The 60,939-nt window shown below is 41.4% G+C and overlaps 3 protein-coding genes and 2 non-coding genes across 5 annotated transcripts; all 5 read left to right on the top strand.

The window, feature by feature from the left end:
* The first annotated feature begins 1,836 nt into the window (after nt 1–1,836).
* Nucleotides 1,837–21,497, top strand: LOC129817633 (grainyhead-like protein 1 homolog). Its single transcript, XM_055873067.1, has 15 exons — nt 1,837–2,046; nt 2,962–3,148; nt 5,000–5,073; nt 5,219–5,585; nt 7,078–7,160; nt 8,423–8,579; nt 8,963–9,074; nt 9,176–9,270; nt 10,135–10,372; nt 11,397–11,521; nt 13,712–13,740; nt 13,948–14,033; nt 19,318–19,403; nt 19,781–19,845; nt 20,066–21,497. Exons 1-15 carry the CDS (start codon nt 2,027–2,029, stop codon nt 20,178–20,180), a joined length of 1,839 nt encoding a protein of 612 aa, XP_055729042.1. The 5' UTR covers nt 1,837–2,026; the 3' UTR covers nt 20,181–21,497.
* Nucleotides 21,498–34,396: 12,899 nt separating this feature from the next.
* Nucleotides 34,397–39,155, top strand: LOC129817632 (Krueppel-like factor 11). Its single transcript, XM_055873066.1, has 4 exons — nt 34,397–34,581; nt 36,157–36,429; nt 37,011–37,980; nt 38,110–39,155. The coding sequence occupies exons 1-4, from the start codon at nt 34,537–34,539 to the stop codon at nt 38,403–38,405; spliced, it is 1,584 nt and encodes a 527-aa protein (XP_055729041.1). The 5' UTR covers nt 34,397–34,536; the 3' UTR covers nt 38,406–39,155.
* Nucleotides 39,156–43,411: 4,256 nt separating this feature from the next.
* Nucleotides 43,412–50,942, top strand: LOC129817631 (ribonucleoside-diphosphate reductase subunit M2-like). Its single transcript, XM_055873065.1, has 10 exons — nt 43,412–43,658; nt 43,865–43,936; nt 47,779–47,925; nt 48,118–48,234; nt 48,378–48,511; nt 48,812–48,906; nt 48,982–49,115; nt 49,233–49,337; nt 49,599–49,712; nt 50,413–50,942. Exons 1-10 carry the CDS (start codon nt 43,566–43,568, stop codon nt 50,563–50,565), a joined length of 1,164 nt encoding a protein of 387 aa, XP_055729040.1. The 5' UTR covers nt 43,412–43,565; the 3' UTR covers nt 50,566–50,942.
* Nucleotides 48,554–48,692, top strand: LOC129817963 (small nucleolar RNA SNORD94). Its single transcript, XR_008753834.1, has one exon. It is a non-coding gene; the product is annotated as a small nucleolar RNA SNORD94 (small nucleolar RNA).
* Nucleotides 50,072–50,211, top strand: LOC129817964 (small nucleolar RNA SNORD94). The gene has a single exon (XR_008753835.1). It is a non-coding gene; the product is annotated as a small nucleolar RNA SNORD94 (small nucleolar RNA).
* Nucleotides 50,943–60,939: the final 9,997 nt, after the last annotated feature.

Raw genomic sequence — 60,939 nt, 5'->3', positions numbered from 1 at the left:
CTGATTATTAGTGATTGAGTTAGAGAAATGAGCCCGTCTGGCTTTTCTAATTGCCTTGTTAAATATGCCAAGTTGCTCTCTCAGATTATCATAATGGACCTGCAACTTTGACTTTCTCCACTTCTGCTCCGCCTTTCTGCTTTTTTTCTTGAATTTACTAGTTTCCTCACTCCGTTTGGATGTGGCCCTTTTCAACTTTACTGGAGCTATGGCATCAATGGTTGCCCTTAATTTGCTATTAAATTGATCAACTAAATCATCACGAGGAAGGCAGAATAGGTGATGGAGTATTGTTCATACACTCAATAAAACCTGTCTGATCAGGATGAACAATACCTGGTAAAACCTTTTTAATTCTGTGTACGATGCATTTTGGCCGTATTTTTGCATTCACAACATTGAGTTCAGTTATTTAGATGGACTGGATCTTTATATTTGTCATCTGGGTATTGTTTTAGTTATAGTGAAAACAGACCTTCCTGCTGCGTACCTGACAGACCATTTTTTATCTGAGTAGTTAAAACAAGCTACTAATGGAGCTTTGAATACATAAAAAAAGGCTTGATTGAAATGATTTAACAGCCTCAAAGTTATTCCTTTCATTGGCCTTCGCATTGATATTTTTGTGAATTTGTTAATTTTCAATTTTGTATTATTTGGAAAGAATTCCTTACAGTAATCATCATTCATAGAGTGAGGAGGAGACTGAAAATAGAACATCTGCTTAAAGTATTTAGCTTGCTTTTTAAAATATAATTTGGAGAGTCATAGGTGACTTCGTCTTTAGTAACGAGTTTCTGCAAATTATTTTTGGTATCGTTCCTGTGTTGAAGTTTCATGTAGAATTTGGTAGGGATGGTGTTAGACGGGTGATGAGCTGTGCCTGGTTTTCTCCAGACATAGAGCTTTGAATTCAGGCCAAGAGTTACAGTTTTGTCTCATCAGACACAGAATATTTTGCCTTATGCTCCGAGTCTTTCATGTGCCTTTTTGCAAACTCCATACGTGCTGTCATGTACATTTTTCAAAGGAGTGGGTTCCAAATGGCCATTCTCCCATAAAGCCCAGATTGTGGAAGTGCTGCAGAGACTGTTGTCCTTCTGGCATGTTCTTCTATCTCAGCCAAGGAACTCTGTAGTTTTGTCCAAGTGGTCATTGGGTTTTTGGTCACCTCCCTGACCAAGGTGCTTCTTATCTGGTTGCTCAGTTTAGTCGGACGACCAGCTCTAGGCAGAGTCTGGGTAGCTCCATATATTTGTTCAATTTCCCAATGATGGAGACCACTGCTCTTGGAAACTTTCCACACTCTAGAAATAGTTTTATACCCTTCCCCAAATATGTCTAATCACAATTCCATTACGGAAATCTACAGACAGTTCCTTGGACTTCATGGTATACAGTAGTTTCAGCTCTGACATACACTTTTTACTGTAGGACCTTATATTGACAGGTGTTTCTTTCTAAATCATGTCCAAAACTATTGAATTGGCCACAGGTGGACTCTAATCATTTTTGTAGTGACATCTCAAGGATGATCAAAGGAAATTGGGTGCACCTGAGCTCAATGTGGAGTGACATAGCAAAGGTTTGGAATAGTTATGTAAATAAGATATTTCGACATTTCATTTTCGATTAATTTGCAAATATTTTCTAAAACATGTTTTCACGTTGTCATTATGGAGTATTGTGTGAAGACAAGTGAGATTAAAAAATATATATTTCATCCATTTTGAATTTAGGCTGTAACAACTAAATGTAGAATAAATATGAATCCTTTCTGAAGGCACTATTTTCCCAAGGCCCATTATAATGTAACCCCGCCCATTATGTGTCACAGCAAGCCAATCTCGTGGCCTATAGCAGTCAAAACTCCGGCTCCAGCTCATAGATCGAGAAAAGCCGACTAAACTAGTTCTGAAGGACAAGGTTGACATAAGTTTACCTACCAGCATCTCGTGTTTTTTTTTTATATTGGACGGATCGGAATTTACCGTTACAACTTGAAAGTCCAGTCCGACAGCGGGAAATGACACAGGAGCTTGCAAAGTAAGTACACGGTCCAGTTGTCTTTGGTGTAGGCTATATGCACACTTGTAGACATAACCAGGTCCGCAATAACGCGCAGCAGCTTTTAGATGACAAATTGTATATTTCATTATCACAGTTATTAGGGGATTGCTGAGCTTCCTTGACTTCCCATGTCGCTTAGTTTTAAGAATGGTAGTTTTAGTTGACAAACTGTCTAAGGAAACCTATTCAATTAATTACTGTCACTATATGATTGTGCATTGAACTTCTCAGGCAGACTATGTGTGCTACACACACAGACACGCTGGCACACAATGAAAGTGTGCAATTTTTGTACAAAAGTAATGTCGTCTTGTATATAAACAAAACAATGGAAGTAATTTGTAATGACACAGTCAGCGCGATGAAGACCGGTCTTGCTGGTAGAGCGGGATCAGCGATCTGGCTACTTAGATGGCCTGACGTTAGATGGCTGCATTCCCACGGGATGCCCGTGGGACATGCGGGTCCGGACAGAGATCATTGCGGCGCGGTCGGCATTTTTCATGCTGCGGTTGGCATTAACGCTTACATTTCCTCCTGTTCACTCTATGGGACTTCCTCTATCTGTGTACATGGAAGAGGTTAGGACTATCATTGGGCATAATAACAGCGATGCAGAGTGGTCCTCCGTGTTATACCCTCTGGTATAGATAGAATGATCTTCAAGATCTGTCAAACATGTTTTACTCACAACAACTACTATAACCCACACCACTTACACATATATTTCGTTTGAATAGACTGGGAGTCAATATTTGTTCACTTATCTCCTTAGCTACCAGTTTACATTATTACAATTAGCAGGGTTCGAACTTAATGTTGGATGCCCCACTGTGCAGAAAGAGGGGAGTTCTGAATCTGAACTTAATGTCGGACTGTTTCACTGTGCAGAAAGAGAGGTGTTCTGGTGTTCCAGAATGAGGCGTCATACAGCGGTGGTCGGCGGCAGGCACTCACGGAGGATGACGAAGACTGGAGGGTCTTCCTAGGGAACCCCCTGACCGCCGCCTCCAAGGCCATGATGCACATCAACGGAGATGAGGACAGTGCCAATGCTCTCCTCTACAACTACTATAAGGTACCTCATATATACTTATTACTACATACAGTTGAAGTCGGAAGTTTACATACACTTAGGTTGGAGTCATTAAAACTCGTTTTTCAATTTCAATTTCTTGTTAACAAACTATAGTTTTGGCAAGTTGGTTAGGACATCTACTTTGTGCATGACACAAGTAATTTTTCTAACAATTGTTTACAGACAGATTATTTCCCTTATAATTCACTGTATCACAATTCCAGTGGGTCAGAAGTTTACATACACTAAGTTGACTGTGTCTTTAAACAGCCTAGAAAATTCCAGAAATGATGTCATGGCTTTAGAAGCTTCTGATAGACTAATTGACATCATTTGAGTCAATTGGAGGTGTACCTGTGGATGTATTTCAAGGCCTACCTTCAAACTCAGTGCCTCTTTGCTTGACATCATGGGAAAATCAAAAGCAATCAGCCAAGATCTCAGAAAAAAAATGTAGATCTCCACAAGTCTGATTCATCCATGGGAGCAATTTCCAAACGCCTGAAGGTACTACATTCATCTGTACAAACAATAGTACGCAAGTATAAACACCATGGGACCACGCAGCCGTCATACCCCTCAGGAAGGAGATGCGTTCTGTTTCATAGAGATGAACGTACTTTGGTGCGAAAAGTGCAAACCAATTCCAGAACAACAGCAAAGGACCTTGTGAAGATGCTGGAAGAAATGGGTACAAAAGTATCTATATCCACAGTAAAAGGAGTCCTATATCGACATAACCTACAAGGCCGCTCAGCAAGGAAGAAGCCACTGCTCCAAAACCGCCATAAAAAATCCAGACTACGGTTTGCAACTGCACATGGGGACAAAGATTGTACTTTTTGGAGAAATGTCCTCTGGTCTGATGAAACAAAAATAGGACTGTTTGGCCATAATGACCATCGTTATGTTTGGAGGAAAAAGGGGGAGGCTTGCAAGCCAAAGGTCACCATCTCAACCGTGTAGCACGGGGGTTGCAGCATCATGTTGTGGGGGTGCTTTGCTGCAGGAGGGACTGGTGCACTTCACAAAATACATGGCATTATGTGGAAGGAAAATTATGTGGATATATTGAAGCAACATCTCAAGACATCAGTCAGGAAGTTAAAGCTTGGTCGCAAATGGGTCTTCCAAATGGACAATGACCCCAAGCATACTTCCAAAGTTGTGGCAAAATGGCTTAAGGACAACAAAGTCAAGGTATTGGAGTGGCCATCACAAAACCCTGACCTCAATCATATAGACAATTTGTTGGCAGAACTGAAAGTGTGTGTGAGCAAGGACTCAGTTACACCAGCTCTGTCAGAAGGAATGGGACAAAATTCACCCAACTTATTGTGGGAAGCTTGTGGAAGGCTACCCGAAACGTTTGACCCAAGTTAAACCATGTAAAGGCAATGCTACCAAATACTAATGGAGTGTATGTAAACTTCTGACCCACTGGGAATGTGATGAAAGAAATAAAAGCTGAAATAAATAATTCTCTACTATTATTCTGACATTTCAAATTCTTAAAATAAAGTGGTGATCCTAACTGACCTAAAACAGGGAATTTTTACTCGGATTAAATGTCAGGAATTGTGAAAAACTGAGTTTAAATGTATTTGGGTAAGGTGTATGTAAACTTCCAACTTCAACTGTACATACTATACTACTACATAGCTACTACTATACTACTACTACTACATACCTACTACTACTACTACATATTTACTACTACTACATAGCTACTACTATACTACTACTACATAGCTACTATACTACTACTACATAGCTACTATACTATAAAGGTATTTTAAGTACCGCCATAGTTGTATATAGGTGTGATAATGTATTATACTACTTTTCTAGGTGCCACAAGACAAGAGAACGACTGGACATCCCAAAACAGAAGTTATTGTGGGCGATGCTGATCCAAACAAAATGTAATGAATCTCCTGAGTTATTGTTTTTATTCAGTTATGACTTGGCATAGTTTACTTTTTATTTACTGTAAATTGAGAAAAAGTGTGTTGAAGTAAAGAAAGCTGTGTTCTGAGATGACCTTTACTCTGATCATCTCCTTTTCAGGAACTTTGTGGTGCCACTCCAAGATTCCCCCCTGGCCATGACAACTCTGAGGACTGTCCATCGCAACAGCGCGGCCCCGGGCAGCAGCCAACCCAGCCGGGGGGACAAAACCCAGGCTCTCTACCCAGCCTCAAACTCCATAGTCTGCATCTCCACCACCTCCAGCCCTCCCCCCTACTCCCTCAGCCCAGAGGGGACCCAGGCCCTGCACTCCTTCCCCGGTTGCACCCCCTCTGGTCCCCACAGTTCCCAGTCAGATGGCATGGCCTTCAGTCGCCACCTCAACCTCAGCCAGTACAGCTCCAGAGCCCAAAGCCTCACCCCTGACTCCACCTACACAAAGTCTTACAAGGACAGCTCCAATGAGGTAGGTTCTCATACTTTTACTACAGAACCAGATAGAACGAGGGCACAATTTTACACTGAGCAGCACAAACCCCTCATGGAGCTGTGCTACTTACACCCAGGCTTCATTGAAAGTAAAAGTAACAGGCCTGTGAGACAGCCTATTCACTTAGCTATATGGAGCCAATTATTATTATTTTTTTATTTTTTTAACCGTTATTTTACCAGGTAAGTTGACTGAGAACACGTTCTCATTTGCAGCAACGACCTGGTGAATAGTTACAGGGGAGAGGAGGGGGATGAATGAGCCAATTGGAAGCTGGGGATTATTAGGTGACCATGATGGTTTGAGGGCCAGATTGGGAATTTAGCCAGGACACCGGGGTTAACACCCCTACTCTTACGGTAAGTGCCATGGGATCTTTAATGACCTCAGAGAGTCAGGACACCCGTTTAACGTCCCATCCGAAAGACGGCACCCTACACAGAGCAGTGTCCCCAATCACTGGCCTGGGGCATTGGGATATTTTTTAGACCAGAGGAAAGAGTGCCTCCTACTGGCCCTCCAACACCACTTCCAGCAGCATCTTGTCTCCCATCCAGGGACTGACCAGGACCAACCCTGCTTAGCTTCAGAAGCAAGCCTGCAGTGGTATGCAGGGTGGTATGCTGCTGGCAATGAGGCATCATCCATATTTTCATTGATCTACGGGTTGTAGTGTAATATGCAGTGGTGTAAAAAATACTTTGAAGTACTACTTAAGTTGTTTTTTTGGGGTATCTGTACTTTACTATTCATATATTTACTACTTTTAATTTTACTTCACTACATTCCTAAAGAAAGTAATGTACTTTTTACTCCATATATTTTCCCTCACACCCAAACGTACTCGTTACATTTTGAATGCTTAGCAGTACAGGGAAATAGTCTAATTCACATACTTATCAAGAGAACATCCCTGGTCATCCCTACTGCCTCTAATCTGGCGGACTCAATGAACACATGCTTTGTTTGTAAATGATGTCTGAGTGTTGTAGTGTGCCCCTGGTTATCTGTAAATTTAAAAAACTAGAAAATGTGGCAGGCTGTTTTGCTTAATATAAGGAATTTGAAGTGATTTATACTTTTACTTTTGATACTTAAGTATATTTCAACAATTATATATAATTTTGATACTGAAATATATTTAAAACCAAATACTTTTAGACCTTTACTCAAGTAGTATTTTACTGGGTGACTTTTACATGAGTAATTTTCTATTAAGGTATCTTAACTTTTACTCAAGTATGACAATTGTGTACTTTTTCCACAACTGGTAATATGTAATGGTGACTTACACAAATTAGTATGGGTGCGTCCCAAATGGCACCCTATTCCCTTTAATGTGCACTACTTTTGACCAGAGCCCTATAGGGGGGATTAGTGCACTATAAAAGGAATAGGGTGCCATTTGGGATGCTCAGTATTTTCATGGTACTGATGTTCCTCTGGATTGTGTTGTTGTGACCCACAGGTCTTCCCTCCCTCTGAGGAAGTCCAGCTACGTATGACCTCCATCCCTCCCGGTGGATACCCTTACTACAGCTCCACAGCAAGGTAACGTTCTCAGTCAAAATGGGGTAGGGACAGTCACTCAGTGTGTTTTTTTTAAACAGCCAGGGTATATTGAACCAGCAGAAAATACCTTAACCTCACTGAAATTATCTCTAATCAAACCTTATCTTAAGTCTTACCTTAATACAAAGCTGCAATATGTCACTTTTTGGGTGACCCGACCAAATTCACATAGACATGTGATTTATAGACCTGTCACTAATTGAAAGCAAGTCTAAGAAGCGGAAAATACAATATTTTGGGGTTTTGAAAAGACATTTCACAGCGGTTTAGATGGTACAATGATTCTCTACACCAGGGCTCTCCAACCCTGTTACTGGAGTCAGGGTATATTGAACCAGCAGAAAATACCTTAACCTCACTGAAATTATCTCTAATCAAACCTTATCTTAAGTCTTACCTTAATACAAAGCTGCAATATGTCACTTTTTGGGTGACGCGACCAAATTCACATAGACATGTGATTGATAGACCTGTCACTAATTGAAAGCAAGTCTAAGAAGCGGTAGATCTGTTCTATATGTGCTATTTCTATGCTTCCCCGTAAGTTTCGTTTTTGCATATTTTGTGTTCGGTTTTCTGCACCAGCTTCAAACAGCTGAAAATACAATATTTTGGGGTTTTGAAAATACATTTCACAGCGGTTTAGATGGTACAATGATTCTCTACACCAGGGCTCTCCAACCCTGTTACTGGAGAACTACCCTCCTGTTGGTTTTCTATCCAATCCCAGTTGTAACTAACCTGATTCAGTTTATCAACCAGCTAATTATTAGAATCAGTTGTGCTAGATTAGGGTTGGAGCGAAAACCTACAGGATGGTAGCACTCCATCTTTTAAAAAAAAACAAATATTGTATTTTCAGCTGTTTGAAGCTGGTGTACAAAACTGAAATTAGGCGAACTATTTAAATTATAGCAACCAGAAAATGGTAGTGCGATTTCTGCATAAGTTTTCATTCTGCCTATCACTTTCAAAAATGCTTCCATAGTCACCAGCTGAGATATTAGGATATAGGGTAAAGGGGATACTTAGTCAGTTGCGCAACTGAATGCATTAAACCAAAATGTGTCTTCTGCATCTAACCCAGCCCTTCTGAATCAGGGGGGGCTGCCTTAATCGACATCAAGGGCAGAATGGCAGATTTTTCCACCTTGCCGGCTTGGGGATTCGAACCAGCGACCTTTCGTTACTGTCCCAACGAATATTCTCTCTCTCTCTCTCTCTCTCTCTCTCTCTCTCAGTCAACACTTTGAGTACATGCTGGAGGCTCCCCAGTCCCTCTGGACCAAGAGCAGCAGTGGCCAGATGAGCTACCTGAACAAGGCCCAGTTCTACCCCATCACCTTGAGAGCACTAGGGGGCACCCCGCTCCAATCTCATCTCAGTGGAGAAGTCCGGGTATGAGCTGCTCTAATCTATCTCTTTTATTTGTTTTCTTATCTTCTAGTCTCTCTGTGTCCCCTATTCTATCTACTGTGTCTCTAGGTTTGCCACATGTGTTTTGGGAAGGCCTTACTTGACTTAAGGCCATTGACGAATGTCCTCACTCGGTTCGGGTCAAGTTTGTCCAGGTTTCACCAGTTGAGCTCTCAGTCGTCTCTGACTGGACTACCAAGTGTTTCTGGGTCGACCCCTCTTTCTTGTCCTCTGGGTACAGTTTTGGGAATAGAGTATAAGTATTTCGCTGTAAATGTTGTTTGTGTTTTAGGTGTTGGTGGTGTGTTTGTGTTTTAGGTGTTGGTGGTGTGTGTTTGTAATGTAGAACTGACTGTATATTTCAGAGTGTGGTGATGCTTGTGTTTGGAGAGGAGAAGCTCACAGAGGACCAGCTCAAATACTGGAAGTACTGGCACAGCAGACAGCACACAGCCAAGCAGCGTTGCATTGATATTGGTGAGGGGTCACACACACACGCATGTCCTCAAAATCAGTATGTAAACATGACTTGTTAGTGTGTAAACAGTACTGTTGTCTTCCCTGTTTGTTCATCCCAGCTGACTATAAAGAGCGATTCAATACGATCGCCAATATTGAGGAGATCGCCTACAATGCCATCTCTTTCACATGGGACACGAAGGACGAGCCACGGGTAAGAAATGCCAATATCATGTCTTTATAGTGGCAGCAGAAATCTTTGAGTGAAGATTTTGGGCTCTGGGAGGGAAGTTTCCCCTGGGTACAGATCTAGGATCAGCTTCCTCTCCCCTCCCCCATCTTAACCTTAACCAATAGTGGGGAAAATGCTGAACTAACCCAAGATCAGCGTCTAGGGGCAACTTTACCATACCAGATTTGAGACAAATTTCTGACAATGTTTTGTAAGACAAAACAAATGTAGTTACAAACAGTCACCAGCTGGGGGAAACATACACAACTAAATCAATCATACACAATACTTTGTCTGAAACTACCCAGGCCCACACTGTATGTAGAGACCAATTTTGTACCTTGATTTTTTTTCTACCTGCATGAAAGAAATGTCATATGGAAATATAGTGCATTCAAGACAACTGGGAACTAGAAAAAAAACGACCTCAGTCTGGTGAAAATCGGTGATGTCAGTGATCTTCAAGTCGGAGCTCTAGCATGATGTCCGAGTTTCCAACTTGTAATTCCAATTTGGATTCTGATTTGGATGACCCCCGAGTTCATTTGACTTGAACGCACTGAAGTCAGAGTTTGGAGATTTCCGGAGTTGTCTTGAACCCAGAAGTGTGCATCAGAACTGTTTATTCAAATGTTTATTTAATTAATTCATGACTCTATTTGTATTTGTTATTATGACTCTATTTGTTGTGTATTTTTATGCCATTATTGGTGCTTTTATGCAATGTTTTTCATGTGTTGCATATGAGCCTCATGCCATAGAACATTTTCTGTCTAACGTAAATTGGATGGACATTAAAGTTTTTTTAATTTAAATTCTCATGTGCCTTTATCGCTGCCCCCTCAGGTGTTTGTGTCTGTTAACTGTCTAAGTACAGACTTCTCCCCTCAGAAGGGAGTGAGGGGCCTTCCTCTCAACCTCCAGATTGACACCTACAGCTTTGGGAGCCATGGTCACAAGCTAGTACACAGAGCCTACTGCATGATTAAGGTGTTCTGTGACAAAGGTGCCGAGAGGAAGATCCGAGATGAGGAAAGGAAGCAGCCTTGCAGGAAGGGAAAGAGACAGGAGACAACCGCAGCCTGTGAGTACATCACCTTAAACAACCAATCGATTAATCAATCAGTTCATCAATCACCGCCCCCAAAAAATATCAGCGTGCCAGTGTGCTTCACAAAAGCCTCTCCACAACTAACCCCTAAAAATGAAGCCAGGGCAACAGTATCAAGGCAAAACTCCATAGGTAGAAAAAAATAAACTTGAGAGGAACTACATTTCGTCAGCTGGTGATTGTCAAGCAAATAACTGTCGGTCTCACAGTAATTGACCGTTAATTAACATAAACACATTTAGCATATCCTTGCTTCCACACAAAGCCAACAACTGATGCAGACCTTTGGAACATCAACATTTTAAAAAGTCTAATAAATCCATGTAATAGAGCCGACACCTTCGCAATATATATCCAGTATTTATTTTAGACAGGTCTAAAGAAGCATGATATGAATAAAATGTTGTCTATTTCAGAAGAACAGAATAACATACTCTGAGTTTTCCTTATTTTAGGTCCTGATCTGGCTATGCCAAATGGCTGTAGGCTACACTAGTTAATTTAGCAAACAAGATTTGCTTAGAATTCTGTGGTATTATTTTATAGTATGAAGAATACAATTGAACAAACCTAAATAAAATAGAAAGGATATTTTCTCCAAACGATTTGAGGGAGTGTGCACATGCGGCTATTCTGTGTTGAGCGTTAACAAATAAATAGGTACTCCTATATGCTTTTAGTACATTGTAACCCTGCATGATGTGACTCCTAATGACTCTAATGATGATTTGAGTCCTGCTACGTCAGTCACTCATTCACTATTTGACAAGCACTTGATAATGCCACCACGGCCACAAAGTCAGATTCCGCAGCCACAAAGTCAAAATTGGCTACAGAAATTAGCTTAATTTAAGGTTAGGCATAAGGTTGGCAGTGTGGTTAGGGTTAGCTTTAAAATTGAATTTTAAGAAGATACATTTGAGAAATAGGCGGGGTCTATGACTTGGCTATAGAAGCTAGTGACGACCCTCTACCTCCCCCTGCTGTCATGCCACAGATGTGGAAGACCCTCTGCAGCTGAATCATGTGGCCATAGCATCGTTCAAAGCCATGAGTGACATGGACTCCCAGCCAGTTCTCTTCATCCCAGAGGTCCACTTCCCCAGCACCCAGCACCACCATGTAAGTCCAGTGATACCTATGTTTAGAGTTGCAGAACTCTAGTAACTTTTCCAAAGTTCCCAGGTTTTTTAGAAATACCAGTTGGACGGTTCCTGGAATCAAGAGGGAATAAGCAGGGAGGGAATCCTCCGACTGGGATTTCTGGAAAAACTTGGGAACTTTGGGAAAGAAACTGGATTGCAACCATGTTTCATTGCAGCATATTGCCAAACTGACAGTCTCTAGGTACCATTTGTTTTTGGCCATTGCAAGGACTAAACTACATTTTCCAGGATATAACAAATAGACACCTGGTTGCATCAGTGGAGGCTCCTCAGAGGAGGAAGGGGAGGACCATCCTCAGTGAATTTCATAAAAATAGTAAATAATTTAAAAAGTTATCCTAGCTAAAACTATACTAAATATATTCACGTCACCAAATAATTGATTAAAACACACTGTTTTCGAATGAAGTTCTACAGTAGCCTCAACAGCACTCTGTTGGGTAGCACCATGGTGTAGCCAAAGGACAGCTAGCTTCCGTCCTCCTCTGGGTACATTGACTTCAATACAAAACCTAGGAGACTCATGGTTCTCACCCCCTTCCATAGACTTACACAGTAATTATGACAACTTCCAGAGGATGTCCTCCAACCTATCAGCTCTTGCAGCATGAACTGACATGTTGTCCACACATTCAAAGGATCAGAGAATTAATCTAGTACTGAAATCATAACCTACAGCTAACTAGCAGTGCATAACATGTGGTGAGTAGTTGACTCAAAGAGAGAAAAAAAATTGTTGAATAGTTTTGAACAAATTCATTTCTTCCTAAATTAAGGAGAAGCAAGAGAAATAGAGAGATGTTTCACTTACTTAGCTAGCAAATGCAGCTAGCTAGTTTAGCCTACTCAAACAATAGGCTCAAACAAAGGGATGCTTTGTTAGCTAGCTAGCTATGTCTATCCAACACATCACTGGAACTCTTCCAAGTCAAGGTAAGCTTTTGGTTTTACTAATTTATTGCCATCGGGTCCATTGGTGTAACTCCTTAATGACTGTACAATGTAACGTTACTGCATGATTGTAGCGGGTTTACTAACGTGTTAGTTCTATTAGCTATGCTGACTATGACGTTAATTTAGCTAATATGGTGACAACGATGTAGGCTGTGTGTAGCAGTTTGGCTTGGAAATGTTTTTTCACCTGGTCACATACAGCTGATGTGTTGTGCATTGAAGTCCACAAGCGAAGGGAAGAGGTGAAAGGAGGAGAGCACATAGATGTGAGAAGGAATACAACGTGGCTGCTGTGAAACTGAAACTGAACTTAAATGTGATCAGGGGTGTATTCATTCCGCCGATTCTGTTGAAAAACATTTTTTTAAATAGAGGCAAACGGAACAAAACGGGGATAAACATACCTGAATTTGTCTAATTGAAACTCTCGTTTGCAACTGTTGGACTAATGATTACACCTTAGATCAGCTAGATGCAGGCAAGAGTGTGCAAGACAGTATTGAATGTGTCACTGTCTGTCCATGTTTCACTGTCTGTCACCTCAAATTTTTCTCTTGACCTGTGCACCTACGTTGTAAACTTTCATTCATAGGCTAGGTTGTTGCATCCTCATGATGGGTATAAGGAAAATTTGAGTATCATGTAGTAGCCTAAACCTATTGATGTTAAATTAAACTCGGCGAATGGAATATGAACGACAATCATCCAATATGCTGTAATAGATATAAGGCCATGCTCATGAAAACAAAATGGTCCTCCCTCATCTGAAACGGCCCTGACTGCCACTGGGTTGCATGCATGGGAACCCATCATAATACTGCTGATTCATTTTCATACAGTACTTAGTTGAAATAGTATGTTCTTTTTTCGCCCTGTTATTCAGTTGTTGTTTTTTTCTTGAACTCTGCATTGTTGGAAAAGGACCAATAAGTAAGCATTTCCCTATTAATCTGTTAGTTGTTTACGAAGCATTTGACAAATAAAATTGTATTTGATTTTAAATGTGTGTGAGGTACATTTTAAATTCATAAGAGAATGTCATATTTTTTTAAAACATTTCAGACAAACGTTGAGACATGAACACAAAGAAACATCACCACTAGTTTCAGTGTACTGTAGTTTGCTTGGGACAATAGCAACTGAACAAATAGCCCACTCAAGTGATTTCATTTTTCTCTTCATCCTTTATCAGGCAAGCCTATCAGATGACGGTGAGGATAGGTGAGTACATTTTTTATATTATATACTTACTGTAATATTTAGTGAAAGGTGCTATAAGTGCCTATAAATGTAAACAATTTGATACCCATAATAAGTGATTAATTCACTCAATGTGCATTTTTCATAGTCTTCTATACTCATTATAATAACTAGTAATCTTAATGACTAAAATGTAAATAGTCATATGTGTTGTTTGTCTGGTTGCAGCTTGGGGCAGAAGAGACTACTCCACTATGATGAGGACTTTGAGTTGGCTCCTCACAAGAAAGCAAGGCGGGACGGACCAGAGAAAGGTACATTATATTGAGATACGTTTGCCGACAGTGTGTATTCAAGGGAAATAAATACAGTTTAGAGACAGTAAAGAGAAGGCATAATACAGAGATAAAGAGAATTATAGAGCAAGAGAGAGAGAGAAATGCTCTCTGGCTGGCTGCACTGTAGTTGTGGTTGTTGCTCTGGCTGCTGTTGCTCAGGCTGCTCCCACGCAGTTCAGCTGACTGAATGCATGTAAACACAGGCCACATGGCTTCTGAAGCCCTGCCCTCCCCCTTAGATGCAGAAAGCACAACACACACGGTTTGTTTTCCAAGTGGAATATGATCATGACATGTAGTCCAAACGGGATTGGTTTTCCTACTCACGTGTTTGTGGTGGCTGTTCTCAGAATGATTAGGGGTTGTTTGCCGTTTTGCGTGGTCTGTCTCAGACTAGTCTATTTCTGACCAGGCTCACTGCCAATTCCCAAGACGCCAGCGTGAAAAGAGTAAAGAGCAACTACAGTCAATCACTGGCCCAGCCTTTTCTCAGTTTATGAGGTTGTAAAGTGGTGGAATTGCCCTTTAACAGGGGTCCAGGGGTGTGTCCAAAATGGCCTCCTGTCCTGAATTCTGGTCAAAAGTAGTGTACTGTATAGGGAATAGGGCACTATTTCAGACACAGTCCATCTTAACTGAGATTTACTATGTTTATGATATCGGATGAGGGTGGCAGTTGTTTCAGCGTGAATACACACTAAAACCATGGAAATGTCACCTAGCAGGATATTAGGGCAATATTGTAGTACATCATAACTCAGTGACTTGACTGAGAGAGAAACTCACACAGTAGGTCAATGTGTGAAACGGTCTCACACCCCATGTCTAAAAAAACACCTTTGTGTGGATTCCTCCCTCTTTTTGTTTCTCAGGTACCACCGTCTATGGCACCTCTCCCTCACACTGTGGGGGTTGGTGTGGTAGTATATGACTGGGTTGGTGTGGTAGTATCTGACCGGGTTGATGTGGTAGTATATGACTGGGTTGGTGTGGTAGTATCAGACCGGGTTGATGTGGTAGTATCTGACCGGGTTGATGTGGTAGTATCTGACCGGGTTGGTGTGGTAGTATCTGACCGGGTTGGTGTGGTAGTATCTGACCGGGTTGGTGTGGTAGTATCTGACCGGGTTGGTGTGGTAGTATCTGACTAAAGGCTTTGGTAGGCACCTAGTCGAACTCGGTTAGGCAAACCGAACGATTGTCCTCACATATACCCTCTAAAGACTTTCGCTTGAACAATTTTGAGACTCCGTATTCAGTATACACTTCCTCAAAATAGTCTGAATTAATCTAAGATAAATCAAGAAAACTGTCGTACATTTTTACGTTTTTGCCGAGGAGATCTTAATCGCCCAATTTTACATTAACTACAATGAACAAAAATCTAAAATGCAACATGCAACAATTTCTAAGATTTCACTGATTTACAGTTCATATAACTACATCAGTCATTAAGCCCTAATATAGGGGTTTCACACGACTGGGAATACAGATACCTCAACAACAAAAAAGTAGGTGTGTGGATCAGAAAACCAGCCAGTATCTGGTGTGACCACCATTTGCATCATGCAGCGCGACATCTCCTTTGCATATAGTTGATCAGGCTGTTTATTTGAGCCTGTGGAATGTTGTCCCAGTCCTCTTCAATGACTGTGCGAAGTTGCTGGATATTGGCGGGAGCTGGAACACGCTGTCGTACACGTGATCCAGAGCATCCCAAACATGCTCAATGGGTGACATGTTTGGTGAGTATGCAGGCCATGGAAGAACTGGGACATTTTCAGCTTCCAGGAATTGCTTACAGATCCTTGTGATATGGGGTTATGGATTATCATGCTGAAACATGAGGTGATGGCGGCGGATGAATGGCATGACAATGGACCTCAGGATCTTTGTGCATTCAAATTGCCATCGAAAAAATTATATTGTGTTTGTTGTCTGTAGCTTATGCCTGCCCATACCATAACCCCACTGCCACCATGGGGCACTGTTCACAACGTTGACATCAGCAAACCGCTCGCCCACACGACGCCCACAGGTCTTCCATCCACACTTCTCCAGCATGCCAGTGGCCATCGGAGGTAAACATTTGCCCACTGAAGTCGGTTACGACACCCAACTGCAGTCAGGTCAACACCGTGATGATGACGACAAGTATGCAGATGAGCTTCCCTGAGACGGTTTCTGACAGTTTGTGCAGAAATTCTAAGGTTGTGCAAACCTACAGTTTCATCATCTGTCCGGGTGGCTGGTCTCAGACAATCCCGCAGGTGAAGAAGCCAGATGTGGAGGTCCTGGGCTGGAGTGGTTACACGTTGTCTGCGGTTGTGAGGCCGGATGGATGTACTGCCAAATTCTCTAAAACGACATTGGTAGAGCTTATGGTAGAGAAATTATCATTAAATTATCTGGCAACAGCTCTGGTGGACATTACTAAACTCAGCTTGCCATTTTCACGCTCCCTTAACTTGAGACATTTGTGGCATTGTGTTGTGTGACACAACTGCACATTTTAGTGGCCTTTTATTGTCCCCAGCAAAGGGTGCAGCTACAGTTGAAATCGGAAGTTTACATACACCTTAGCCAAATCGATTTAAACTCAGTTTCTCACAATTCCCTACATTTAATCCAAGTAAAAAATCCCTGTTTTAGGTCAGTTAGGATCACCACTTTATTTTCAAAATGTGAAATGTCAGAATAATAGTAGAGAGAATTATTTATTTCAGCTTTTATTTCTTTCATCACATTCCCAGTGGGTAAGAAGTTTACATACACTCAATTAGTATTTGGTAGCATTGCCTTTTAAATTTTTTAACTTGGGTCAAATGTTTCAGGTAGCCTTCCACAAGCTTCCCACAATAAGTTGGCTGAATTTTGTCCCATTCCTCCTGACAGAGCTGGTGTAACTGAGTCAGGTTTGTAGGCCTCCTTGCTCGCAAACTTTTTCAGTTCTGCCCAAAAATTGTCTAAAGGATTGAGGTCAGGGCTTTGTGATGGCCACTCCAATACCTTGACTTTTGTCCATTTTGCCACAACTTTGGAAATATGCTTGGGGTCATTGTCCATTTGGAAGACCCATTTGCGACCAAGCGTTAACTTCCTGACTGATGTCTTGATGTTGCTTCAATATATCCACATCATTTTCCTACCTCATGATGCCATCTATTTTGTGAAGTGCACCAGTCCCTCCTGCAGCAAAGCACCCCCACAACATGATGCTGCCACCCCCGTGCTTCACGGTTGGGATGGTGACCTTTGGCTTGCAAGCCTCCCCCTTTTTCCTCCAAACATAACGATGGTCATTATGGCCAAACAGTTCTAATTTTGTTTCATCAGACCAGAGGACATTTCTCCACAAAGTACGATCTTTGTCGCCATGTGCAGTTGCAAAACGTAGTCTGGCTTCTTTATGGCGGTTTTGGAGCAGTGGCTTCTTCCTTGCTGAGCGGCCTTTCAGGTTTTGTTGATTTAGGACTCGTTTTACTGTGGATATAGATACTTTTGTACCTGTTTCCTCCAGCATCTTCACAAGGTCCTTTGCTGTTGTTCTGGAATTGATTTGCACTTTTCGCACCAAAGTACGTTCATCTCTATGAAACAGAACGCGTCTTCTTCCTGAGCAGTATGACGGCTGCGTGGTCCCATGGTGTTTATACTTGCGTACTATTGTTTGTTAAGATGAACGTGGTACCTTCAGGCGTTTGGAAATTGCTCCCAAGGATGAACCAGATTTGTGGAGGTCTTGGCTGATTTCTTTTGATTTTCCCATGATGTCAAGCAAAGAGGCACTGAGTTTGAAGGTAGGCCTTGAAATACATCCACAGGTACACCTCCAATTGACTCAAATGATGTCACTTAGCCTAACAGAAGCTTCTAAAGCCATGACATCATTTTCTGGAATTTTCCAAGCTGTTTAAAGGCACAGTCAACTTAGTGTATGTAAACTTCTGACCCACTGGAATTGTGATACAGTGAAATAATCTGTCTGTACAGGTATCCCTCGTTTATCGCGGGGGTTACGTTCCGAAAATGACCCGCGATAAGTGAAATCCGCGAAATAGAAAACTTTTTTTTTTTTTTACAATTAGCAACTATTACATGTATACAAATACAGTGACTCACGTGTAGGCCGTTTCACTGCTCTTCAGAGCGTTTCGTCGACATTATGGGTTTAGGAGATGTTCGAAATTACAAGATAATTTGGCCAACTTAATGTAAATTTGCCAAGCTGTTTTATGTACGTACACATAACTGCACGAGACGACAAAATGATAGCACAATTCGTAGCATGTTTTGATACAAGAAGCGGGAGTGAGTTTTTAGCGAATCAGAATGCAGAGCACAATGCACCAAAAAAAAAAAAAAAATGCATTATGAAAATCCGCGAAATAGCGAATCCGCGATAAGTGAACCGCGAAGTGGCGAGGGATCACTCTAAACAATTGTTAGAAAAATGACTAGTGTCATGTACAAAGTAGATGTCCTAACCGACTTGCCAAAACTATAGATTGTTAACAAGAAATTTGTGGAGTTGTTGAAAAACGAGTTTTAATGACTTCAACCTAAGTGTATGTAAACTTCCGACTTCAACTGTATGTAATGATCATGCCGTTTAATCAGCTTCTTGATATGCATGCGGACATCTTAACTCTCCCCTAAACTGTGGGGGTTGGTCACGATATCGCTGTGCATTCAAATTTCCATTGATAAAATGCAATTGTGTTGTCTGTTTGTAGCTTATGTCTGCCCATACCATAACCCCGCTGCCACTATGGGGCACTCTGTTCACAAGGTTGACGTCAGCAAACTGCTCGTGAACACGCCGCCATACACGTGGTCTGCGGTTATGAGGCCGGTTTGACGTTCCGCCAAATTCTCTAAAACAAGGTTGGAGGCGGCTTATGGTAGAGAAATTAACATTTAATTCTCTGGCAATAGCTCTGGTGGACATTCCGTCAGTCAGTATGCCAGTTGCACGTGCTCTCAAAACTTGAGACATCTGTGGCATTGTGTTGTGTGACACAACTGCACATTTTAGTGAACTTTTATTGTCCACAGCACAAGATGCACCTATGTAATGATCATGCTGTTTAATCAGCTTCTTGATATGTGGGGGTTGGTGTGGTATCTGACTACCTCTCCTCTACAATGTGGGGGTTGGTGTGGTATCTGACTACCTCTCCTCTAAACTGTGGGGGTTGGTGTGGTATCTTTTGGTGTGGTATCTGATAGTTTGTTTCCTCGCACTACATTCCTTTAGTGCTGCTTTATGTCCGTAAGGAGACAGAGGAGGTGTTTGATGCTCTGATGCTGAAGACGCCCACTCTGGCCGGACTACTGGAGGCTGTGAGTACATTTGTTGTGTTCTATTTTGCTCAAAATGTATTTTTTGATGCCTAAGTGTGTGTACATAACTTAGGATAACATTTCAACAGGCAAAGTTCAATAATAGCTTAGCAGATATAGCTGTGTGTGTAAAATGCACCCTCGGCACTGGTCAAAAGTAGTGCACTATAGGGAATAGGGTGTAATTTGGGACACAGACCCAGTGTCACAGGAAGAGGGATTTGTTTCCTGTTTGTGTCCGTCAGGAAGTAGTCACTTGTCAGAGAATGCACACAGGCATCCACAGTGACATTCAATGGAATGTATTGTATTGTCTAAGGCCTGTTTGCACCCAGTTCACATAGGGGGTTTCCCATTTTTTCCCATCACATCTCTAGGTAACCGATAAATACGAGCTGCCGCTTGAAAGAATGGGGAAAGTCTACAAGAGGTGCAAAAAAGGGTAAGACTGGTGTCACTGGGATTAAAGTGTTCATCTCAAATGGCACCCTATTTCCTATGTAGTGCACTACTTTTGACCAGAGCCCTATGGCCCTGGTCAAAAGTAGTGCACTATGGAAAAGGGTGCCATTTGGGACGTATGCCAAAGTAAATAATCTGTAACTTGTTTATAGAGTTAACAACACTCTGAAGATAAGTAAATCAACTCTCCTGTTCTGTAGAATCTTAGTCCATATGGACGATAACATCATCAAGCATTACTCCAACGAGGATGCCTTCCAGATCAACATGGAAGAGGTGGGGGGGGAAATGCTGCTGACACTGACTGAGATCTGAGCCCGGACAAGGGAAGCATTCATCAGGGCACAAAACTTTTTGCAACGGAAAATGAAAATGAGCGTTTCTTATTTGGTCCTTTTTCTACCTAGTGAATATGAACACAACCCTGGTCAGGGGGAGTGGAGTCTGTTGTCATGGACCTCCAGGGGGAGACCCTTAGAGGTGGAACACATGTTGACCCCGGCAGCTGAGGAGGGACACAACCGTAGGATTAGTCATCTGTTTACACAACTGTAACAGACTTCTACAAGGAAAACAAGATATTTTCATGAGTTCTGCCTTTCTGCTGCGCCAGTGTCTATGAGGCCATTTCTGGTGTGGTTGGTTGCACAAAATTGCTACCTTGCTCACTGGCAAGAAAAATACATTTAAGTATTTTCACATAAAATGTGACTGATTGATTGCTTCTCAAGCAGATGATGGAAGTCACACACTACTACTGGGGCTTTTTGGCAGTCACTGTAGCTATGGTACAAGATGAAACTATGATGAGGACCATTTGGAAACAATATTGTGTAACGGCCAATGATATTTTCCTACTTTTTAGAAGTTTTTTTTATGTGTAGTTTTTGATCAACTACTTTTTGCTATATATACAGACAAGACGGCAGCGATGCCTTCAGAATGCCAGTTAACGTATTATGTATTATTTTGAAGTACAGTACCAGTCAAACGTTTGGACACGTCTACTCATTCCAGGGTTTTTCTTTATTTTTACTATTTTCTACATTGTAGAATAGTAGTGAATACATCAAAACTATGAAATAACACATATGGAATCATGTAGTAACCAAAAAGTGTTAAACAAATAAAAATATATTTTATATTTGAGATTCTTCAAAGTAGCCACCCTTTGCCTTGATGACAGCTTTGCACACTCTTGGCATTCTCTCAACCAGCATCATGAGGTAGTCACCTGGAATGCATTTCATTTAACAGGTGTGCCTTGTTAAAAGTTAATTTGTGGAATTTCTTTCCTTCTTAATGCGTTTGAGCCAATCAGTTGTGTTGTGGCAAGGTAGGACTGGTATACAGAAGGTCAGTGGTGGTTCTGGGGGGGTGGGGGCAGTGCCCCTGTGACAACAATTTTGGACCCCCTTGTGGCCCCTCTAAATGTGGAGTATGAAATTATTTTTACATAACAAATTTTTGCTATCGTTCTTTTTTTACATCCGTTATTAGACGGTGGCAACGATGATGATTATGAACATGGTCTTTTGCCTGCAAATGCCTGCAATGCAGTGAAGAAAATGATGACAACAATAACATCTAATGTAACTGGCCCCTCTAACAGTACAACTGGCCCCAGCTTCCCCCCCCCCCCCCCCCCCCCCCCAGTTGAAATGGTCTAGAACTGACACTGCAGAAGATAGCCCTATTTGGTAAAAGACCAACTCCATATTATGGCAAGAACAGTTCAAATAAGCAAAGAGAAACGACAGTCCATCATTACTTTAAGACATGAAGTAAAATGTCAAGAAGTTTCTTCAAGTGCAGTCGCAAAAACTATTAAGCGCTATGATGAAACTTGCTCTCATGAGGACCGCCACAGGAAAGGAAGAAACAGAGTTACCTCTGCTGCAGAGGATAAGCTCATTAGAGTTACCAGCCTCAGAAATTGCAGCCCAAATGTTTCACAGAGTTCAAGTAACAGACATCTCAACATCAACTGTTTAGAGAAGACTGCGTGAATCAGGCCTTCGTGGTCAAATTGCTAGAAAGAAACCACTACCAGGACAACAATACGAAGAAGAGACTTGCATGGGCCAAGAAACACGAGCAATGGACATTAGGCCGGTGGAAATCTGTCCTTTGGTCTGAGGAGTTCAAATTTGAGATTTTTGGTTCCATCTGCCGTGTCTTTGTGAGACGCAGAGTAGGTGAACGGATGATCTCCGCATGTGTGGTTCCCACGGTGAAGGAGGAGGAGGTGTGATGGTGTGGGGGTGCTTTGCTGGTGACACTGTCTGTGATTTATTTAGAATTCAAGGCACACTTAACCAGCATGTCTACCACAGCATTCTGCAGCGATTCGCAACCCCGCTTAGTGGGACTATCATTTGCTTTTCAACAGGACAATCACCCAAAACACACCTCCAGGCTTTAAGGCCAATTTGACCAAGAAGGAGAGTTATGGAATGCTGCATCAGATAACCTGGCCTGTGCAATCACCCAACCTCAACCCAACTGAAATGGTTTGGGATGAGTTGGACCGCATAATGAAGGAAAAGCAGCGAACAAGTGCTCAGCATACGTGGGAACTCCTTCAAGACTGTTGGAAAAGCTACTTTGGACAATCTAAAATATAAAACATATTTTGACTTGTTTAACACTTTTTTGGTTACTACATGATTCCATATGTGTTATTTCATAGTTTTTCTGTCTTCCCTATTATTCTACAATGTAGAAAAATAATAAAAATAAAGAAAAACCCTTAAATGAGTAGGTGTGTCCAAAGTTTTGACTGATACTGTATATTTCAAAGATATGTAAAACATGATGCGGTGACTGGCTATTTCTGTCAGTACTTTTTATATTTATTAACTCTTTATGTGATGATTTTATTTTTAGTAAGTTTAAATCATGAAAAAAGGGATATGAATGAAATAATATAGCTATGTATTTATATTTACATTTTGAACATTTTGTGCCATTTTGTGTGTGTCTGAATGTAGATTTTTAGGTGGCAACACCATGTTTTGAGATGACCGAATGTGAATATTTCTTTGCAACAGGAAATGAGGGTTGGGGTTAGAAAGTGTGTTAATGTTTCAATTTGGAGTCAGTCCTGTCAGCAGAAGCTTACCCACAGTGGTTATTAAATTTGTTAAAAGTCATTCTTCAGACTAAGCATTTATTTGGACATTGTGTGTTTTGTAGGAGAACCGAGTTGCATCAACGAGGCATGAAGCAGAGATTGTGCAGATTTGGTGATTAGGGCTCTGATCAAAAGTAGTACACTATAAAAGGAACAGAACCACATCAGAGAGTGTTTTATAGCCCTCTAGATTGAGAAAGTAAAATAAAATCTGCCTGAGAACTATCTTTCTCACAGCTCTTTTAGTCCTGAACATCATGCAGTCTGGCTTCTAAAGACACTTAGGCACGTACACACACGTTGTACAACTGATGTACAATTTTTGGCACAACGTTTGGAGAGTGCTTTGGAGACGGTAAAATAGTTTTGTGATAATTTTTGTGATTAAAAACTATTGTGTCACAAAAATATCCGTTAAATTATATCACATTCACAACCATTGTGAAATATGTTGTACAGCTACAGTTGAAGTCGGAAGTTTACATACACTTAGGTTGGAGTCATTAAAACTAGTTTTTAACCACTCCACAAATTTCTTGTTAACAAACTATAGTTATGGCAAGTCGGTTAGGACATCTACTTTGTGCATGACACAGGTCATTTTTTACAACTATTGTTTACAGACAGATTATTTCACTTATAATTCACTGTATCACAATTCCAGTGGGTCAGAAGTTTACATACACTAAGTTGACTGTGCCTTTAAACAACTTTAAAAATTCCAGAAATTATGTCATGGCTTTAGAAGCTTCTGATAGGCTAATTGACATCATTTGAGTCAATTGGAGGTGGACCTGTGGATGTATTTCAAGGCCTACCTTCAAACTCAGTGCCTCTTTGCTTGACATCATGGGAAAATCAAAAGAAATCAGCCAAGACCTCAGAAAAATAATTGTAGACCTCCAAAAGTCTGGTTCATCCTTGGGAGCAATTTCCAAACGCCTGAAGGTACCACGTTCATCTGTACAAACAATGGTACGCAAGTATAAACAACATGGGACCACACAGATGTCATACCGCTCAGGAAGGAGATGTGTTCTGTATCCTAGAGATGAACGTACTTTGGTGCGAAAATCAAATCAATCCCAGAACAACAGCAAAGGACCTTGTGAAGATGCTGGAGGAAATCGGTACAAAAGTATCTATATTCACAGTAAAACGAGTCCTAAATCGACATAACCCAAAAGGCCGCTCCAGCAAGGAAGAAGCCACTGCTTCAAAACCGCCATAAAAAAGACAGATTACGGTTTGCAACTGCACATGGGGACAAAGATCGTACTTTTTGGAGAAATGTCCTCTCATCTGATGAAACAAAAATAGAACTGTTTAGCCATAATAGCCATTGTTATGTTTGGAGGAAAAGGGGGAGGCTTGCAAGCCGAAGAACACCATCCCAACTGTGAAGCACGGGGATGGCAGCATCATGTTGTGGGGGTGCTTTGCTGCAGGAGGGACTGGTGCACTTCACAAAATAGATGGCATCGTGAGGAAGGAAAATTATGTGAAATAAATTGTTCTCTCTACTATTATTCTGACATTTCACATTCTTAAAATAAAGCGGTGATCCTAACTGAACTAACTGAAATTTTTATCATGAGGAAGGAAAATTATGTGGATATATTGAAGCAACATCTCAAGACATCAGTCAGGAAGTTAAAGCTTGGTCGCAAATGGGTCTTCCAAATGGACAATGACTCCAAGCATTCTTCCAAAGTTGTGGCAAAATGGCTTAAGGACAACAAAATCAAGGTATTGGAGTGGCCATCACAAAGCCCTGACCTCAATCCTATAGAACATTTGTGGGCAGAACTGAAAAAGTGTGCGAGCAAGGAGGCCTACAAACCTGACTCAGTTACACCAGCTCTGTCAGGAGGAATGGGCCAAAATTCACTCAACTTATTGTGGGAAGCTTGTGGAAGGCTACCTGAAACATTTGACCCAAGTTAAACAATTTAAAGGCAATGCTACCAAATACTAATTGAGTGTATGTAAACTTCTGGCCCACTGGGAATGTGATGAAATAAAAAAAATAAAAGCTGAAATAAATCTCTACTATTATTTCACATTCTTAAAATAAAGTGGTGATCGTAACTGACCTAAGACAGAGAATTTTTACCTAGGATTAAATGTCAGGAATTGTGAGAAACTGAGTTTAAATGGATTTGGCTAAGGTGTATGTAAACTTCCGGACTTCTGTGTTAAATGAGTCTGACAAACAGGATGTACTGTAGGCCTAGCCTATGTGCTGAGAGTGGTGCAGTACAGCAGAGTGAGGCAGCCTTTATTGGATCCTTATAAAATACTAAATACTTGTCCATGTGCAGTCTCAAATGGTATCCTAATCCCTATTTAGTGCACTACTTTATACCAGGGCCTATAGAGAATAGGGTGCCATTTTGGGTGCATCAATTGTCCTTTGCAGTCTGAGCCAATCTTTGCCCTCTCTTCACCCCAGGGGCGTGGGCCACATTCACCCTGGTGAGATTTAGCAAGTCCTTGTAGGTCTTAGCTCGGGCCCAACTCTCCTGACGGTGTCGATTTTTAGCTGCACGGTCTAACTGGCAGTCAGAATGCTGCCTGCCTGCAGGGTTCAGACAAAGAAAAAATGTGAGGATGTTAGATACATTCTCGGAGTGCTGAGTAATTGTTTACCGTGGTTACATTTTTAACCAGAGATATTTCGCCTCAGGACTCAACAGAGATGATACTGGAAGCATCTTCCTCTCTTACATACACTTCCACTAAGGGAGTTTAGGGTGAGAGGGAGTGTGGACAGTACGCAATACAGCAAGCATGTTACATCTCAGTGCTTGAGTCAAGCCCTCCCAACATTCCAGAATCCCACCCACCTCAACACACTGTTGGTGTTAGTGCACCTCTGTTAGTGAGGTGCACTGAAGTGGCGCTCATTTCCCTGTGTGTGTATGTGTGTGAGAGAGAGAGTTCTGCCTTGGTCGGTGAGCCCACCACTGTTTGTTCAGTGTCCCTGGGGGACATCGCATCTGTTGCCCAGAGCTCCTAGCATCCTCTCTCGTCTCACACCCACCCACGCTGCATAGCCCCTGTGCTTACTTACCTGTGCTTAACCAATTTATTGACAACCTAAAACGTTTATTTTCTGGAGTCTCTTAATCATTTGGGTATCAGTAGGCTGCATCCCACACATAAAAAATATATGTTCTGTCCTTAATGGAACCCTATTCCCTATATAGTGTACTACTTTTGAGCAAGGCCCATAGGGACTATATAGGGAGATATGCTGTACACACACACACACACACACACACACACACACACACACACACACAATGCCTTTGGAAAGTATTCAGACCCCTTGACTTTTTCCACATTTTGTTACGTTACAGCCTTATTCTAAAATTGATTAAATAGTTTTTTCCCCTCATCAATCTACACACAATACCCCATAATGACATGTTTGCTAATTTATTAAAAATTAAAAACTGAAATATTATATTTACATAAGTATTCAGACCCTTTACTCAGTACTTTGTTGAAGCACCTTTAGCAGCGGTTACAGCATTGAGTCTTCTTGGGTATGACGCTACAAGCTTGGCACACCTGTATTTGGGGAGTTTCTCCCATTCTTCTCTGCAGATCCTCTCAAGCTCTGTCAGGTTGGATGGGGAGCGTTGCTGAACAGCTATTTTCAGGTCTCTCCGGAGATGTTCGATCGGGTTCAAGTCCTGGCTGGGCCACTCAAGGACATTCAGAGACTTGTCCCGAAGCCACTCCTCCATTGTCTTGGCTGTGTGCTTAGGGTCGTTGTCCTGTTGGAAGTTGAACCTTTGTCCCAGTCTGAGGTCCTGAGCACTCTGGAGCAGGTTTTCATCAAGGATCTCTCTGTACTTTGCTCCGTTCATCTTTGCCTCGATCCTGACTAGTCTCCCAGTCCCTGCCGCTGAAAACCATTCCCGCAGCATGATGCTGCCACCACCATGCTTCACTGTAGGGATTAGAGGTCGACCGATTATGATTTTTTCAATGCCGATACCGATTATTGAAGGACCCAAAAAGCCGATACCGATTTAATCGGCCGATATAAAATAAAATAAAAAAAATACAAACATGTTTTTATTTATTAGTAATAATGTCAATTACAACAATACTGAATGAACACTTTTATTTTAACTTAATATAATACATCAATCAAATCAATTTAGCCTCAAATAAATAATGAAACATGTTCAATTTGGTTTAAATAATGCAAAAACAAAGTGTTGGAGAAGAAAGTAAAAGTGCAATATGTGCCATTGTCACAATCGTCTTGAGGAGAATGAGTGGACCAAGGCGCAGCGTGTGAAAAATACAGCCTCTTTTATTGGAAGACGAAAAACGAACGAAAACAAAACAACAAACATGAAGCTATTAAAGACTAAGTGCACACATGCAACATAGAACATAGACAATTACCCACAAACACCTAAAGCCTATGGGTGCCTTAAATATGGCTCCCAATCAGAGACAACAATAAACAGCTGTCTCTGATTGAGAACCAAACCAGGCAACCATAGACTTTCCTAAACACCTACACTGAACACAACCCCATACATTCTACAAAACCCCTAAACAATACACACACCCTAGACAAAACACACAAACATCCCCCATGTCACACCCTGACCTAACTAAACTAATAAAGAAAATCAATATAACAAAGGCCAGGGTGTGACAGCCATGTAAGGAAGCTAACGTTTAAGTTCTGGTTGCTGCGGAAAAGAAGGAGGTCAAATGGGGGATGAGTGTAACCGATCTGAAAATGGTTAGCGGTGGTGCGCGCTAATAGCGTTTCAATCGGGTGACGTAACTCTGAAGTAGTTGTTCCCCTTACGCTGCAAGGGCCGCGGCGTTTGTGGCGCGATGGGTAACGATGCTTCGTGAATGTGGTTGATGTGTGCAGAGGGTCCCTGGTTCAAGCCCAGGTTGGGGCGAGGAGAGGGACGGAAGCTATACTGTTTCATAGGCACTTTAGTATTGCCAGTGTAACAGTATAGCTTCTGTCCCTCTCCTCGCCCCTACCTGGGCTCGAACCAGGAACACATCGACAACAGCCACCCTCGAAGCATCGTTACCCATCGCTCCACAAAAGCCGCGGCCCTTGCAGAGCAAGGGGAACAACTACTCCAAGTCTCAGAGCGAGTGACGTCACCGATTGAAACGCTATTAGCACGCACCCCGCTAACTAGCTAGCCATTTCACATCGGTTACACCAGCCTAATCTCGGGAGTTGATAGGCTTGAAGTCATAAACAGCTCAATGCTTGAAGCATTGAGAAGAGTTGCTGGCAAAACGCACGAAAGTGCTGTTTGAATGAATACGTACGAGCCTGCTGCTGCCTACCATCACACAGTCAGACTGCTCTTATCAAATATCAAATCATAGACTTAATTATAACATAATAACACACAGAAATACGAGCCTTAGGTCATTAATACGGTCGAATCCGGAAACTATCTCGAAAACAAAACATTTATTCTTTCAGTGAAATACGGAACCGTTCCGTATTTTATCTAAGGGGTGGCATCCATCAGTCTAAATATTCCTGTTACATTGCACAACCTTCAATGTTATGTCATAATTACGTAAAATTCTGGCAAATTAGTTCGCAATGAGCCAGGCGGCCCAAACTGTTGCATATACCCTGACTCTGCGTGCAATGAACGCAAGAGAAGTGACACAATTTCACCTGGTTAATATTGCCTGCTAACCTGGATTTCTTTTAGCTAAATATGCAGGTTTAAAAATACATACTTCTGTGTATTGATTTTAAGAAAGGCATTGATGTTTATGGTTAGGTACACGTTGGAGCAACGACAGTCCTTTTTCGCGAATGCGCACTGCATCTATGCAACGCAGGACACGCTAGATAAACTAGTAATATCATCAACCATAACTAGTGATTATGATTGATTGATTGATTGTTTTTTTATAAGATAAGTTTAATAGTAGCTAGCAACTTACCTTGGCTTCTTACTGCATTCCTGTAACAGGCAGGCTCCTCGTGAGGCAGGTGGTTAGAGCATTGGACTAGTTAACCGTAAGGTTGCAAGATTGAATCCCTGAGCTGACAAGGTAAAAATCTGTCGTTCTGCCCCTGAACAAGGCAGTTAACCCACCGTTCCTAGGCCGTCATTGAAAATAAGAATGTGTTCTTAACTGACTTGCCTAGTTAAATATAGGTGTAAAAAAAAATAATAATAATAATAGGCAAAATCGCCGCCCAAAATTAGCGATTTCCGATTGTTATGAAAACTTGAAATCGGCCCTAATTAATCGGTCATACCGATTAATCGGTCGACCTCTAGTAGGGATGGTGTCAGGTTTTCTCCAGACTTGATGCTTGGCATTCAGGCCAAAGAGATCAATCTTGGTTTCATCAGACCAGAGAATCTTGTTTTTCATGGTCTGAGAGTCTTTGGGTGCCTTTTGGCAAACTCCAAGCGGGCTGTCATGTGCCTTTTACTGAAGAGTGGCTTCCGTCTAGCCACTCTACCATAAAGGCCTGATTGGTGGAGGGCTGCAGAGATGGTTGTCCTTCTGGAAGGTTCTCCCATCTCCACAGAAGTTGTAGAAACATCTCAAGGATGATCAATGGAAAGAGGATGCACCTGAGCTCAATTTTGAGTCTCATAGAAAAGGGTCTGAATACTTATGTAAATAAGGTATCTGTTTTTTATTTCTAATACATTTGCAAAAATGTCTAAAACCCTGGTTTCGCTTTGTCGTTATGGGGTATTGTGTGTAGATTGATGAGGGAAAATGTATTTAATCAATTTTAGAATAAGGCTGTAACGTAACAAAATGTGGAAAAAGTCAAGGGGTCTGAATACTGAAAAATAAATATAAACGGAACACAAACAATTAGTTCATATAAATAAATCTGTCAATTGAAATAAATTAGGCCCTAATCTATGGATTTCACATGACTTGGAATACAGATATGCATCTGTTGGTCACATGTCACTTAAAAAAAGGTAGGGGCATGGATCAGAAAACCAGTCAATATTTGGTGTGACCACCATTTGCCTCATGCAGAGCAGCATCTCCTTCTCATAGAGTTAATTGGGCTGTTGATTTGAGCCTGTGGAATGTTGTCCCACTCATCTTCAATAGCTGTGCCAAGTTGCTGTATAATGGTGGGAACTGGAACATGCTGTTGTACAAGTCAATCCAGAGCATCCCAAACATGCTCAACGGGTGACATGTCTGGTGAGTATGCATTCCCTGGAAGAACTGGGACATTTTCATCTTCCAGTAATTGTGTACAGATCTTTGCAACATGGGGCCATGCATTATCATGCTGAAACATGGGGCCGTGCATTATTATGCTGAAACATGAGGTGATGGAGGCGGATGAATGGCACAATAGGCCTCAGGATCTTGTCACGGTATCTCTGTGCATTCAAATTTCCATTGATAAAATGCAATTGTGTTCATTGTTTGTAGATTATGCCTGCCTATACCATAACCCCACCACCATCATGGGGCACTCTGTTCACAAGGTTGACATCAGCAAACTGCTCATGAACACGCCGCCATACACGTGGTCTGCGGTTATGAAGCCGGTTTGACATACCGCCAAATTCTCTAAAACAAGGTTGGAGGTGGCTTATGGTAGAGAAATGAACATTTAATTCTCTGTCAACAGCTCTGGTGGACATTCCTTCAGTCAGTATGCCAATTGCACGCTCTCTCAAAACTTGAAACATTTGTGTTGTGTGACAAAACTGCACATTTTAGAGTGACATTTTATTGTCCCCAGCACAAGGTGCACCTGTGTAATAATCATGCTGTTTAATCTGCTTCTTTTTATGCCACACCTGTCAGGTGGATGGATTATATTGGCAAAGGAGAAATGCTCACAAGGATATAAAAAAATGTATGCACAATATTTTTGAGAAATAAGCTTTTTTTATTTTTTATTTTTTTATTTCAGTGCATGAAACAAGTGACCAACACTTTACATGCTGCATTTATATTTTTGTTCAGTATATATTATATACACCCTTGCCTAGAAGTTTGGTGAATAAGCCAAGTCTTTTCAGCCTGGGTCAAATTAACTTTTGCTTTCTTTTTGGCCTCCTTCCGTTCTGTTTTTTTTCTCTCACCATAATAACCATCCTATCAAACGCCAGGCAGAGTCTAGCAAGCGTTGGCAAGCAGGGGCGGACTGGAACCAGAAATCGCCCCTGGCATTTCTAACACACTGGACAATTTCTTTCCTTGAGGCCCCTATTATTAGCCAGATAATGATCATTTAGCACAAAAAACAAACAAGTCAGGCAGGCCCACTGGGCTAAAAATGGACCAGCCAACCTGGCATTTGCACGAAATACCAGATGGTCAGTCCAACCCTGAATGTAGATCACTCAGAAACTGGGGTTGACATTTGGCTCTGTTGAACAATGACTTCCTTGTTCGTAAGAAATTACATGACTTTCGTCCCCGGGCACCCCAAAGGATGTTTTGGAATACGCTAAATTTGATGTGTGATCCTATTGAGGTCAGGCTTATGTAAGTGTGACATTTTAGCATCATTCAACCAGTTGGTTATACAGTTGCTATATTGATGTCAAGATCCAACAAAAGATCCAGGAAAAATAAAAGATCCAAATGAGTTTGTTTTAAAGCAAGGCAATGCTTTAAACATTCTATGATTAGAAAATGTCAGAAGTGTATATGTCGGGTCAGCAGGGTAGTTTGGAGCCAGATCTGTTTTCCCTCAGTGTATATTAGCAGGGAGTGGCTGTCAGCTGAAGAGGTTATATATGTGCACTCCCACCCCTCTACTGGAGTCTGGAGGCATGGTGTGTGTGCATGTGTGCGTGAGTGTGTGTATCGAAGTTCATTCAGTTTACCTCAGCCTCACTCTCCTCCCAGCACCTCCCTCTCTCTCCCCTTCCACCAATCTCTTGGCTCTCTCTCAGCTGTCTCCATAGCGGGCCAGGGCCACCCTTGGCTCGCAGTGTGGTGTCACCCTAGAACTCCCAGCCAAACAGTCTTCTACTACACACACACACACACATTATAATGCCTTCTACACCCACAGCCTCAACAGGTGCTATGCGCCACAGGAAGTTTGTGGCACCTTATTTGGGGAGGACTAGCTCGTGGTAATGGCATAACGGAATTAGTGGAATGGTATCCAATACACCAAACACATGGTTTCCATGGTTTCCATGTGTTTGATGCCATTCCATTAACACCGTTACAGCCATTAATATGAGCTGTCCTCCCCTCAATAGCCTCTACTGCTATGCGTTGCCTTAGAACAACACAATCTACAGAATGAAGAGAACTCGCTGTGTGTACAAGATGAGACTGGATTGTTCTGGCCTCATCTGTAACAGTGAAAAGAAAGGTGCACAGTGATATGAAGAGGTGTGTGTGTGTGAGAGAGTTAACACTACATAGTCCAACCCCTGCAGAAACAGATCCCGATAAGAGTGTATAAAACTGAAAGCGACTGCTTGGAGATTGTTTTATGTTCTATCCCAAATTGAACTCATCTCAACCCAAGCTACACCCTTTCAGATGACATCATTATTTCCCCCACGACAAGACTTGTCTAGTTATTTTGGAATGGATATCTATGATGTTTTCCTGTGAATACGTGTGTCTGTGTGAACAAAGTCTTCTTTGTGAATTGTCAAATTGATGTGAAAGCATAAAATTCACACCAATACAATTTCATACAAGGCAGGGAAACACGTTCATTGCTTTAATACTTTGATTGCCATTATCATTGTAAGGAAATCACAAATCAGGAAGGACCCTTAGAATCTTATAGAAATGGGTGGTCTAATATTTTCTGCAGTGATTTGTCTTAAAATGTGTAGAGAAAGAAAGCTGTCAGACACCTGAATGGATGTCCACTGAACAACAACTTCATTCTCTTTGGTTGCCACATAGATTGAGACAATGTTTCTTTCTGTTTGCTTAATACAATCTCCAGGGAGCCAGCAGGAAGTGAGAAAAAGCTTTGTCTGTTGCCTCCATCTCAGACTGACTGACTGATTCTCTCTCAACCCTCAAAGATCCCTACAACATAGTTTCTCTGAATAATTCTTTCTGGATTTTCTTAGTTATAGAAGTGGTGCTCGTTTTCTGTTGTTCACTTTACTATCAGATGGAACAAAGCCCTTTGGACCTGTATGTGGCATGTGCTCAAGCCTGGACAGCACGGAGTGAAATACAAAGGCACTTTTTGGGGTTAATATACATCCACAACAAAGGGGGTGAAGCTCCCTACTTCAGAGGCCCCGCCCTGAAATTCTTTATCGGGAGCCTGTTTACAACCTTAACGCATTGGAGTCATTGGGTTCCTTGGGTTCGCCCGTTGGGGGAGGGGAAAGGAGGAGGTAGAGTGGGGTGCAAATTCAGAGACCGGAGAAAAGGAAAACGGCACAGCAAAACAATAAGAGGCATTAAATGTATAAACAAAGCTGAAATATACATATCATGTATATTATGACTTGAGTAATTTGCACATCTCTCATAGTGTTTCGGCCATCAAACGCCCTTTGTTGGTATTTCCTATTCTTCGACTATTCTGTGATACTGAAATAGTTCCATACACTGTTTTGTGATCCTGTTTGATCAGACACATACTTTGATGAATTTAAAACATCGTGAGATTGTTTTTGTTTACTATGGATACTGGTGCAACTGTTCAAAATTCTTCATAGTCTATAGATGCATTTCCAAACAATGAAGCTCCATCTATATTTTGACCCCCCCCCCCCTCATAGTTTTTTTTCTTCCCATAGTTCAGAAGAAAATGACACATATTATCATATACCATAATTACACTATCTTATTACTGTTTCTCTAAAATAAATCTCAAATTAATTTGAGAATCCTGACTGATTAACATTTATGTACACTTATTCACTGAGTAACAAGTATTTATTCCACCAGTTATTACACGGTAATTACATTCATCTATAATAAAAACAAAGGCGCAATAAATTGTTTCACATAAAAACAGTGCTAAATTCTTTATTTTCGAAGCTCACGTAGCCTATATTCGACAGTTTTTCTATCCATTTCTTTGTGTACCCCATTTTGCGCAAACCCGCTTGGCGCGCGCTCCCCTGGCAAAGCAAGCCAGACGCGTGCAAGTATCTCACGATTTCGCCTGTTCGCTGTTTCAACCTTTCCTCTAGTTCTCGAGCACGGAGTTCACTGGGTTTACTCTGACACCGCTGACTCCACCGTCACGCCCTCCAACAGCCACGCACCCTCTTTCCTCCAATAGGCCCACAATCACGTACTGATCACGCGCTGCCTGCGCTCTGATTGGACGGCGTCCGCTACACCTTTGTTTTTGATTGGTAACATGTTACCACCAGCCAGTCTATTACGAATTTTGTTTCTGTTTTTTTTCGTCTCTGCTTTTGATTCACTCAGCTGAGGCCAGTCCGCTGTTGGCAGCGGCAATACTTGTGTGCTCATGTCTCATTGAGTGAATCGCATTGCTAGTATCTCTATTGTTATTTTTACTCGTACTTTCCTATGCTGACTTTTACACCACCCCTGATTTCAGAGCAACCTTGTCGGGTAAGTTGATGGATTTTTACTTTAAATTGGCTAATTAACTAACGGCATTAAGTTGTTGTCTTCAGGTATTTATAACAAAGCCCATCAAAATACCGATGACTGCCATAGACGTATTACAGTATTATAACATGCAATGATTAAAGCATGCAGCCCAAGTTGACCGTGGAGTTTTTTCGCTCAGGGAGCCTGGTTTATTTGAGGTCAGATTGAAACTAATGTATCCCTGCCCAACAGCCACTGTATCAACTGTGTGGTCACATATTGCTACATTGTATCTGCTCTATATCACTGCATTGTTACATTGTATTACTTTGTAATTAGATTGTTCGTTATGTGATGGTATTACGTTACCGTTGCCCCTAGTAGCCAAATGTACACCTATTTCTGCATTTTATTGTGCTCAATTAGGCTAATGTGACTGTTTTGGCGTATTGCTATGGGGCTTTTGTTCCTGTGAGCTTGGTTGAACATATTGGTCATAAGTAGACAACTGATTGATTGACTAATTGCTTGTATCTGATTTTATAATCTATGTTGGATGAAGGTTGAATTTGGATTACAAAGTGCTTCCATTGGTATCAACAAAACAAAGTGACTGGCTATTAATGTTGGGGAGTGTCCTCAGTCCTCAAGAGCAGTTAAATGGGGGGGGGGGGGGGGGGGGGGGGGATTCTCAACTTAACCCAAGACTTCCCGTGCACCATAGTTTACAGTGGTGTATGTCACTCACAGGTCTATTTTTGGTGATGGGAGGTTCCTCCTGCCTCCCAAATCCAATGTTATGTGAGCTACTGGGAGCTGGTAGGGTTGGGTGCACCCACCTGCTCAAATGGCTGCACAACGCTGCAGTGGGGCCCCTCTCCTGTTCTGTCTCTCCAAGCCTCTGAGGCAGCTAGCAGCCGCACTGTGCATTCAGCAACTGAGTATTCTTCAAGATGTGCAACTTAGCGTTCAGCAGATGCCAGCCCACTGCACTACATGCACATCTAGGAGAATAGTCAACCCCTGTTCATTGACTACTGTCTATGTGGCGTTTCCACCATTTTGAGGCTTCAATGGTTCATGACTTGGGACTCAAAACAGTCTGATGTTTCTCCCTTGGTCCATTATTGTTCAATGAACCTTGGTAATGAGATGCTTATATGATCTTTGAGGGAACCATTGCAGTAGTAGGACTAGAGATATTTAGTGAGATACTGTAGATGTCAGTGTTGGAAGAGTCAGCAACCATCAGAAGTTATTGAGCTGTCATGGTGATAAGAAACGGACTGGCAGTTCGGAAAAATGCCAGACGGGCTGGTCCATCTTTAGCCTATTGGGACAGTCTAAATAAAATGATTTATTTGGCTAATAATGGGGGCCCTGAGAAGAAAAAAAGGGATGGTCCATGTCAGAAATGCCCAGGCCGATTTCTGGTCCCAATCTGTCCCTGATGGAGGTTAACGGTGTGGCCTCCCTCTGTCCGATCTACTGGCCCATAGGGCTTTGGTCAAAAGTAGTGCACTATATAGGGAATAGGGTTCCATTTGGGACATATAATGTGATGTAATGGTGATTGACTTTGCATCTTCCCAGTGGCCTCCCTCCCTCCCTCAGGCTGATGTAATGGACATCAGGGTGATGATGATGGAGAGGAACAGGCACGACAGTGAGCAGTCCTGCTGCAGCACCTTCCAGTACCATGACCTGGAGGCCGCCGAGGCACTTGTCAGCATGAGCTCCTGGGGTCAAAGGTCATCAAACGACAAGCCACGCCCCCTGACCCCTACCTCGGACTCCTGCGACTCTCTCCTCCTGCACCCTGAGATCATCGAGTCCCCCAAGGACCCGATCGCACTCTCATCGCTGGTATGTGGAATCTCATTATGTAGGCTACTGTGTTTAAAATGTATACTGGAAGATCACGTTTTATGCTAACGTAGCCTAGTAGCCTGAATTCAGAAAAAAACAATTTACCCCTTTTTTTTTGTCATATCCAATTGATAGTTACAGTCTTGTCCCATTGCTGCAACTCCCATACGGACTCGGGAGAGGCGAAGGTCGTCCTCCGAAACACAACCTCACCAATCCGCAGTGCTTCTTGACACAATGCACGCTTAACCTGAAAGCCAGCCGCACCATTGTGTCGGAGAAAACACCGTACACCTGGCGACCATGTCAGTGTGCATGCGCCCGACCCGCCACAGGAGTCGCTAGAGTGCGATGGGACAAGGTCATCCCGGCTGGTCAAACCCTCCCCTAACCCGGACAACGCTGGGCCAATTGTGCATCGCCTCATGGGTCTCTAGACCGCTGCGCCACTCGGGAGGCCCCCAAAACTAATTTGAATCAATCAAAACTACAATAAGCTTTTTTTATTTTATTAAATTGGTTTGTTTCACATTTGACAGTTTACATGTTTAATTCCTGTTTCTCTTTCTTTTTCCCAGTGCATGACCCCCCCTCACAGCCCCAGCTTTACCGAGACCGCTACCACAACATCTGTCCTCACCACCTCATTGGCCAGCTCAGGCCCCAGACCAGTCTTAACCCGGCCTAGACTCTGTGCAGGTCTTCCCTGCGAAAATGCCCTTCTCCTGGACCAACGACCTGGTACGGTCCCCATCTTCAAGAGCTCTGGAGCTCCAGAGCTGCCCAGCAGAGCCATGGTGACCAGCGTCATCCGGCACACTGCTGACAGGGCCCTCACACAGCCCAGCAACAACATTCCACCTCAGTCCCTCGTAGGGCAGCACACAGACTCCAACTCCAACAGAAACCCTACTGCAACCCTTCTGGCTGAGGCCGTTCCTATGCAGACTGAACCACAGAGCTGCAGCACTGGTCTGGGTGTTAAGGTAGAGAAGGATCAGGGCAGTCCATCCTTACCTGACAGCAGCACAGGCCCCTCTACTACTCCCACCCAAAGGTCCCCATCCCAGCCCACCGCCACCTCCCGGTCCACCGCTCCCTCCCGGTCCTCACCCCCCATTCCCAGCTCCCAGGTCCTCTGCCAGGTGTTTCCAGTCAACGGGCGGACAGGGATGATCTCTGCATTCGTCCAGGCAGGCCCAGTCCAGATGACCCAGGGGGGGGGCAAGCCCATACTACCCCAGTCACCCTCCTTCACCCAGTCGCTGCAGCTGGTGGGCTCCTCAGTGACTCAGGGGACAGTGATGTTTGTGGTTCCCCAGCCCCCCGTGTCCCAGGCTCCGTTGTGCGCACAGACTGTAATGACCCTGGGTAACACAAAGCTCCTGCCCCTGGCCCCAGCTCCAGTTTACATGCCCTCTGGGCAGAGCAGCAATGCCACACAAGCAGACTTCTCTCGCAGACGGAACTACGTCTGCAACTTCCCCGGCTGTAAGAAGACCTACTTCAAAAGTTCCCACCTCAAGGCTCATCTCAGAACTCACACTGGTAGATACCCACTCAATACGACACTGAGTATTCTACCCAATGGCAATTAGATGAATGATCATGTTGAATATGTAGTGTGTTATCTTCCACTGATGTACTTATGCTTTCCATTTCTACCCTCCTGACCAGGTGAGAAACCATTCAGCTGCCACTGGGAGGGCTGCGACAAGAAGTTTGCCCGCTCCGACGAGCTCTCCCGCCACAGGCGAACACACACCGGTGAGAAGAAGTTTGTGTGTAACGTGTGCGATCGGCGCTTCATGCGCAGCGACCACTTGACCAAGCATGCTCGCCGACACATGACCTCCAAGAGGACCTCCACTTGGCCGGCTGAAGTCCGCGACCTCCACAAGATGACGGTATCTAAGGGCCCATCGAGTGGCTCCAAACTTCCTCTCAGTGTGCTGGTCCCTTCCCTCAATTAGCTGGGGCTCCCAGGCCGTACGGTCATCTCAGGACAATATCCCACCACCGACCACACAAGACCAAGGAGAAAATGAAACAAAACCATAGGCTGCTACACATTCATGGACAGAAACAAACTGACCTTGCACTGGATTTTTTAATTATACTTGTTTTGTACTTCCTTGATCTCTATATGTAATTATGTTTACTCATGTAATATGTATACAGTATGTAATGTTTAGCAAAATGTATGCACTCTTTTTGCCAAAGCCTTTGCGTTGTGCTTACAGTATCTGTTACTATTGGTCTCTGTGATTGTAAATATGTATATATGAATATCTATATATATGATTGTTATGTGTATTCCAATCTGCATGTATTGACAAGACGTCAATATATGTTATTGATATTTTTAAATATGTCAGTGGACAGTATTCCTCACTGTGATACTACCTACTTTCTTGCTTTGCATATTATTTAATAAACATTTGTTTTAAAAAGTGCTGTTTTTGATAGCTTGATCGTTTTGTTTTAGTTTTATTACAGATACAGTATAACCAGTATAAATACCTCATATTTCTTAATAAAATACTAAATACTTTATAAAGCTTCTCCATACTAATAATGAGTAATCAATGTACGAATGAATTCTATAGATATGGTCACGCTGAGAAAAGTGCTGTCCCTATGTGTAGTTTTACTAGCTTTCAATGTAGGCAATGGTCATTATGAGTCCCATTGTTTTTTTCATAATAAAATACATGACTAAACTTGGTTGTATGGTCTATATTTTCTCAATAACTTAAGATGAAACACCCAAAGCTATTTCTCAATCTCATCCATAGAGATTAGAGGTCGAACGATTATGATTTTTCAACGCCAATACCGATTATTGGAGGACCAAAAAAAGCCGATACCGATTAATCGGCCGATTTTATTTATTTGTAATAATGCCAATTACAACAATACTGAATGAACACTTATTTTAACTTAATATAATACATCAATAAAATCAATTTAGCCTCAAATAAATAATGAAACCTGTTCAATTTGGTTTAAATAATGCAAAAACAAAGTGTTGGAGAAGAAAGTAAAAGTGCAATATGTGCCATGTAAGAAAGCTAACGTTTAAGTTACTTGCTCAGAACATGAGAACATATGAAAGCTGGTGGTTCCTTTTAACATGAGTCTTCAATATTCCCAGGTAAGAAGTTTTAGGTTGTAGCAATTATAGGAATTATAGGACTATTTCTCTCTATACGATTTGTATTTCATATGCCTTTGACTATTGGATGTTCTTATAGGCACTTTAGTATTGCCAGTGTAACAGTAGGGCTTCCGTCCCTCTCCTCGCCCCTACCTGGGCTCGAACCAGGAACACATCGACAACAACCACCCTCGAAGCAGCGTTACCCATGCAGAGCAAGGGGAATAACTACTCCAAGTCTCAGAGCGAGTGACGTTTGAAACGCTAAAAGCACGCACCCCGCTAACTAGCTAGCCATTTCACATCGGTTACACCAGCCTAATCTCGGGAGTTGATAGGCTTGAAGTCATAAACAGCGCAATAGTTGAAGCATTGCGAAGAGCTCCTGGCAAAACGCACAAAATTTCTGTTTGAATGAATGCTTACAAGCCTGCTGGTGCCTACCATCGCTCAGTCAGACTGCTCTATCAAATCATAGACTTAATTATAACATAATAACACACAGAAATACGAGCCTTAGGTCATTAATATGGTAGAATCCGAGAACTATCATCTCGAAAACAAAACATTTATTCTTTCAGTGAAATAAGGAACCATTCCGTAATTTTATCTAATGGGTGGCATCCATAAGTCTAAATATTCCTGTTACATTGCAGAACCTTCAATGTTATGTCATAATTACGTAAAATTCTGGCAAATTAGTTCGCAATGAGCCAGGCGGCCCAAACTGTTGCATATACCTTGACTGTGCGTGCAATAAACGCAAGAGAAGTGACACAATTTCACCTGGTTAATATTGCCTGCTAACCTGGATTTCTGTTAGCTAAATATGCAAGTTTAAAAATATATACTTCTGTGTATTGATTTTAAGAAAGGCATTGATGTTTATGGTTAGGTACAGTCGTGCAACGATTGTGCTTTTTTCGCAAATGCGCTTTTGTTAAATCATCCCCCGTTTGGCGAAGTTGGCTGTCTTTGTTAGGAAGAAATAGTCTTCACACAGTTCGCAACGAGCCAGGCGGCCCAAACTGCTGCATATACCCTGACTCTGTTGCAAGAGAAGTGACACAATTTCCCTAGTTAAAAGAAATTCATGTTAGCAGGCAATATTAACTAAATATGCAGGTTTAAAAATATATATTTTAAGAAAGGCATTGATGTTTATGGTTAGGTGCACGTTGGAACAACGACAGTCCTTTTTCGCGAACGCGCACCGCATCGATTATATGCAACGCAGGACACGCTAGATAAACTAGTAATATCATCAACCATGTGTAGTTAACTAGTGATTATGATTGATTGATTGATTGTTTTTTATAAGATAAGTTTAATGCTAGCTAGCAACTTACGTTCTTACTGCATTCGCGTAACAGGCAGGCTCCTCGTGGAGTGCAATGTAAGGCAGGTGTTTAGAGCATTGGACTAGTTAACCGTAAGGTTGCAAGATTGAATCCCAGATTGTTATTAAAACTTGAAATCGGCCCTAATTAATCGGCCATTCCGATTAATCGGTCGACCTCTAATATAGATCCTATTAAATTATTGTAATTCCTAATTCTAAGATCTCAGCAGTGTTGACAACAATATTAGTGTTGTTTCACAATAGCACTAGATCCCCTTTGATTTCGAATACCCATCTCTCCACTCCACCCTGTAACAACGTTCCACTAATTAAATTGCAGTATTTTACAGTGCTAAGAGGGGCGCGACCGATTGGAGACGACCGTTCAGCTGAAATGATCAGAGGATTTTAACTGGCTAACACGGTACCCGCCCATTTCTTTTACAGACCGACAGTCCATGTAAGCGCTCCACTAAAATATAGGACAACAACGCCACTCAGTGAAAATAAAATTAAGTACAATTTCTGTGAGTAAAGAAATGCTTTTTTCAGCTTTCCAGTTCGTAAGTTTATAGACACACACCATCATATCACACCTAAACGTAGCACTTTTTGTCAAGCTTTTGCAATATAATTCTAAATATATGACTATTTCATCCTGTACTTAATAATTTTTTTCTGATGGCAAAGTGACATAATGACCAAAAAGCTTAATTATATTTACCTACTTTGAGTATGTTTGATTAATAAAATAAAAAATAATGTGTAACCGTATGAATTATATATTGAATGAATTAGACAAGTTGGTTAGATGACTTGCAAAATAACAATTGTAAATACCACATCACCCACGCTGACCAGATGCGTCTGTTGGAGGACAAGCTAGCATTCACACGTTCCCATTTGTTCATTCAGGATGGTTGACCCACAGCCTTCTGCATATGAGGTGACTGAGGTTAGGCTAACGGCAGATAGCCTAGCGGTTAAGCGCGTTGGGCCAGTAACTGAAAGACCACTGGTTCAAATTCCCCAAAAAATAAATATACTGTTATACCCATGAGCAAGGCAGTTAACCCATAACAACTGCGCTAATGACATGGCCGTCGATTAAGGCAGCCCCCTGCACCTCTCTGATTCAGTGGAGTTGGGTTGAATGTATTAAGTTGCGCAATTTATATATTACAATGGTTTTGTTTTAATCGAATCTCGCAAGCATCCACATTGGGAAGTTTGTCACACAGCCAAACATTTCTAATATTCCGTATAACAGTACCCATTATGTTCGGAGGAAATGTTTAATCCGTATATGGAAGACAATCTAGATATGTATAGTAAAGAGTAGCACTGGTAAGACAAATAACTACTCGTTGTCCTACTTTTCAGTGCAACCTTATCTCCCAACCAATCGAAGGAGCTCAGTTTCTTTTCAACAGGATCTTCATGGGCCAACTTCATTGTTTTGACCGTCTTTTGTCTCCTTTTGACTTTGTGCCCAGCAGCACGTATCAAAACAGTGGATTGTCATCACAAATTTGATTGGCCAAAATAAAAAAATACCAACATGACTTCAATCACACCAGAAGAAATGTAAAACTACTGTTTCATCCAGGTAGCATTATTTATTTCCAAATGGTATCATGCTCCTCTGCAACTACATTAAACAGATTTAGCTAAAATTAAAGTAAGATTACGGTCAAGCCAATCCATACGAAATGGGTGATAGACATCCACAAATGAATACATAACATACGAAATGCTCTGAGACCAGGTTGGCTAAATTGGTCTTTCTGCTTAAATATCAGGAAAATAGTAACTTGGGTATGAAAGCTGGGCTTTGTCTGTGTATAATGTAAACAAATATAGATATCTTGAGCCATTTAAACGTTTAGCTACATTGTATTCGTTGAGTAGGGTTAGCGAAACAAGCTAGCTGGCCACATCAACAGAATGGATTGCACCCGTAATAGCGGAAAAACACAATTTGTTTGCAGGCCTTTTCTATAATGGCAACTTAAACACAGTTTCTAGCAAGTTATAAAATCCCTTTGACTGCAGTTACATTTTATACTGCTTGTTAGTAAAATAAATCCGTCGAATCTTGTTAACATTAGCTATTCATCCAGCTTGCTATAGTAGCTAAACTTGCTTAACAACGTTGCATTTTTCTACTAATTTCGAACTTTATATATGACATTATATTTTGTATTTTCAACGTTTTAAACCGTAGTTACAAAGTGTGCTAGCTCTATTGTCTCACATTCGCGCGCCTTTTCTTGACATTGTGTAACTCCTTCCTTTCACGGTTTTATAACCATCAAAAAAGCTTTGAATTTTCCCGCAATCGTTGAAGTGACGCGTGAGAGAATTGCAATCTGATTGGCTCCGCCATACCGGAAAGGAAAATACCGACCATCATCTTTGTTTCTATTGGCTGCTTCGATTCGACCGCCAGAATTTCAATAAATAGGGAATTCCAAACGTTGTATTTCAGTTGCGGCATTGATCTGTCAGGGAAACTCAATGAGCTTGGTGTACTGCATATGTTCGTAAATACATTTTATTTCCTTTTCCCCCTGTGCAATTTTACCTAGATTTAATTTATTCTGTTGTATCACCTATCTGTCATTCAAAATGCTTACAACTCGCTCACCACTCTCTAAGAAGAACACCAATGCAATCACTACTCAAATGGACAACATTTCGCTGGTTGACAAAGAAAACACGGTACGTTTGAACTTCGGACATAACGTTAACTTTGTATTTTAAGCAGTTTGTCAGTGAGTGTGGCCTCAAGTGGTTAGTTAACGTTCTGGCAAGTCTAATGGTCACGTCTGTCTAGCACATTATTTAATTGAATCTAAAGGAAGCACGGTTTTAGTTAACTAATTAATGTGTCACGGAATCTCCTTTTTAAATGTTTCCTCATGCAGCCTCCTAGCCTGAACAATACCCGGATTCTGTCCTCAAGAACCGCGCGCAAAATCTTTGCTGATGATTCTGAGGTGAGTGAACAAGACTTTTGCTAAAAGTGCTCAAACAGTTTATGAAAAGTGACAATTTTACAGGGTCATGAGTTATGTAATTAGCCTGGTAATTCGCTAGAATTTGATCTTGAGGTGGTCATTTGGCGCCAAGTGTTTCTCATCCTAGCTAGCTGACGTTAAGCTGGTGAGCCATCAAGTCATGATTACAGTATGCGCCTAGCTATCTAAACTTAAGCAAGGCAAGCAATGTTTTAAATAGCTCCGCATTTGCATGACTAGTTACACAAGTTGGCTGCTCGCTGTTTCATAAGGCTAGCTAGTAGCCTTCCACTCAATCCATGTTACGACAACCTTTGTCTTGACGGGGTGTGACAAGATGGCGGAGTGAGTGGTCGCATTAAACTGAGCTCCTGAACTTTAAATTGAATTCAAGCCCTAATTTGAGTTTGACGACGAACAGTTAAAAGTACTATTTTTGTAGTCTTTGAAACATTATTATTTTTTTGTCTGGTGGTTTACCTAACATCACTTTTCCACTTAACGTTATACTTCAAGCAAGTTCAGCCAAGGCTAGCTAGTAACATTAGCCGAGGTGGAAATTTGACGAACACGCTATTCGGCTGAACGCCTTTGAGAGGATTCCTAAAAAATACCCTCGATTGCAAACGTTTCCAACTACAGAGTTTAATGCAGCAGGCATTCAATGATATTACCACTGATGTGAACCTGTTGAAAAAATTAATTTGGTGCCCTGATAAAAGAGACGCATCTTTCGCGAGGGGTTTTCTGTCATTAACGTCCACAGGGTGGAGCTACGTGACTGACTGATTTATGCTTTGAGTTGGCCTGCTTATACAGTAGGCTAGTGAATCATAATACTGTTTCAACTGGTGAGTTTATTCACGTAATCGTTTATCTGAACACCGCATATAGGTGATATTGCATAGGGCCATACTGTTTGTATTGGCGCGTTTTGGATGTGAAGGTAAGGTAAGCACTAAATGTGTTTTTGTTTCTCATTTGATGGCATACTAAGATCAGTTCGTTCTTTTTGTTTCAAGATCGATATTATGTATGTGAATCTCTATTTTCAGCTTTATTTTAAGTTTGAGTCCAATTGAAGATCTAAACTATTAATATGTTATTACATGACTTAACCATTTATTTTCCTTTATGGTCGTTAATGTTCAAGTAGACTTGAAGGGCGTATGTACCGTATCTACCTTTATGATTTTTGCGAGTCCCTGTTTATTCTAGACAAGACAACTATTTCTCGGAAACTCTATTATTCAACATTTCTCTTTCCTTTATGTCCTTGAACACAAGGGATTTACATAACTTAAAACGAAAGGCAATTTTTAAAGTCCAATTGTTTTCTTTATTTAAAGAGACACATTCCTCAGATGCTGACTTAAAATGTAGGACTTCGCAATGGGTTGAACATCTTTTAATTGAGTTATAAAAAAATATATGTATATATTCTACATATAATGTTATGGTTGGAGGTGACTGTTGCTCCTGATGACTGAATGAATAGGTATCCCACCAGGCATTCAGCCCATTGTTTAAACATTTCTGCTCTGACTTTCCAATATTTGGCGTTCTCAGAATCAAACTTTAAAACAACTTTCTTGGTTTAACTCTACAACTAGTAACAGACAATTACAATCTAGAATTGATTATTGGTTGGCATCTCAGATGTTTTGGGTCACGTACACATGGTTAGCGGATGTTGTTGCGAGTAGTGAAATGCTTGTTCTGACTGGGCAGCAATCTAACAATTCCACAACAGCTACCTAATTAAAACATCTAAGGAATGTAATAAGAATACTTACATTCACTGACAAGATTCATAAGATTGTATCTCCTCAGCTCCTCTGACAGACCATTGTTAAATTCTTTTTGTTTTGATAGTGACTATTCTCTAAAGCATACTGGGAATTTAACTCTTTCCTTTTTGAAGAATGAGTTGTTTTGTTTAGTCTTAAGCTCTTATCAGAGACCTGTCTAAATTCTGCTCTTCTAAAGGGAAATGTATTAAATTCAATGTCTTGCCATCACTACTGGTAAAATGCTACTTTGGAAGAGATTTTCCAAGCAGGTGGATATTATTATTGATATTAACAGGCTGAGCAATAAACTTAATTTTAAATGAAGGTGGAAAAGCAGAGCTTGTTAAATGCCTATTTGAACTGGGTGACATACAATGGTAAGGAACAGGGCGCTTTCATCTGTTCAAAGGCCAAATCGATTGAAAGGGGTGGGAATAACACCTTTTTTTTTTTTTTTTTTTGCAGAAGAGTAGGCAGACAAGGAATAGTGTCATTACATAATTCATGAAATGCTGTCACCTTGAAATTATTAAGAAAATACACCCTTTCTACAGTTCACTAACAATCTCATCTTTCAGAAGGTGACTGATTCAGTTAAGCCTATAGAGAGGTTTAAGAAATTGATTCTGATATAGATATTACTGAGGACCAGGCCATTAAACAAATGCCTATAGGTAAATCTCCTGGACCAGATTACCCGACTCCAGAATTCTATCGACATTTGGCCTGATTAGTTATTGTTTTTGGTCTACAAAGAAGGTATTGCCAATGCTATCTTACCTTCTGCTTTGAGATGGACTAATAGTTAATAATAGACTCTTTACATGGACAATTGGAGACCAATGTAACAATCAGTATCTGGTGTGGCCACCAGCTGCATGAAGTACTGCAGTGCATCTCCTCCTCATGAACTGCACCAAATTGGCTAGTTCTCGCTGTGAGATGTATTCCCATTCTTCCACCAAAAGCACCTGCAAGTTCCCAGGCATTTCTGGGGTGAATGGCCCTAGTCCTCACCCTCCGATCCAACAGGTCTCAGACATGCTCAATGGGATTGAGATCTGGGCTCTTTGCTGGCAATGGCAGAACACTGACATTCCTGTCTTGCAGCAAATCATGCACAGAACGAGCAATATGGCTGGTGGCGTTGTCATGCAGGAGGGTCATGTCAGTATGAGCCTGCAGGAAGGGTACCACATGAGGGCGGAGGATGTCTTGTTGGCAATACACTTTTATTGAGGTTGTTCCCTCTTTTTCAAGTTTAAAAATGACTCTTTTGGATAAATTCAACAAGTGGATATGATTGGCAGTTAATGAAGTAATTTTTGTATTATAATTCAACATATCGCAAGCGGCTAGCTTTTACCTTTAATTGTCGAGTCATCTCAAGTTAAACTAATTTTACAATATTTTCTTCCATCTACCTTAATGATTTTCTTGGACAAAATAATCAATTTTGACTAGATGCCTTTTTGTTCCTGATTCAGAATCTATAGAGCATTCTAGTAAACTAGTTTGAAATTCATGAATGGTTGTGTATAAAATCTTCAGAATTACCTGTTTACCTTTGTTAAATGGCATTATGCTTATCCTTGTAACTCCAATCATAACTATTTTATTAACATTATTATATTTTCTACTGCAAATGGGGTGGGGAAATTCCTTTTTTTTTTCTCTTTGAACTGTTACAATTTTTTATAAATCCCTCAAGCTGTGAAGCTTAGTTGGGAAAATGTATTAGGAGTCATTGCTGTTGTCTCATTGCCTTGTATTCACAGGAATGTCTCTGTATTGATGTGCTCTAGCTAGCTACAATGGTTAACGTTAGTGCTGTCTACTTAATTTTTTTGTGGTAATCTTGCCCTTATACATAAACTGGTAAGGGAGGCCTTTTAGAATTTTTCTTGTGTATATGTATTTAAAACGTCCCTTAATTCTATGCTCTTTTTTATATTCTAATATTGAGGAATATGCTCGTTTACCTAAGCAACATTTTACCAGTAATTTCACTTATGTGCATTCTTTCAGGTTAAGCCGCAAGATGTCAAGAAATTCAACACAGAAGAGCCACTCCTTAAAGAAAATCCGCGCCGGTTTGTCATTTTCCCCATCAAGTACCATGACATCTGGCAAATGTACAAGAAGGCAGAAGCTTCATTCTGGACAGCTGAGGAGGCATGTCCAATTTGATGCGTTCATTTTATTCTGTTTTACATGTAAATTACATGTTACGATTCAATATGTAGTACTTTATTTCCATACTAACCAGTTGTTAAACCGTTGACTCGGTGCAGACAACTTCACATGCATTCAGTCATTTTTATCAGGAATTTTTTTTACATTTGGTTTTCATATTTTGTTTTCCAGGTTGATCTTTCCAAAGACATGCAGCACTGGGATTCTTTGAAGGATGAGGAGAGATACTTCATCTCTCATGTACTGGCTTTCTTTGCTGCTAGTGATGGCATTGTCAATGAGAACCTGGTAAGTTGATCTTGAATGCATACAATACAAAAATCATTTTCGCTATACACTGTCAGAAATTACTGATCTGAGGGTTAGAAAATGGCAACTCATCCAGTATTCAAGCGTGGAATTTGTTGCCTTTACTTCCTTTTCACCACTAGGTGGAGCGATTTACACAGGAGGTCCAGGTGACGGAAGCAAGATGCTTCTATGGTTTCCAAATCGCCATGGAGAACATCCACTCTGAGATGTACAGCCTGCTCATTGACACCTACATCAAAGACCCTAAAGAGAGGTCAGTATTGGATATTTCGTATGTTAATACAAATATGGTTATCTGGCAATGATGAGAAGCGCAGGGGTACGTACCTCAGCTGATAATGGGAGCTGAGTGTTGGCGCTGGTTCTCAGCTCAGTGGGCATGTGGTCTGCTGACTGAGGGGTGCCAACACGATATAGACGCCTGACTGAGCCTCATGATAGTGAAATGTACTCTACCAATGCCCATATTTCAAATCCCTAAGCAATTTATTAAGCATTTTGTAGTGCAGCCTTAAACATTCTGAGAATGTGCACAATGTACTTTGTCATACAGGGACTACCTCTTCAATGCCATTGAAACTCTCCCCTGTGTGAAGAGGAAAGCTGATTGGGCCCTGAACTGGATCGGTAACAAAGATGCTGAATTTGGTAGGTACATCTCTTTAAAACCTGCACAGGATTGTTGTGGTCAATCAGTTGGTAATGATGTTGCTTGTATTCCAGGTGAGCGTGTGGTTGCATTTGCTGCTGTTGAGGGGATCTTCTTCTCTGGGTCCTTTGCTGCCATTTTCTGGCTGAAGAAGAGGGGGCTCATGCCTGGCCTGACCTTTTCAAATGAGCTCATCAGCAGAGACGAGGTGGGTCTTTTCACTATGTTGATTAAATATCTTCTACACAATTATCCCAGAGGGCAAACCTGGTTGAAATTGTCACTACCACCAGCATTCTTACTAACTAGTTCTGTCTAAATCCAGGGCCTGCACTGTGACTTTGCCTGCCTCATGTTCAAGCACCTGGTGCACAAGCCCTCAAAGGAGACCGTCACCAAGCTCATCAGGAACGCAGTAGAGATTGAGCAGGTATGTTGATTAAACAATAAGGGCCTGTTGCCTTGACTCAGATTTAACCTATTCTTGGTATGCGAGTCAAATGTCACCTTTTCCCTATACTGCACTAGCTGTCTCTGATACTGCACTACAGAGCTATGGGCACTAAATGGGAAGCCATTTGGGACACACATCCCTAATTGTGCTTAATAGGAAATTATATATACCTTTTGTATCCGGATTTGAATATTAAAGATCTGAATTAGTGAATAAATGCTGATGTCCCCATTTCAGGAGTTCCTGACGAAAGCCCTTCCAGTAAAGCTGATTGGTATGAACTGTGACCTGATGACTCAGTACATAGAGTTTGTGGCTGACAGGCTGATGCTGGAGCTGGGCTTTGACAAGGTGAGATGGTAGTCTATGGGTCAGTCCCTAATGGCAACCCACTTTCTATGTAGTGCACTACTTTGACCAGTGCACTATGTAAAGGAGATGTGTGCTGTTTTGGGTGCACGCTGTCCCTTATGTTTTCTCCTTTTGATATGGAGAATGAGTTCAATCCAACACCTGTTGTAATTCTAAGGCTACGTTTAGATGGGCAGTCTAATTCTAATCTTTTTTTCAAATGGATATTATGACTGATAAGCTCTGTAAGATCTGGTGTGATTGGTCAAAAGCCCAATTAGTGGTGGGGATCAGAATTGGACTGCCTGTGACCGTGGACCATTAGTCAACTTAATTTTCTTGTGATTGATAGACATGGGCTAGCAATGATGAGAAGCGCAGGGGTACTTACCTCAGCTGATAATGGGAGCTGAGTGTTGGTGCTGGTTCTCAGCTCAGTGGGCATGTGGTCTGCTGACTGGGGGGTGCCAACACGATATAGACGCCTAACTGAGTCTTGCCTGTAAAGTTGTAGTTTAAATGTAGCCTGGTCCCAGATCTGTATGTGCTCTTGCCAGCACCATTGTGCATTGTTAACCCAAACATGACAATGAGTTGACTTTGATTGCACAGACAGGCACTCTGGCTACTAGAAATGGGTGGGGTTAATGAAAGCATTTTAATTCCACTAGCAGACACCAATTATTAACTTCTCTTCTAGATCTACAGAGTGGAGAATCCTTTTGACTTCATGGAGAACATCTCACTGGAGGGCAAGACTAACTTCTTTGAGAAGCGAGTGGGGGAGTACCAGAGAATGGGTGTGATGTCTGGCACCACAGACAACTCCTTCCGGCTGGATGCTGACTTCTAAACCTCTAACAGGCCCCCAAGATGCCCTTGACATTAGACTTTTTGAAACTGTAAATACTTGAAAAGGGACATGGCCCAGCTATGCTACTGGACTGACCACCGTACCACATCTCAAATGGCACCCTATTCCTTATTTAGTGCACTACTTTTGACCAGAGTCATATGTGGGCCCAGATGAAAAGTAGTCCGCAATATAGAGACTAGGGTGCCATTTAGGATGTGTACTTGGGTTGTCTGGTTCACAGAAAACACATGTATATTACCATTCACAACTGACCATATTTGCAGTAGATCTCTAGTTGTATCCATTTTCTTATTTGTATAGTACTGTTGAAATTTTATCTGTTTACTTTTTGTAATTAAATTTTAAAAATCCAATGCAGCATTTAACCCTGTTTTACTTTACACTCAATCTTGGCACTAAAGTAAAAATGTATCTGACTGAATAATAGGTTGTTACTAATATGTAAGACATGCAGTAGTATGCTACAGGATAAGTGTATAGAAAATATGTTGTAATATAATCAGACCACTTATGCATATTGCATTGTAAATTTGGGCAAGAAAGTCAATGGGCCATTGGGGGAAATTATCTGAAAACAAGTTTATGAATTTAGGCAAGAACCCACCTAAGGTAGCCTAGTGGTTAGAGCTTTGGGTCAGTGCTGGATTGAATTCCTGAGCTGATGAGGTAAATCTAATTCTGCCCCTGATCAAGGCACTTAACCCACTGCTCCCCGGTAGGCCATCATTGTAAATAAGAATTTGTTCTACTTCGATGTTGACCATGTGATTTTCAGCATTTTTCAGTGCCATCAAGTAACCTGATTTCAGATGTGTCATGTAAACATGATTATTACGGAAATTGTTCTTGCAAGGCATGTGAATTTATATTAATCTGACTACAATAGTCACAATAGTGATGGCTCCTGAGAGGTGCGTCGGTTTACAGCACTGCGTCTCAGTGCTAGAGGCGTCTACAGACCATGGGTTCGATTCCACGCTGTATCACAACTGGCCGTGATTGGTAGTCCCATGGCAGCGCATAGTTGGCCGTCAATGTAAATAAGAATTTGTTCTTAACTGACTTGCCTAGTTAAATAACACAAAATTTACCGGGTTGATATGAAGCTTCAAAACAAATGGTTTGATGGCTTTTGGTACACGGACAGTCCCAATAGCTACCAAATCTTTCTGAAGTAGCTATGTGGGTCAGGCACGTGCATGCAATGGTTTTTAAGTTAATTAACTTCTTTGACTGGTCAGGTCATAATTACCAAAGAAATGTGTTTTTATATTGGATATTTGGTTTTCACCAAGCATGCCATGACTATGAAAATGGCATAGTCTAAATTGGGTGGATGGAGAACAATCCATAAATTCTAAAAATATAATTTTTGTCTTTCAATCTTTAATAGCTCTTACACAAAGCCTGCCATGACTATGACATTGACATTCTGTATCAGGGTAGGATGGAGACTAGAGGTCTTCACGGATCCACCTTTACTCAAATACCAGCGACCCGAGTGGGGCTGGAGCTAGAATTCGAAATGTCTGGCTCGGATCTGACATTGTCACAGGTCTCGGGTATGTAATTTTAACTGTCTTGTCCGGAAGTGCCCTGTACAGATCCGAACACGAATGCTGCAGTAGAGAGAAATTGTGTAATTTATACTGCTCTTGCTTTTCAAGAGTGGAAGTGTGGTGGTTGGTGACGTTTAACATGGAGACGACGCATTAAATACTGCCTTGTACACTGCTTAAATACTGCCTTGCCTGCATCTTGCTGATATAGGGTGTTATTATTAGTTCAAATGTTGAACACAAGTTTCTTTTGGACAAATTCAGGTATGTTTATCCCTGTTTCGTTCTGTTTGCTTCCGTTTAAGAAATGTTTTTCAAAAGATTCGGTATGAATACACCCCTGATCACATGTAAACACAGTTCACTTTCATAGCAGCCACATTGTATTCCTTGCATCTATGCACTCCTTTCACCTTTTCCCTTTGCTTGTGGACTTCAATGAACAACACACCGGGTGATTTATAAAAATATAACCGCTGCACACAGCCTACATCGTTGTCACCATATTTGCTAAATTAATGTCAGTCAGCGTAGCTAATAGAACTAATGCGTTAGTAAACCCGCTACAATGATGCAGTAGCGTTAGTGTACAGTCAGTTATCAGTTCAGTAAGCAGTTTACCAGTTGCCCCGGTGGCAAAAAATTGGTAAAACCAAAAGCTTACCTTGTGTTGGATAGTCATTGCCTGCTAGCTAACATAGCATCCCTCTGTTTGAGCCTATTGTTTGAGTAGGCAGAACTAGTTAGCTGCATTTGCTAGCTAAGTGAAAGTGGGAAAAAAAGTGAAATATACAGCCGCTCTCTTCCTTTGTTAACAAAACAATAGTTGAACACTGAGTAAACGATTTACCACATTTGATGTACTGCAGTGCTAGCTAGCTGTAGCTTATGCTTTCAGTATTAGATTAATTCTCGGATCTTTTGATTGGGTGGACATGTCAGTTCATGCTGCAAGAGCTCTGACATGTTGAAGGATGTCCTCTGGAAGTTGTCATAATTACTGTGTAAGTCTATGGAAGGGTTTAAGAACCATGAGCCTCCTAGGTTTTGTATTGAAGTCAATGTACCCAGAGGAGGACGGAAGCTAGCTGTCCTTTGGCTACACCATGGTGCTACCCCACAGAGTGCTGTTGAGGCTACTGTAGACCATTGCAAAACTGTGTTTAAATCAATTATTTGGTGTTATGAATATATTTAGTATAGTTTTAGCTAGGGTAACTTTCTAAATTATTTACTATTTTTATGAAATTCACTGAGCATTGTCTTCCCCTTCCTCCTCTGAGGAGCATCCACTGGCGTGCAGCTTGTCATTAAAGCAGCAAAGGCTACAGTCACAGAGCCTCCGTGTGGCAAAAGTTAGGAAACATCTAATCAATAGAAGATGGAATTAAAATTACGGAATAAAAAGTTAAAGGAGAAGGATAGACAACGACCAAGAGCCAACAGGTAGGCTGCTACTTAATGTTCTGATGGAGTTATTTGTAATGTGACCACCTTCCCACTCTGTCTGTTGAATTCTTTCTCTTTGCTCTTGTTTTCCTTAATAGGATGTCGGTGGGCGGAGCCGGAAGGGTCGTCAGCGAAATGGGACACTGTCACGAGAATTTTTATCCCAATGGTTGAACTCAACTATAGCTTTGATAAATTCCCAGAAGTTTGTAAGATCCTGGTTAATGAAGAATTAGGCAAAGCCCCCAGTCTGCAATAGGTTAGTTGTGTTGCGTCATCGACCTCTCCAGAGCCCTGGTAATTAAACCTCACACACGGAATCAAACAGCAACCACATAACAGCAACACACTCATACAGGTGAATGCAGCCCACAACATGGTGATTATTTAAAAAAATCAATTTTCCAAACATACTGTCGAACCGGCTTGTCAGTGAGGTATCCACCCCAGAGTTCTCCGCTAACTCGTTAGCCAATGTGGTTAAACCGGCCAGGGCCTTGGTCACTGATCCATCTGGAGCTGTATTATTAGGAATAAACGTACAACAATGAATCCCTATCATTCTACATACCCTGCCCTTCTCTGCCAATAACATATCGAGAGCCAGCCTATTTACCTCTTTACCGCATCCCCGGTTTCATTCATGAATCTCTGTTGATTATAATAGATGTAATTACTCCAATCCACATTATTTATTGTCAACCACCAAAAGAACGTACTGGTCAAGCCTTCACCTATTTGATTCATAGCTTTGAATTCATCTGGAACTCCCCTGGGGATGCCAATATCGTCCATCTAGACAAAGCTACTCCCCTCCTGGTCAAAACTCCTCCTGTGCCTACTTTGGCCTCCTATAACTGGCCTCTGATGACTAACTCTAACTGGTTGGACCAATAACACCGGGGCAGAGTTTGCTCAGCATAAAGCATTTCTTATGTTGTCTGAGGTAAAAGCCAAATATATCACAGTGTTTAATTGTGGTGTTCTACCTCGTTCCAGCTCCAAAAGGTTGACAAGTTTTGTTGTTTTGGGTCTGTATACAATGACTATGAGGTTTAAGTAAAGACTGTCAACTTTCTTTTGAGGGTATTTCATACATATCGGGTGAACAGTTTAGAAATCACTGCATTTTTGTGCATAGTCCACCAATTTTAGTTACAGAGGCATAAATATCACATCTATCATTATTACAATAACAGGGAAGGTTAGCATTTTTGGGGGGGGGGTATATATTTGTAATTGTGGATACTACATCTGTAACTTTCTCACTCATTGTTCACGATTAATTCAGGACTATCCGTAATCCTGGTAGTATCCACATTTAATGTGGACATGTTTAGAAACATATATTGTTATTTTCAATAAAGGTGACTCCAAAAGAACGTAATACATTATTTACCATTCATTTCTATTGGGCACAAAATAAAAAAACAGCAAATGCATCCCACAAGTTTGTAGAGTCACAAGCTTGATGTAATCATTGTGTTCTGGGAATATGGGACCAAATGCAAAACTTTTGACCACTTTAATACACATAAGTGTAAGTGCTCCCGAGTGGCGCAGTGGAGTGGTGCATCGGTCTAAGGCACTGCATCTCAATGCAAGAGGCGTCACTACAGTCCCTGGTTTGAATCCAGGCTGTCTCACATCCGGCCATGATTGGGAGTGCCATAGGGCGGCGCACAATTGGCCCAGCGTCGTCCAGGTTTGGCTGGTGTAGGCCGTCATTGTAAATAAGAATTTATTTTTAATTGAAATGCCTAATTACATAAAGGATTTTTTTTTTTTTTAAGTAATTTGTCCCGATACTTTTTAAATTCAATGTGTCTCTGTCCCAATAGTTTTGGAGCTCAATGTATATCAGATCTGGAAATAACCTCCACGTAGATAAGAGTAGGCTCTTCTGTAGCTACCTAGAGCGTATTCATTAGCGCACAAGTGTTTCTTATTGTGCAAAATGTGCTAGTCCCTCCCTGTTTGTCTTCCATTTGCCTAGCCCTAGTGAATACGTCCCTAGCAAGCAAACTAGCCATCCTGCTGCTCCTCTTAGGTGTCAGCTTGTTACTTGGTAACCAACATATAACATGTTGATTACGTTGGCGCAAAGAGGCTATGGAAGCCATCAGAGGATTCTCCCACCGTTTGTCTCACTGCTTCCCCATCTCCTCTCTAGGTGGCCTTGAACGGTGCTCATATGCTGCACTATAAGCACAGACTGGATCTGGATAAGGTGGACACACTGGCCATCTCTGGAAAGGTCAAAGTTCAGGCCATCGGCTTCTTCCCCTGCTCTGTGAGTAACCCATCCTAACCTCATTATTATACATCAGATGTGTATTAAATGTTTTTACATCATCTAGGTGTATGATGTAGCCTAACTGGCTTTATGCTGTCAAGGCCTTTAACCGAATGTTATGCACCTCAAGTTTAATTCTACAGGAGACGTGCATTTACTTGAGGGACATTTTAGTTAGGAACACAAGTTTGACCCGTTGTGATGTGACCCATAGTGTGAAAAGTTTGTTTTGTCACCTCAAACTGTAGAACTCCGGTCCACTTACATCTGGTGTAGTGAACACCAGAGGCCCACTAGCCAACGGAAGGAAGTCACTTTTTCTACATGAAATAAAGGCAAATACATTTTTGCAAAGACTGCTAACATGGTGGTGCTTTTGAAGAGGAGCATTTTCACGTCCACGCAATGGGATTGTTTAACACTGCATGGAGTGTCTACCAACATGTATAACAAGGAATAAAATCATATCAAACATGTCCAAATTCTGTCCTTTACAAGCCAATTATGCTTTGTCTCTGTAATGAGAGCAAAATATCTACTTTCTGACAGGCAGTGCTTTCAACGTCAGGTGACTTGGTTAGTTGTTGTTCCATTATATATTCTATGATTCTGATGTGAAGCAGCTGTGCTGCTGACGTAATACATCACACATTTGATTATAACGAAATGGGCAAATTTGATTTTTGATTTCAAATCAGATTCAGCCCACTGGTACCAGAACAGCTGGGTCTGGCCTTTGGAAACGCTCTTACCTGTATCTTATCACATGTTCTAGACATGGAAGAATGTCATAATAGCATTACAGAAAGCTTTGAAGGACTGTGATGTACTTTTCCACAACTTAAAGGTTCACACTAAACAGAGAAACATGAGTGCCAGAGGTTTATCATATACAGTGCATTTGGAAAGTTTTCAGACACCTTGGCTTTTTCCAAATTTTGTTACGTTACAGCCTTATTCTAAAATGTATTAAATTGTATTTCTTTCCCTCATCAATCTACACACAATACCCCATAATGACAAAGCAAAAACATTTTTTTTTTTAAATTTTTTTTTTAATAAAAAATATATCACATTTACATAAGTATTCTGACCCTTTACTCAGTACTTTGTTGAAGCACCTTTGGTAGTGATTACAGCCTCAAGTATTCTTGGGGATGACGCTACAAGCTTGGCACACCTGTATTTGGGGAGTTTCTCCCATTCTTCTCTGCAGATCCTTTCAAGCTCTGTCAGGTTTGATGGAGAGTGTTGCTGCACAGCTATTTTCAGGTCTCTCCAGAGATGTTCGATCGGGTTCAAGTCTGGACTCTGGCTGGGCAACTCAAGGACATTCAGAGACTTGTCCCGGTATTGTCAAATCAAATCACATTTATTTATAAAGCCCTTCTTACATCAGCTGATATCTCAAAGTGCTGTACAGAAACCCAGCCTAAAACCCCAAACAGCAAGCAATGCAGGTGTAGATGCACGGTGGCTAGGAAAAAATCCTTAGAAAAGCCAAAACCTGTTGGAAGGTGAACCTTCGCCGCAGTCTGAGATCCTGAGCGCTTTGGAGCAGGTTTTCATCAAGGATCTTTCTGTACTTTGCTCCATTCATCTTTGCCTCGATCCTGACTAGTCTCCCAGTCCCTACCGCTGAAAAACATCCCCAAAGCATGATGGAAATAGGATGCACCTGAGCTCAATTTCGAGTCTCATAGCAAAAGGCCTGAATACTTATGTAAATAATCAGTTTTTTATTTTTAATATATTGGCAAAAATGTATAAAAACATGTTTTCGCTTTGTCATTATGGAGTATTGTGTATAGATTGATGAGGATTTTTCTTTATTTAATCAATTTTAGAATAAGGTTGTAACGTAAAAAAATGTGGAAAAAGGGAAGGGGCCTGAATACTTTCCGAATGCACTGTATGTGCGAGTTGGGGTTGTCACGTTCTGACCATAGTTCTTTTGTGTTTTCTTTGTTTTAGTGTGGTCAGGGCGTGAGTTGGGTGGGTATGTTCTATGTTTTCTGTTTCTATGTGGGGTTTCTCATTTGGCCTGATATGGTTCTCAATCAGAGGTAGGTGTTAGTCATTGTCTCTGATTTGGAACCATATTTAGGTAGCCTGTGTTCTATTGTGTTTTGTGGGTGGTTGTCTTCAGTCTTTGTGTCTGCACCAGATAACTGTTTCGGTTTTCACTTTTGTTGTTTTGTAATTTGTAGTGTTTAGTTTTCTGATTATCGTTAAATTAAGATGAACACTAACCACGCTGCGCTTTGGTCTTCTCCTTCTTCCACCGACGAGGGGTGAATTCTATTTACAGGGGTGAATTCTATTTAAATTCCAGTCAATTCAGGAAGCACACTTACATTCCAATTCTCTTCATGCTTTTCAATGAGGAAAAATGTTCAAGGGGAGTTTAGTGTACTTTTTTAGTTGAAATGGAATTGACCCCAACCCTGGTGCGAGTGCTTAGTTTGGGGTTTGGCTTTGACTCTCTCGGTTAATTAGTGGACTACTGATCAACTGTTTTGGGACGGGTTGAATGTAATTAGCAAATTGTTACGAATCTGTTGAAGCAGGTATGTGTAACATGATAAACAGGTGCGTTATTAACCTCTACGGGATCGACCCCCCCCCCCCCCCCCCATAGATTTGGGTATGTCATTTTAGGTGAAAATTGCGAAAAAAGGGTCCGATCCTTAACAGAAAAGCCTATTATTAATTTGAGGCAACTCAGGCCAGTGCGATCAGGTCAATATTGTGATATTAATACTATAATCAGGTACAGATTACGATAAGTTTTGTAATAATAATTATCACCTTAATGCAATCAGAATAGCAATACTTTAATCTATCAATGCTTGTTATTTAGGCGTGCACTGTACCCATCCAACTTTTGAACCCTAGAATGTGAAAGCATTCCTAGCTGGTTATCTAACTAACTAGACTCTACGGCTAAATATTTTATACCATGAGCATCAAAAATGGATGAAAGCTTATCTTGTTTAATACAGCTCAAAGCTGTTGCACTCCTTCAATCTAATAGCACATAATGTTATATGTTATACAATATACTATGCAGTACAAGAGTGAGCTTGTGTAGTCAGGTAATTCTCTATCTTCCAGGATGAATGATACTCTTGTTCATCCTTTCTAACTGACCAAAAAGGTGCATTATTTTATGTGTAGGATATACTGGGAAGTGTGGCTAAACTGACATTGACTTATATAGCAACTATTCAATCCGTATCGTGGAAGTTCAGTGTTAGTGTGAACTTGTTAGTTGCGACTGCATTCACCGTAAACATAGCTGAGGAACATAACTCCATTCTCATATATCGAGGCGAAGTAGAGTATTGATAACTGGTCGTGCGATTTGCTGGAAGTAACATTGAGTCACCGACCATCAGTCAATACTTGTAAATTCTGAACACGCTTATCTGTACTTATTGTAACGACCCTGGGTTTATAAGCGCGGAAATCGACTCTGCCGCTTGAGCATGCTTTTGCTGCACAGTCGATAGCGCGCCGGACCTCGGGCTAGAAGGTCGAGGGTTCGAGACCTGCTCCCTGCCTGTTTCATTACATTGGTGTCAGAAGTGGGATCGGACCTCGCATCCACGACAGTGCGTGTGCTTGGCCGGTGAGCGCGTTCCTGTAAGACGTAAAGTCGCAAGCTAGCGCGAGGACGCGCTCTTTGAAAGGAGGGAGTAGTGTAACGACCCCGGGTTTATTAAACCTGTACGGGGCACTTCCGGACAAGACAGTTAAAATGACACATACCTGAGACCTGTGACATTGTCAGATCCGACCCAGACATATTTAGAATTCTAGCTCCAGACCCACTCGGGTCGCTGGTATTTGAGTAAACGTGGATCCGTGAAGACCTCTAGTCTCCATCCTACCCTGATACAGAATGTCAATGTCATAGTCATGGCAGGCTTTGTGTAAGAGCTATTAAAGATTGAAAGCCAAAAATTATATTTTTAGAATTTATGGATTGTTTTCCATCCACCCAATTTAGACTATGCCATTTTCATAGTCATGGCATGCTTGGTGAAAACCAAATATCCCAGGGTCGCTTGAGCATGCTTTTGCGGCACAGTCGATAGCGCGCCGGACCTCGGGCTAGAAGGTCGAGGGTTCGAGACCTGCTCCCTGCCTGTTTCATTACATTATGTTTGTCCTGTGGTCTTTCTACAGGGTACTGAAATTCATACTTTTAATTAAAACGTTTATCAAATACAACCAACTTTTTCCTTATTTGTGTTCCTTAAAATGTAGTACGTCAAGGGCGCAACGTCGCCAGTTGAGCGACACAAAATGACAACAAAAAAAACTGTGGTTATATTAGAAGTTTTTATTTAAAGTATGAATTTCAGCACCGTGGATGGACCGCAGTTGCATAGGACAGTTTTCAGAATTGACATCGACTGATGGTGACTCAACGTTGTTGCTAGCGAAACGCGCGACCAGTTATCAATACCCAACTCCGCTTCGATAGAAGAGAATGGAGTTGTGCATTCCTCAGCTACGTTTACCGTGATTGCAGTCGCCGCTAACATTGCCATTAAGTTTCCTCACGTATTCTCAACAACGGTAAACGCAGCATATGTCGGCTCAATCGGAAATAACCTTTACATTTATATTGCGCAAGGCATTAGATCAGGGAATTGATCATACGCATTACCCCCTGACATTTCCAGAGCACAGGTCTGCTATAAGCCATATCTACACACATATTGAATTATCAGGGAGCCCCTTGTACAAACAGTTTGGTTGTCGTTAACATTCCAATACAAGTTCCCACAGAGATATGCCTGATATGTCATTTTAAGGTAGATTTTTTGCATCTGCCACCAGTGTATTGTATAATTTATGTCCCCAAAACTGAAGTTTTATTTTTGAATATCATGTATCACTGATATTAACAATAGCCCACAAGCTTTACCATAGTTTATTATTGTTACATACTTTAATAATTTCCTAACGAATTCATATATCTGTCATTAGTTGTGTATTCTCTGAGTAGATCTTTCAGTGTAGCCTGAGTGC

The sequence above is a fragment of the Salvelinus fontinalis genome, chromosome 20, assembly GCF_029448725.1.
Source record: "Salvelinus fontinalis isolate EN_2023a chromosome 20, ASM2944872v1, whole genome shotgun sequence".
Taxonomy (NCBI): domain Eukaryota; kingdom Metazoa; phylum Chordata; class Actinopteri; order Salmoniformes; family Salmonidae; genus Salvelinus; species Salvelinus fontinalis.
This window is presented reverse-complemented; position numbering and strand designations above follow the sequence as displayed.

Excerpts from the sequence above, each read along its gene's own strand:
- LOC129817633 (XM_055873067.1), top strand. The coding sequence starts at position 2,027 with ATGACACAGGAGCTTGCAAA. Across the intron at positions 9,075-9,175 it reads GCAGCGTTGCATTGATATTG|CTGACTATAAAGAGCGATTC; the intron begins GTGAGGGGTCAC and ends TGTTCATCCCAG. Across the intron at positions 19,846-20,065 it reads TACAAGAGGTGCAAAAAAGG|AATCTTAGTCCATATGGACG; the intron begins GTAAGACTGGTG and ends CCTGTTCTGTAG.
- LOC129817632 (XM_055873066.1), top strand. The coding sequence starts at position 34,537 with ATGCTGACTTTTACACCACCCCTGATTTCAGAGCAACCTTGTCGG. Across the intron at positions 36,430-37,010 it reads CGATCGCACTCTCATCGCTG|TGCATGACCCCCCCTCACAG; the intron begins GTATGTGGAATC and ends TCTTTTTCCCAG. Across the intron at positions 37,981-38,109 it reads TCATCTCAGAACTCACACTG|GTGAGAAACCATTCAGCTGC; the intron begins GTAGATACCCAC and ends CCTCCTGACCAG.
- LOC129817631 (XM_055873065.1), top strand. The coding sequence starts at position 43,566 with ATGCTTACAACTCGCTCACCACTCTCTAAGAAGAACACCAATGCAATC. Across the intron at positions 43,659-43,864 it reads TGGTTGACAAAGAAAACACG|CCTCCTAGCCTGAACAATAC; the intron begins GTACGTTTGAAC and ends TTCCTCATGCAG. Across the intron at positions 49,116-49,232 it reads AGCTCATCAGCAGAGACGAG|GGCCTGCACTGTGACTTTGC; the intron begins GTGGGTCTTTTC and ends GTCTAAATCCAG.